Below are 72,089 nucleotides of genomic sequence, written 5' to 3'. Positions count from 1 at the left end.
CTTCTTCTTTCCAAGCGTAACTTAAGAGTTTTCGCCGACAATTTTAAGCCATGCTTCTTCTCCTAATTTATGTAGGCAACTTCCGGCAAGTGCAACCGTCGACATTTTATGCCACAGCCGTAACACACAAAGACACTTTTAACTGGTTAAAATGCATTTACTTACAGAAATTATTTTACACCAACACATGCACCCTTTACACTTATCTAAATATATGTGCCTAGGCACGTAAAACGCGAGCAGAAAAACGCACCTGTGTTGAGACGGGTCTGTAGGAATGTGAGCTGCTAAGGTGAGCTACTTGCTGAGCTAAAAGGGCTGAGATGGAGAAGTATTTTGCGAGGAGGCCGTAATCAGACTCATCAGGTTCAGGTTACCGGAGTTACAACTCTCGCTGAAGTAAATATCTATTCCGACAGTCAGGCGACAATCAGAGCCCTGTGCTTGATGACGGTGTATTTGAAACTGGTCGGGGAAGGCCTGACTTCACTTTCAATTGCATCAGAATTATTTCATATAACTCGTCTTGTTAACTGATCACAGAGATATGTATTACAGGGCACTGCAAGGTAGATGGGATGGCTAGACAAGGGATCTGTGACATAGTTCGCCAGCGAAAGGAGAGAATTGTGATAGAACTGCCTGCGGTGATTTTTGTCAGGAAAATTTTACTAATTGAATTTAATGTAAAAAAAATTATACTCAAAAATCCCGAGATGTTAGTCCCGAGATTCGGAAATTTTAAATTAAAAAAGTATGGAGCCTCGTAGTACCGGAATATTAAGACTAGTACTAGAACTGGCCAAACTGCTTGGAAAAATAGCTCTAGCACAGCCCTCAAAACCTAGAATGCATATGGAGAAATCTGTATAAAATGCGGGAACGGAATGAGACATTTTTCACCAAGATACTACCATGTCGTACAGAAAAATGCCTTCAGAGGTAAACCTCCTTCAATCTAATAGCGTTCTGAGCAGGATATCAAGGGAAAGTAAGTGCAGAATGACGCTAAGGGCAGCTATGGGGCATATTTTACACGCCCCAATGATGCCAGTATATGCAGTTCTCTACACTCTCTAAGTACATCCAGAGTACGACACGTGGCTCGAGACTCAATTTTTTGCCAAAGATAGATTTACAGGAGTAGAAAGCTTTACTGGCCCTCTTAACTCGATTTTCAGTGTACAGCTTCCAGTGCAGGTTGGGACAGGTCTTACCCCAAGATACTTGACTTCCGACGAGCGCGTAAGAAATTGATTGTTTAATCTAGAAAGCCAAAAATGCGAAGGTTTGTATTGTCGGATGAATAGCATCAACTCCCTTTTATCAGTGTTGACTCTGACCTGACTGACTGCAAACCATCGGTGTAGGCAACCACCTTTACCGCACCCATGTTTGAACTCCGTCAATAGCTACTAGCCAAAAGAGAGGCGAAAGGACACCACGCTGTGGTGTACCCTTATGCACGAATCTAGTGTTTCTAACTGTGAAGTTACTTGGTAAAATATATAGTAAGTCATCAAAAGTACGGAAAAACTACTACTACTCCTTATCACTAGAAAAGTCAGCGAATTTTTCTAAAATATCTAAAAAGTCAGTGGGACAAATAGATCGAATGAGCTACCCTACTCTGTATATTTTTGCTCATCAGCCAATTTCTTACGAGGTGCTACAGCAGTGGCAGTGATTTTGCGGAACTTTTTGTATAGAATTGAACTTTTTTCCTACCTGGCAAAGTCAGCCTTCTCGTCAGCTTTTCAAGATTGTCTATAAAAGTCTGTGCGTTAACTAAGGCAATGAGAAAGATCAACACTGGCGGCTGTGTAAAAAGTTTAACGAAAATCTTGGCCTTCTTATGCACTTAGTTTGTGTGCTTGTGTGTTTGTGTGCTTGTGTGTGTGTGTGTGTGTGTGTGTGTGTGTGTGTGTGTGTGTGTGTGTGTGTGTGCGTATGTGTATGTGTTCAAATGCCACTACTAAACCATTTGAGAGTTGTAGCCACTTCCCATCGCTTTCAGTTAGACACCACTGAATCGCGCAGAGGTCACAAGTGCCACATTTTGAATATTCAAACTCCGGTTGATGTAGAAAAATCCGCCGCCAGGCTCACATAAAACGTTTAGTCTTTTCGGCGGCAACTTGAGCTGAACGTCTACACTTCCGCTGACTATAAGACTTAAGTAGAAGATACTTAAATAGAAAACTAATGGAAGAGGTTGCGCTTTTCAGTACGAAAAACAAAAAAGATGAAATTTTTAAACCAGTGAATAAAACTAAGAAGTGGTGAGAAAAGTTTTAAGTTGCCGGAAACGTTGCACATTTCTTACGCGCTCGGTGAAAATATCCAAAAATTTCCTTTTTTCGCTGTAATTTCACTCTTCCTTATTTTGACAGAAATTTTACTTGGCCGTTCTTACAACATAGCTTGCAACCTCACTGGGTACATGCAAACGAACATCCGAAATTGTTAGGCTCTAACGCACTTGAAATAAAGTATGCGAAAGTATACTTTTAGGAGTTGAGGCATTTAGGGTTAAAATTTTTAAAATGTAAGCATTTATGTGGCATGCAGATTCGTGCGCGATTTAGCTTTACTGCTTTGGTTTCAGTGTCACATTTTTGTAAAGTAAAACGTTCAAGGATTCGCAACTGTAAAAGAAAGGATGAAGAATTGTGAATAATAGTAGAGAATTGCAGAATAATCGCTTTTGTTTGAAAAAATATGGACAGGTAGTATGAAATGTTTGTAGCTGAAATTTCATAGGTGCTACTGTGATCTCTAGGTTCTTGTTCTTCTTATTATTTGGTGCGATAACTGTTTAAACGATTTTGGCTGAGTTTGACAAAGCGCGTCCGTCGTTTCTCTTTCGCGCTAACCGGCTCCAGAGCTGACACGAATTCCTCTTTCTCAGCTACCACCAGCTGGTACCGCATGTACAGTACGAAACAAGAACCCTAGACAAAAAGTTGTATAACGACTGCTGAGACACTGAAAAAAATCCGGACGAAACATCACTATGAACAATTATTTTACTACTTTAGCACCAGCGAACGAGCTAATCCCTCAATTCTTGTTCAGTTGTATTTGTCTATTACTAAAATGTAGGCTTACCGAGGAAACACTTGCAGTGAGTTCCAAAGTAGGCGTGGCTGACTGTTACTGAAGAGCTTTTATCAGCTGAGACACTTTCATTCTTACTGTCTTAGCAGAAAATTATCAAATCGGCTTTTATATTTAACAAACATTTCCAAAAACGGCATCCACACACTTCAGTGTTAGATTAGGTTATGATGGTTCCCACTCACCTTGTCTATAAAAATGGGGCCACTTAGGTCCGGAATTCCATTATGATACCATTCATTTGGACCAAGGTGGGGAAGTCACTTATCCAATGTGGTGGAGTCACTTCGTCTCTGGGAAAAATGATTAAATACTGTGGATGACTGCCGCTTCCAAGTTTGCCAAATATCCAAATAAGTAAGAGTTTAGTAAAGATATCGCATTCTGCAAAAGCAGGACTGTAGCAAAGCACCTGGTCAATGCCCTCCATCGCCTCGTTGTTTCTGCAGCTGCGACAGAAGCCTTTTGATGAAAACCTCATACTGTTGCAATGTGTTTCCATTAGACAATATCCGGTGATAGTACCAACCACCGTGCTAATGGAACACCAGTCTAGATTGATCAAGGACCCGGTTCTTTGGTCATTCCTTCTAGCGCAAACTTTTCTAGTTATTTCACAAGTAGGCTGCGTGGGCCATCTGTTGTTGGCTTGCGTGATGTGGACCGACTTGATCTAGAGCTTGCTTGAGGATAAAAGTATGCTAACATATTTGGCCGCATTGCCACTCTGGCGATTGAGTTTTATTATTAAAATAAAAATTTAAAATATAAAATTATTCAAATAAATTTAAGTTGACGTACTTTGAAAAGAAAAAATATTCCACAAATTAAAAAAAAAATAATAAATGATGCCTCCATCAAAAATAGGGAATCTGATATTGGTTAACTATATCAAAAATAGCATGAAATAGTAATTAAAAAAATTAAAATTTTGATGATAACTTTTTGAAATTTATGTAAATTTTTTACAAAGTTTGCAGCTTAGATTTATAGCGTTTTTGTTATCAAATTAACTATATTTTCGTCGGAAATCAACGAAAAAAAAAATGTGTATTCTTGTGGTTATTGTAAAATTATGAATAAAATACGAAAAAATAAATAAATAATTGGATGTACACTTCTGTTAGGTGTGGCATGCGTCTTGATATTTTCCCACAAATGGAGGGACCTACAGTTTTAAGCCGACTCCGAGCGGCAAATGGTTTTTTATAAGAAGTCAAAAATACACTCGAGGGTTACCATTGTGTGCCGAGAAGCGACCGTTATTAAAATTTTTTTGCAGTGAAACTTCTGAGGCGTCGATGGACGAGCGAGATTGGAGAATAAAAGTTCAAAGCCATGCAACGTTTCGGGCATTTTCGTTCCGCGAGAGAGAAAAAAGATATAACGTAGAGGAAACGGAGAGAGAGAGAGTTATACCTTATATATTTATAGTAATTTTCCATCATAAACCCATCCAGTTTCGGTTGATTATTTGCTGCTGGCCGTCTGATGTTTGACAGTTTATATTTTGTATTATTTTATTACGGGCATCAGTCAACGCTCTGTTTAAATATAGGCTTATTTAAGGTTTTTCGCAATGTTAATCCCGTGCGTGGGTTTTCCGAATTGTTTCTGCAATGACTGAAAAGCGTTAATTAAAAGATTTCAGATTGCTCAGAATTGAACACAGGGAAATATATTTCGACATGCTTACAATTTCTTAACTGCAAATGGTCGAGCAATCTTTTTGGTTTTAATTATTTCGTCCAAGCTTAAATCCATAGTAGTTGCGCACCGTAAATTAAGAATTTTTTAACTAATTTACCTTTAAATATTACGAAAAAGAAACAAATTTGTCGCCGTGTAAGTCTGTAAAAAAAGCCGATTGATGTTTAGTGCAAAGTTGGATGCGCTTACTCTATTGGGAATATTGCCCATATTCGCCGGACCCATGTGTTTTTGGGCCCATTCCAATCGACGAGGCTTGTCCGCAGGCAACAATCTTTGCGTCAATTGAATCTTATACGGGAATAAATGCAAATCAATGCGGATAATTCGTTGTAAAGTGGTCCGACTGCTGAGAATGGCGATTTTGGGATGTCCTTGGCGACGTCTCAACACTGGCCCATACAAGAGCAAAAATTCTTATCCGATTGCCTTGGTCGTACAAACCTTAATCGTACCTTTCGTAAAAACGTTTAATGGTCTTCTTAGAAGGCGCACTTTTCACATTATTTAATTTTTCATACGCCCGTTGAGTTATTACAATTGACTTCTTTTGTTGAATGTAAAGTTCAACAATTTGGGAGCGCTCGCGTGGCGTGTACTGTTCCATGGTAAAAATCTGCTTGGACTGACGCTTCCAACTCGGTATGTTATTAAGCGATCTGGCGTCTTTGTCAAAAGATACAGGGTTGCCAGATGGGTCCGTCGAATATTGGCTACCCTGTAGTATGTAAGCAGTGCTATTACGTAAAAGCAAGACACTTATGCCGAAGCAAATTTTATTTCAGCGTCGCTGCTAGGTATTCCCAAGGCAGGTTTAACTTGAAGAATGTTTAGGAATTAACGCAGTTAGGGCCTCCGCACACGGGTGGTATCGTCAGTGGCTTGTCCGTACACAATGCAACTATCTATCGTAAAAGTACGAGTTGTCAATATGTCGAGCGATGAAGGGGAGTTTATTTGTAAATTGTGTATATTTGCATTCTCTGCAAATGTTGTGAATTTATTTAGATATATACTCTTTCTCTCTCTCTATCTCTCTCGGGTCCCTCCCTCTTTATTTGTCTGCCTTTTTTTTTTTTTTTGTCGGGACAACTAGCAAGTGCAGCACTCAGACATTAATTGAGTCCATTGTACTACACTTGGATTCCCTTTTAATTTCCTTTAAATCTACCCGATCTCCGAAAAAATCTGAGTAGATCTTGTGGCGCCAAGGAGCCAAGATGGTCGCTTCTTAACACATCTGTGCCAAAGACCTCAAACCTGATTCGAGAGAGGGCGGGGCAGACACACAGGAAGTGGTCCGCCGTCTTATCCTCCTCTTCACAAGCTGGGCAGAGTACACTGTCTGAGATGCCCAACCTTTCCATGTGCTTTGCCCACAGAAAGTGGCACGTCATCAGTCCACTCCCCTCTGCTTAATGACAAAAGGGTTTGCGACAGTCGATCGGACATGACAGATAACATCAGTTTAGTCCATCTGCAGCCTCTCTCAGCCTGCCAAGCTCGCTTGTGGGTGGTAGTTACCCATTTGCTAACCGTGGCTGTGATGGCCATAGAAGGGAGTGGCAAAACGGCTAAGGAGTCAGAGGTCTCGTTACCCGCGATACCCACGTGTCCCGGGACCCATCTTAGCATCAGGATATTATGTCTACCGACATAGTTCAGCCTGGATTTACAGGACTTGACTACCCCTGATGTGGTTGGAGGGCTGTCTTAGGCCATAAGCGCAGCTTGGCTGTCGCTGCAGACACATATAGATCTGCCTCTCCATCGTTTTTCCACAATAAAGTTCATCGCTTCTTGAACTCCATTCACCTCCGCTTGAAACACAGATGCATGTATTCCAAGAGCAAAGTGCAGTTTTGTCCCGCTGGATCCCACGTAGACCCCAGAGCCGGAGCCATGCTCGGTCCTGGAGCCATCCGTAAAAATGCGATAACAGTGTTTGCCGGGCTCATTTTCTGAGTCTTCCCACAACTGAGCCTCTGGTAGCACTACACTGTATCTCTTTTCAAGTACGACTCTTGATGGCATGGAGTCAAGGCGCATGGAGAGAGTCGTTGGATCGATGTCCATGCCGTCTCTGTGTTCCAATGCCGGACAAGGGCCGTACCAGTTCCCATTGTGTTTCAGTCTGCAGATGGCCTTGAAGGCCTCTCCTTGGATGAAAACATCAAGTGGTGGTAAACCAATCAGAGCATCTAGTGCCGGGCCTGAAATAGTCGGAAAAGCTGCGGTGCAACAGATAGCCACAATGCGTTGTAGTCTCGATAAGGTCCTCCTGACTCCCATTAGAGAGAGTCTACTCATCCAGACCACTGATGCATAGGTGATAATGGGTCTTATCATAGAAGTGTAGATCCATAGGACCTTGGTAGGGGAGAGACCCCACGTTTTCCCAAAGACATCTTTGCACTGCCAGAAAGCTGTCAGTGCTTTGGAAGTCTTTGTTTCAACGTGCGATTTCCATAGGAGCTTACTATCGAGGATTACTCCAAGATATTTAATTTCCTTCGATAGCTGGATTGTGACTCCTTTTAGCTTTGGCAGAACGAGTCCATCATCATCTGCCTTGAAAGTTTCACTTCTGTTACGCACCAACCGATTCGGCTACAGCGACAGTAAACTGTTGAAGGGACTTAATTATGCGAGCACACGTGTAGCTTCTTTTGAAATTTGGTGGCTCGAAATTAACTTCAGAGCCATGTTCTCTAATGTTTATTATTTTTTTTTAGTTAGGATCTGTATCTGCTAGGAACGATGTCGAAAAAACCAGTTTCATACAAATTGGCTCACCCTAATTACATGTAATACCCTATGAGCAAAAAGTACTGGTAATGTTTAATTTAAACGAACCGCGCACGTGGGTACCAGTATTGCACCATGAGTACCTTCCATCGAGCCAGACAGTCAATAAAGCATATTATTTACCCGTTTTGAAGCGATTGAGAGTTGCTGTACGTCGCAAACGGCCGGAAATGTGGGCGAATAAATCTTGGATTTTGCATGATGATAACGCGCCATGGCACCGAACCCAAAATTGGATTATTTGACTAAACACCAAGTAAATACCATCCTACAAGCACCTTTTGCACCTGATATAGCCCCGTGCTACTACATAGCGTATATATGATTGAACTGGCTTTTATTTCAGCCTAAAAGATGCTAGGCCATTTACCCATTGGTTTGAAGACTTTCGTGTTTGGTCCATAGACCACCGGTCCGACTACAGTACTTGTTTCCGCACCATCTGTGATCCAATCGAAACTTCTGGGATCGACCCAAAGTCTTCCCAGCTCCCATTCATCGTAGACTGAGATTATGAATTTAAACCAACGGTTAATGAACAAATTATATTCTTTCCTAAGTAAGATTTGCAATTTTAATGCACTTCTGGTTGCACAGTTTTAAGGAAACTATTCAGTGGAAACTATTGCTTATATAGCAAGGATCGAACAGCTGTTCATGGCGCCAGTTATTGCCATGGATACTTGTCTTCGAAAACTACCTAGTAGTTGCATAGTGATTACTCGTTTGACTTTCGGACTTTCAAAGAGGAAGTCATAGGCGACGATCGGTCTTTTCATCATCGTATACATTCAATGAATCGTTTTAAAGTCTAGATCCCATGTTTTGCCAAAAAGGCTTCGACAGGATTACATAGCTCTAGTGGCGTTTTCTATCGCCGTTTCGAGGTGAGACGTTCATCTAAGACACTGCCGAGATATTTTACTTCATTGGAATGGCTTACGGAGGTCCAACCAAAGGAGTCATGATTTTCTTGCTATGATTAATAGGAAATCGGACAGCACGGCACCAGTCTGATATGAGGATCAGCGCTTGGTTTATGATGTTGGAAATTGTACCTCCAAATTCGCCTGCCACCATGGCAGCAAGATCGATACAGTTTTAATGCAATTGCGTGTCTAAATTGTTAAAAACAACTCATTAGTAACAAAAAATATTGAATTTAGTTTATCTTTTCGCAAAATGCTCATTTATGAAATAAAATTTTATTTTCCTTCACTTACAAACAATAATAAATAAATTTTTCTATTGGGTAATTTTGAGACACAATTTATTGATATGTGGTGGGCATTAAGTGCAGAAAGGCTAATACCCAAAAATTTCGTTGTCGAGTCTATACTGAAAATCTCAAGTTTCTTATTTCAATACACACATGATTAATATAACTACACTAACACACCGGCATACACTATTTTTCCTGGTACCAGTCCACACTCATGCTCCGCTTTACGCTTTTAATATCAACTTAACCACTTCTAAATTTATGAGCTCCAAGTGGAAATATTTGTAGTTGTAGTGGTTGGAAGTTGTAATTTTACTGGCGACCGTCGTTGCCATTTCCATGGATGCCAATGCCAATATTTCAAGGATGTGCCAGCACAGTGGAAAGCGGCAAAATGTTGCATTGTTGTACATAAATAGCATCATGCAACATGATGTTGCAACAAATATTAAGTGTGCTATGAAGTAAAAAGAGAAAAAAGTTCTCTATAAAATACCGTACTACGGGTTTCAGAAAACAAAAATAGCAACTAGAGTTAAAGCATTTGAAATTACGACAACAAATGCTGCTAAGTAGTTGTGGCGAGAGAAAACAGAGTTTTGGTAAACAAAAAATAAAAAAACTATATTAAAAATTTAAAACTATAAACTCAGTTGGGTTGGCAAGCAGCTTAGACATGTGCGCAGGGAAATCTGTGGAAAATTGAAATTTTAAGTCGTAACTAAATTAAGAAATTTAACGAATTGGCGCTTCTTGCTAACGAACACTAATTGCGGGGCATTAAGTAATGCAGGAGAAAAAATTCTTAGAAGCTACGCTGCTTAGCTGGCTGGAAGGTGTAGGATGCGAAGTGGCTGGTCAACACTTTTACGTTGCTTTTACGATAAACAGCTTAAATCACAGCTGCTTGCGAACCCTGCAGTCATCTCTGCATGGCCACTTCCTAACAGTCACTTTAAATAGAGAAGAGGTAAGCAATTTGAATGCTACTACGGCAGGGCAGCACAAGTGAAATTTTGAGTAGATCGTTGCTTCTAAAGGTAAGAATTCTAACTCATCCAGGGAAATGTTGTATGTTGATGATAAGGCTCAGCAGGTGGCTTACATTTAAGTTTGATATTTCCGCAGGTAAAATTAAAATGTACTACCTAAATAATTAAAAAAAAATCAAGGAAATAAGACAATTCAATTAAATCTTGCGACAGTAAAAGTTTCTTGGCTCGATTATGCAAATGAGTTTATTTCACGCTCCAGGATATTGAATCTTGAATATTTGAGAGAGAGTTTTGGTATTCGCATTAGGCCTTGCTTTGTACAAATATCTAGGAGTAGACCTGCGCTATATATATACAGGAGAATGATAGATAAGAATCAGGGTCGCCAACTAAAATTTCACTCTGGTCTTAAGCTGTAATTATGAGGCCTCTTCTTACATATTGTTGACTCGTTAAGCGGTCTGTATTATCTATAAGGTGCAACCAAACAAACGAAAACGGAAACCTGGTAAAACGGACGTGCAGAGCATGCTGATGATATGGAAAAGTCACTTCTCAAAACTACTGAATGGTGATGACCCAAACACCTGCCCCAATGGAGAAGTTGATCTGAGTAGTGTAGTTGCTGATGACGATGTAGGCGTTCCATCGCCCGATTATGACGTGGTCTTGAGAACTATTTTCCAACTTAAGAACAACAAAGCTACGGTTACGGATGACCTGCTGGCGTATAGGACAGCAGGTTACGATTGACAATCACGAGTTCGGCGTATTCAAGGACTTTGTCCATCTAGGATCCAGCATTAACACCAACCACAACCTCAGCCAAGAAATCCAGCGAAGAATAACTCTTGCCAACATGTGCCATTTTGTGCTGGGTAGGCGATTGAAAAGCAGAGCTCTCCCTCGATGTACGAAAAAAAGCTCACTCATCCTTCCGGTGTTACTGTATGGCGTTGAGTACTTATTCACAAGATCTATGGTCCGATTGGCATGAACAATGTATATTGAATAGGATGAATAGGTACGAGCTATACGCCGACATCGACGTTGTGAAGCGTATTAGAATTCAGCGGCTGGACTGGCTAGTCATGTGGGGCGGGTGGGCAATAATAGCCAAGCAAAGAAGGTGCTCTTTTCGAAATGCACTGCTGAACTCGCAAGAAAGGACGTCCTCGTCTACTTTGGAAAGACCAAGTCGACAACGACCTGACCGCCCTTGGTGTTTCCTACTGGCGTTAACGTGCGCAATGCAGAGGCAATTGGCACAACATTTTCGTAGCGGCCAAGACCAACCATCGGTTGTAGCTAAGTAAGTACAACAAAACCAACTCCGAAGATTATAAAGATCGAGTATAGTAAGGGATGCATTTTTCTCGAATACAGGCGATACACTCAACTTACTCACCCATATATTAGCAATAGATCCAGGTTCAAAGGACATTCGGTCAATGCAAGATCCCGTTGCCAGATCCTTCAGTCACTAACATCACCACGGACTGCCTATTACTGAGTTTTACCTTCATAAAACATTTATCTGTGGTATTTCCGTCTAGAGCAGATTGGAGAAGGAGGCGAATCTTTTTTAGTGAAGATATCTGTGACAACTGGTCCAAGATGGTCTGCGGTGTTGGGGCAGGATTTTACTATGCATTTCTACCGTTCAACAATGCATCTTCTAATGCACCTGGAAGCTAGCGGATTCCAGGCAGAGCTACAAGCAACCACAGCAGTCTTCGAGGGCTGCAAAAAAATATGGGCGACTAAAATGCTCCAAAGACCAAACAACTGCTTGGATATGGCCGACCCGATATTTCAGGTAGAGGTGCACATGGCGAGTTTAAACGAGGAATAATCCCCTTCTCACTATTTTTGCAATTGCCCGACGTTATCAAGAGTAGGATTGCAAACTTTTATATAACTTTTACTATAACTCAACAACATTCTTCTTTTCTTGTTGGGCACAACAAGGTGGCTATAGAAAATAGCATTCCTGAACACTGAACCACGAAATCAGCGAAGAATTGTGTTACTAAAACGACGCCAGTCTATAAGTGTCTGCAGGTTTGAAAAGACAGCCACTCAAACAACAACAAGAGCAGCTCTTCTGACTTGATATTGAGAGAGACAAGAAGAATTTCCGTAAGCAGGCTATGGAGGAGATATAACTACAAACTGGTCTAGAAGGGAATCTTAGGAATTAAGTGCACAATGTCACTAGAGTTACAAATAATATTGACAGAAGTATTTTGTCTTCAAAATTTTTGCAACCAATTTTGTCATAAAACTGGAAACAAAAATTGAATATTTTCTTTCGGTTTCTGCTTTCCTCTGTATCTGCTCAGACTAATAAGGCATAAGATCTGAATGTAACCTTAAGCTATCACTCGATCTGTTAATGAAATAAAGCACTGACGCTGTTGCCTTTCCTCGTTTGAACATTGGCTTATTTGCGCAAGTGCCAAGGGGATGGGCGCATGCATCTTGCGATGATTACTACAGATGTTTCAGATATGAAAGTTAACAGCAGACTTTTGGCAGCTTCTGTTCAACCAGTTATATTGAGAGAATGGATGAGTATCCTAAGATCATTTGAGTAGAGTTCTCTAGAGGATTCAAATAATCTTCAACTTCCACAATATTCTCCCTCATCTTAACTCAACCTAACCTTTTGCATTTTCCCAATTTGGTAATTCCTCAACTGCTTCACTACAAATTTTCTCCTTTCAGTGCATTTTTGATGGCAACGTACTCCTTCCCCCACCCTAAATTTTTGGTTGCGCTGCAAATCGCATTAAGTATTAGAAAATTTTGTATAATAATTTGCTTGAGTTGTTTCGAAAATTTCTCGTTTTTTCACAATTTTGCTTACGGCGTAGAATGAAAGCTGCTTAGCCCATATAAAGGAAAGCGAGAGCAACAAAACCAGCAATAACGAGTGGACTTTCACTCAAGAAAAAGTACTTTTGTGTGAAAAATTATTAGACTCTTCATCATAGATGCAGTGGAAATACAATTAATAAGTTAATACTTAATTGATTTTGAAAGCGTAAGTATATTTTATTGCTTTAATTGTTTGATATTAAATTTGTTGTGCTATCTTATAAAATAGATTTAAAAAGATATAAGATATAAGCCATCATTAAAGATAAGAAAGTTTATTACATTTGAAGTTTGAATTCCAAAAACACCAAAGCGTGCAGTTTAAGCAAATTTTTAGGAAGTATTGGGTTGGGAACTAAGTAGGGTAGAAGGGGGCACATTCGCCGCTGGGATACATTCGCCACCCCCCGTTTTCTCTAAATTTATCAGTGATATCGACCATTCATGGTCGATATATTGTACTTCAGTTGACCACCTCTCGTTTAACGTACCTTGACATTTAAAGTTTGCAAGTGATCGTACACAGTCGCGTCTATTCAATTTCTTGCATTGGTGTAGAAACTTTTGGATGTAAGTATATTTTGCAATAACTTTGTTAATTTTGTTAAATGGCAAAAACTTTTCATAAGTGTGATACCGGCTATATTTCCTTAAGTAAAGTTTAAAACTATTGTAGTTTTGCCAAAGTGCTGTGGAGTGCAAAAAAAAAATAACTTTTGTAAGAGTGGCTGCACCTGGGGCACATTCGCCAGGCTACAGGTGGGGCAGTTTCGCCGTCGGTTGTGCCCCATGGGGTAAATGCGCTACTGGAAAATGCAACCTACCCATGAGTTAGACTCAGATAAACTTATATAAAATTTGACGCTTAGGTTGTTAGTAGCAACATGGTTCGGAACTATAAGAGAAAAACTAACCGTAGCAATTTGGATGAGGAAAAAATTAAACTTGCTATTAAGGATGTTCTTGCAAAAAAATTTAACGTAAGCGAATCCGTGCGAACATATGGCTTAAGTCGCACTACATTAAGAGACAGAATAGTAAAATGAACAAAAAAAACCCAAGCACTTGATGACTCTGGAAATTCTTCAGACGACGAAACATTTCCATTCTCTTCAAAGTACATCTCCAACCAAGTATTTACAAAGAAACAGGAAAATGAAATAGCAGAATACTTCAAGGTGTGTTCTAACCTTCAACATGGATTTACGTACAGCGCTGCGCGGAAGTTCGTTTACGACTATGCCGATGTGAACGACATAAAAGTTCCTGTAACTTGGATAAGTACCAAAATAGCAGGAATTGATTGGATGCAAGGCTTCATGAATCGAAACAAAGATTTAAGTTTGAGAAAACCTGAAAACATGAGCCTTGCGCGTTTTACGTCATTTACAAAAGCAGCTGTAATGGCATTTTTTGAGAATGTACAAATTTTGTATAGTAAATATTCGTTCGATCCTGGTGACATATATAATCTTGATGAAACTGGTATAACCACAGTACTTGTATCTGAGGACATATGCAAGAACAAGTTCGCCCTCTTCCTAAAATTGGCAAGTCTCGTAATTCTTCAAATCTATTGTAAGAAAAGGTTCGTCTAAAATTCTTACATCTACGCCGTCCAAGGAAGAAGAAGCAAATACTGAATTGAAAAAAGTACGACCACGCAACTTGAATTCAAAAAAACGGATATCATCGGCTGAAACATCAGACGACTCATTACTTTTTTTGCAAGTTTTGCAGATACAGATAAATCAACTGGATCGTTCGTTGACACCGAGGGCTTGGACTTAAATGATTATGTTTTTGTTCGCTTTGAGGGTCAAATAGATCAATTTTATGTTGGTCAAATAATAGGCGAGTTTGAAGATTCATTCGAAATCGAATTTCTACGAAAAAAGACGGAATCGTGGGTATTTTTTGATCCGGCTATTAAAGACGTGTCATATGTACCAAAAAAAGATATTGTTCTGAAGCTTCCTGAACCCATTCATCCCCCTGGTACTTCTCGAGCTGCTGCAACATATGTATTTGAATCAGATTTAACACAATTTAATGTGAAGTAAAGTATATACTTTATCCCGAACTTGGAATTTTATAGATTTAACAATTTCTCTTACTTACCTCTTTCCCTTCCTCTCATTCTCTCTCTATTCTCTGCTCTCCACTCTTATCCTTGTTCCTCTGCCTCTCCCTCCCCTCTCTCCCCTCTCCTCCTCTTTCTCATTCTTGTTCTCATTCTTACATAAGTAGCTATACTTTTTCAAAAAGCATTTTTTGCATCGTGGCGGTTTTACCCCATCTCCCTGGCGTATGTGCCCCATGGGCGGGGCAGCTTCGCCAATTTGGGTAACTTAAAATAATCTTTAAAAAAATATATAGAAACATTAAACAATTACAAAGGAGAAAAAAACAAAGAAGATAAGAAATGAAGGTTTCCAGGTAAGCAAATATTAAAACAAAAAAAATATTTTTTAGTTTCCACAGCAGTTAAAAAAAAAATGGCGTATGTGCCCCCTTCTACCCTAATTGCGGATTTCACAAATACATGGCTTCAATTGACTCTATAGGTTTGCAGACGTAGTACAAATGTAAAACACATTTTGTTATTTGATAGTTGGAAACTCAGCTGTCAATCAGTAAAACAAGTTTTTTGATCGGTTGTGTAGTTTTCGTTGGTGTTCGTTGAAAAATGGAAAATTAAAGGAAACATTTTCGTCATATTTTGCTTTTTTATTTCTGCATAGGGAAAACCACATCGCAAGCTTATAAAAAGTGATGTGCTGTTTATGGTGACGAAGCCTTAAAAGCACGGCAGTGTCAAAATTGATTTGCCAAATTTCGTTCTGGTGATTTTTCACAAGGCAAACTGAGCAGACTTCAAAGTAAACGAGAAGCTCGCCGTAGCCGAATGCGTTGGTGCGTGACTCCTATTCAGAATTCAGAGAGAAATGTAGACCCGCCCCTCGGCAGACAATGGCAAACCTCCGATTGTATTTCTGCCATGAAAAAGCTCCTCATAAAAATGTCTGCCGTTGGGAGTCGGCTTGAAACTGTAGGTCCCTCCATTTGTGGAACAATATCAAGACGCACACCACAAATAGGACGAATAGTTCGGCCAAACACCCAAAAAGGGTGTACACGCCAATTATATATATATATTATATATTCCACCAATGGCTGCAGCTTCAAAAACGTCAAAGGACTCCACAGACCATTGCACTTTGCGAATGATATAGAGCTTTTCTTTCGATTTCCCGAAGGTTATAGAGAATAGGTTATAGAAATTTTATTGTATTAAGTAAAAAACTGTCCGGCAAAACCGGTTTTTAAGTGAAGAATCTTCCAAAGAAATCTTACAAAAATTCTACAACAAGAGATCCAAAAAACTATGAACCAGACCTTTGTATGTCAATAAGGATGGCATTTGCTGCCAGATGGAAAATTAAAAATTAAAAATGTAATATTGGAGTCCGACTTCAATTTGGTGAAATAAACTCTTACATGAAATGCATCGCTATTTTTAGTTTTAGATTGTAAAAAATTAAATATTAGCTCACAAAAAACGGTATTGTTAATATTTGAATTTATTTTAATTTTATTTAATTCTTATTTAAAGTAGTAGTTTAACCTATATATACTCTGGATGGAAAATTTTATTTTATTTTGTTTTTTCATTATTTTTAATAGTAACTTTTTTTAACATTGTCTTTTTTATCAAAATATTATTCATAATTTTCCAATACCAAATTCATATATATGTATACATACAGACATACATTTTTTATAATATATTTCTCACTCACAATATTTCTATAACAAACACACACTACCTGTTCCAAATAATCTACACACTCAATTAGTTTAAAACGTTTTTTTGTTTTTTTTTTTTTCTTTGTTTTTATACTACCCTTTATGAAAGTTGTTTTCAAACGCCCAATCGTCATAATGAATTAAAGTTCAGTTGACTTCAAATAAAAAGATGCTCGTATTCCTATTATTTTCAGCCATTAACCTTTACCAAGCACAAAAGCTCATGACCACACACACATACATACATGCCGAGCGCACCCCAAAAGTTTTTGTTAAATTTCTGACTAGCGTGTCGGACACACACGTAAATCCACTCACAAACTTACATCACTCACTCACTCACATCAAGGTAATTTATTCAATATTCTATAACTTTTTGCATTCGTCCCCTAACGCTTTTATGATCACTTCGCACGCAGTTAACACTTTCAAGTGGCGGTCAAATGCTAAGGAAAGGCGGGTTAGACAGTAAACGAGATGATACTTGCATAAGTATGTAGGCAAAGTGTATGTGTGTATTAGTATTATGCTGGGTGTGTGACATGACGACTGTATTGACAACCACTGTGAATAGGAAATATCAAAAATATTTTTTTATAATAGCAGAAGCTCCTAGACAGGCAAGATCGAACCTTCAACCACATTTCGATTAGTAAAAACTTAAGAAATATCTGTTATTTGTAAGCGAATAAAAGTATAAAGATCTTCTATTACAGTAGTTAGCAGGAAAAAATCTTAAAAACCAGGTCATCCAATTCCTATGTAAAATCTGCTTGCTGCGTCCGAAATAACGTTAATATCAAATAACAGGTTTGGCTGTCAGAGCTTAAAGTGACGAGCATGGAGAAAGATTCCATTAACAATGTGAAGGTAATAGGACAACATTACCCAGGTTTTTAGGACGAAGGAATGATGAATGATGGTTGTTGGTTCCTCATAACAGTAACAAGTTCAGTAACTAAAAAAAGAAAGCGAATTAAATAACCGAATTTAGATTTAAAAAAAAAGTAGCTAACCGGAATAATTTGTGTATTTATGTATTTGTGAAAGAAATTTTTATTGTGCTTCTTAGCAGTTATAAGGGATATTGTGCGCTCCAATTGCCGTATGTTATATGTATATATATATAATTGGCGCGTACACCCTTTTTGAGTGTTTGGCCGAGCTACTCTTCCTATTTGTGGTGTGCGGGTTGATGTTGTTCCACAAATGGAGGGACCTACAGTTTCAAGCCGGCTCCGAACGGCAGATATTTTTTATGGGGAGCATTTGCATGGCAGGAGTAAACTCGGAGGATACGGATACGCCATTGTCTGCCGAGGGGCGACCGCTATTAGAAATTTCGAATGGTAGTCACGCACCAACTCATTCGGCTACTTGCCGTCTTGTATCCATTGAAAAAAAATTATAAAGATGCTTTTATTTATTTATTCTTTTATTTACTTAGAATGTAGTTATAAATAATCATATTACAAATTAAGAATAGAAAGTCTCCCAGACCGGATAACACACGCAATATGATGATAAAGAACGAAGGTATTAGCTTATCATATTTTCAAAAAAATATTGGAAACTAAAATGATACCTGCCGAATGGTGTGAAAGCACGACGATTCTCATCCATAAAATAGGAGATAAACAGGGCCTCTATAAGCACAGAGGAATAATACTAAATATAACATTTAAGCTCCTAATCAAAATGATCACACTCAATTATATTTTGATTCAATCGGCAGCTTATACACAAAGTTACTAGTTTACTGCCTACGAATGTACATTTTCTCTTGGCATTGTGGAATAGGCGCTGGTATTCCATAGGTCATATTTTATACGTATTTTAAACAGTTGGTTTAAACAGCTGACGCACGTTTCGTGTTTTGTTTCACATTAACATCTTCAGTTTGGTCTATAATTTAACCATGAATCGTCTTACAAACGAACAACGCTTGCAAATCTTTGAATTTTATTATAAAAATGCGGCTTCTGTTAAGAACGTTTATCGCGCGCTTTTTCCATTTTATGGTCAGTTTAATCGACCCACTGAAGCGGCTACTCGAGCTATTGTGACAAAATTTAGAACCAAATTTACATTATTGGACATCAAACCACCAACACGCTTACGTAGAGTGCGAACTGAAGAAAATATCGCAGCTGTATCGGCCAATGTTAATGATGACCATCAAAATATCGATTCGTCACTGTTCGCTCCGATTGGGCCTCTGTTACTCAGCAACGTGGAAAATTTTGCGAAAGGATTTAGGTGTGAAGCCTTTCAAAATACAGCTGGTGTAAGAATTGAAACCGAACGACCTACCGCAACGCAGAAATTTTGGTGAATGGGCTCTTGGAAAGTTGGCCGAAGATCCACTTTTTAATCGAAAAATTGTGTTTAGCGACGAAGCTCATTTTTGGATCAATGGGTACGTAAATAAGCAGAATTGTCGATTTTGGAGTGAAGATTAGCCAGAAGAATTGCAAAAGCTACCAATGTATCCAGAAAAGGTCACAGTTTGGTGCGGTTTATGGGCTGGAAGTATCATTGAACCGAACTTCTTCAAAGATGCTGCGAATCGTAACGTAACTGTGAATGGTGAGCGCTACCGTGAAATGATATCCAACTTTTTTTTTGCCCAAAATGCAAGAGCTTGACTTGCATGACATGTGATTTCAGCAAGACGGTGCTACATGCCACATAGCGCGCGTAACAATGGACTTGTTGAGAGGCGAGTACGGTGAAAGAGACGAAACATTGGAAAGAGTATGCCAAAATTGGACTAAGCGGATGGACCATTTGAAGCGCAGTCGCGGTCAACATTTGCATGAAATAATCTTCAAACATTAAATTATATGGACTGTACTATCGATTTAAATACAAATTTCATGCATTTTTCTGAATTTTACGTGTGTTTTTTTGAAAAACTTTCCTATAGCTCTTAAAAAATCACCTTTTACATTTGACATGCCAATGGCAAACCAAACAATCATAACAACATTTGCCGATTATATTGCAATACTTTGCACTCACCGGGTCAATGTTGCAACGACTATACTACAAAGGCATGTAGATGCAAACGTGACTCAAAAACTGGAGAATAAAGGTTAAATAAACCAAATGCGTGCATATTACTTTTATTCTAAGGAGTGCAGTTACAATTAATGATCAGAATATATTACAAAGGAATGGAATAAAATATCTTGGAATTCATTTAGATAGAAGACTCACATGGCGGAATCATATTGAAAAGAAATTGACTAATAAAAATAAAATAAATAATTGGCACTTACACTTCTGTTAGGTGTTTAGCCGAGCTCCTCCTCCTATTTGTGGTGTGCGTCTTTGATGTTGTTCCACAAATGGAGGGACCTACAGTTTCAAGCCGACTCCGAACGGCAGATATTTTTATGAGGAGCTTTTCCATGGCAGAAATACACTCGGAGGTTTGCCATTGCCTGCCGAGGGGCGACCGCTATTAGAAAAATGTTTTTATTAATTTTGCTTTCACCGAGATTCGAACCAACGACCTCTCTGTGAATTCCGAATGATAATCACGCACCAACCCATTCGGCTACGGCGGCCGCATCAAGCTTAAAATTAAAAAAAACGACATATATCGGGTGCTTAATTCGAAATCAGTATTACCTCTAGAATACAAAGTATATAGTAGCATACCCATACTAAAACCAACCGATGAAATAGTAAGTTTGAGCAAAAAATACCTACAAAAGCTAGAAGACCATTGCAATAAACTAGCCCGAAATTTACTTCTAAATGAAGGTCACACACGATTGAAAAAAAAGGCATTTTCAAGTCTGCACTATCTTAATTATATCATCTCACACAAGGGTCCGTCCACGAAGGCATTGGAATCGCGGCCATTCCGGCTTTCAGTAAGCTCTTATTGTCATAAGAGATAAACGAAGAGAGACTTCACACTGGGGCTTGCCGGCTCCCTCCATCCCATCCCATTACAAAAAAAAAAAAAAAAAAAAAAAAAAAACTGCACATAATCGCTTTCAGTGACAACGGAAGCTTTAAGGGAAACTGGGAAGGAGGCCTTTCCGGCTACCAGCTACGAAAAATCGGAGACTGGAAACCTGTCCTTTCTGGCTCCCTCCATTCATTCACTTGCATCACATTCACTTCCGATATAATCATATAAATATGTACACATATATTTCATTGAACAATAATTAGTTCCTTAGCAATGGCATAATACTCAAACACATAAGATTTGTAAACTTATTGTTAGTTTCTTATACAAGAAAGATTCAATAAATAAAGAAAATGAGAAAAAAAATCGGCAGCTAAGTTTCGAATGCAAATCTCCGAATTGATGCATGTCGAAACAGCCGTTAAGGTGCTGACTATCCGTATAAGGGTGAAGCAAGTATAGAGCAATTCATGAGTTTTCAGTACCTGGGATCGACGATAACATCGCATAGGCTTGGTGGAAGAGGTCAAAATGCAAATTGCTAAGTCAGCTCAAGTTTCCGAGTACCTGCGAGACATAGTCTGGAAAAATAAAAACATGGGTGATAGAAGCAAAACACGTATATATAAAACATGTGTAGACTCTATCATAACATACACAATACCAGTATATGACTACAACACAGCGTATCCTTACCACTAAAGGAATTCAAACGCTCAGAGCGATCTGTGGGCGCACAAGACTTGATAATATCACAAACGCGATCAGTTGACTATGTGAAATTGAAGGCATCTGGAATTGGAGCCCAAGACTACGGAAAGAGTGGCAAAATCATGTGAAGAGAATGTGTACTGAGCGTGTAGCAAAAATCGCTATGGAGAGTAAACAAGTCTCCAATACACCACCTGGATGACTCTCTAAACGATGGCATGAGTGTTTGACGTCAGAGTCACAAAATGACTACATTATTGAGTTGTTTACCGTTAAATTGTTAGCATCATTGTAACAATTGAAGATATCTCGCATATGACGTTCTAGTTTTAAGAGAAATTTTGTTGCAAATAACAAGAACTGATTTTAAATAAAGTAGAAGAAGAAGATTTTATATGATAAAATCACGGCAAATAGTAGCAGGGGCTATTGGCTTCATAAATATGTTTTTATTATGTAGTTTCATAATTCAATATTTTGAGCTTAAGTATATCGTTACTGCTAAGGTCAGCTAATGACATCACAAAATCGATTTTGAGTTGGCCACTTGTTAAACCTTACTTAAGTATAGCCAACACAAAAATGAGTACTTTTATTCTCAAGCGAATATGGAACATATAGAGGAATAGAGGATTTTTTTCACTAATACCTTAAATTTTTCTCTTAAAATGCGGAGCGTTAGAAATGAGTAAGGAAAAGCTTTCGAAAACTGTTTCCATATACATATATTCCTATTACATGAATTGAAAGAGTTTATATATTTGCAAAATAAATTTTTTTTTGTTCCTAAATATTTGTAAATATATTGAAAACGCTTAGTTTCAGTGAGTGGCAACGCATAAAAAATGGTAGCAAATTTAATTACCTTTCACCTGACATATCACTTGCTTTGATCGGTTAACGGATTCTCCAGATATTAAAAATTTGTATGACTTATCTATTTTTCTCTAATTCAAAACCGTTATTTGGCGGCATCCCAAAAACTATATAGCAAAAAAAGTAATTAAATGAGTTTTCCGACGCAGTGATCAACTTTTTTTAGATCTGGTCCTTAAATAGAAAAAAACATTAAAGAGCACTTCGAAAATTGGAAGAGAGCCAAACCTAAACTCCACTGTTGGACTTTTAATGCCCCTTCAAATACTCACATAAAATGGCTTAAGGATCCTATCGCAGCCAGGTTAGCTCTACGATATCCTTCATTTTAATTGTTTCTTCTCTCGTCATTTTATTTGCATTAATCGAGCAAAAAATGTGATACTGATTTTTCTCTCTTGTGTGGCGCTTAATGCAGAGAAAATGCGGTAAAATCTTAAGCATCATTACGGCTCTTCATTTCGCCAAGCATTAGCAGGTACCGAATAGATTGCCGCTTACACCCTTTATTCGGTGTTTTGCTGAGTTGATCCTCCAAATTGTGGCGCTCGTCTCGATGCTGTCCACAAATGGAGCGACCTACAGTTTTCGCCCACCTCCGTCATTAAGATTATTACCATAGAAAAAATGCTCTTATTTCATTGCTCATACATCTCAAAAATACTACGCGGTGTGTTCGCAAAGTATCGCGAATTTTGAATTTTCGCAGGTTACGTATATTCGAATTTCGATTTTTTTGTGGCGATATGTTGCTACTCTTCTCCCTTATTCATGCCGACGAGTTCGGTCATTTTGAATGTTCAGTTAATTGTTGACAGCTGCTTTGCTTGCACGTGTTTCGGCTCTTTTACCTATTCAAAAAGATGGATCAAAGAACCTGTATTAAATTTTGTGTGCAAAACGAAATTAAGTGCACGGATGCATTCCGAATGTTGACTGTGTCATACGAAGAAGCTACTTTGGGCCAAAGCAACGTTTGTCGGTGGTACAAAACGTTAACAGAAGGTCGAGAAGATGTGAACGACGAAAAGCGTGCCGGACGCCCGGTCACTTCAACAACAGACGAAAAAATTGAGGAAGTGAAGAAAATGGTATTGGCCAATCGTCGAATCACCGTTAGAGAAGTTGCTGAGGACCTAGACATATCGATTGGCTCATGCCATTCGATTTTGTCAATGATTTGGGCATGAGACGGGTCGCCGCAAAATTCGTACCAAAACTGCTCAATTTCGATCAAAAGCAGCGTCGTATGAACATTGCTAATCAGGTGTTGGACTCTGTCCGCGACGACCCAAATTTGCTCCAGAGGGTCATAACTGGTGACGAATTGTAGGTTTATAGTTATGACGTGGAAACCAAATCTCAATCATCTCAATGGAAGCTGTCGCATGCACCAAGACCAAAAAAGCGCGGCAAGTTTGGTCGAATGTAAAAGTTTTGCTTACCGTTTTCTTCAAATGCAGGGGCGTTGTGCAACGTGAGTTCTTGCCACAGGGTAACACGGTCAATAAGGAATATATACTTGCAAGTAATGCGCAATTTGCGCAAAGCAATCCGCCAGAAACGCCCGGATTTGTGGAAGAACAAAAATTGGTTGTTGCATCACGATAACGCCCCTGCTCACACATCGTTGCTTGTGCATTTTGGCCAAAAACAACACACTAATGATGCCATTGCCACCACTTTTTCTTGTTTCCAAAACTGCAGAGGCCCATGAAAGGCGACGCCACGCTACGATTGCCGAGAAGGGGGCAAAATAGATATTAATGAACAAATATATGATATTTCACAAAAACACGAAATTCGCGATACTTTTTGAACACATCCCGTGTACTTGTTTACGCAGGTTCTGCTGTGATGAAGAGGAGTCCATGGAAGACTTAATGACCAATTATGAAGCATTAGGTTACAGGAAACACAGAACCCTGGGCTGGTACCTACTAAAGGATGAAGATCTACAAATGTTCCCTCCTAGAAGGCTGGTTCGTTTTCAGGCAATACTAAATAATTAAAATGAAGCACTTAGGGGCGCAGAATAGATCAATCTGGTCGCGGCTTAAAGACTTTAGCCTAACTCGTACAACCATTATCATTTATCATTACCATCCGACCGATCGAATTTGTACTTTTTTCAATAGATATGAAACGTTCCAAACTTTAGGGTTTTCAGTTCTTTGTTAAGCTATAAACTTTGTCAGCTGCATAAAACGCTGAAAGCCATAATACCCAGGCTGCTTACTAAAGAGTTCAAGCAGTAATGCATTAGAGGTTCGCTCTGTGTGGGTGTGGGCTTCCTAGGCAACTTGACATAGAAACTATACCTGAGTTTTCAAATGGCACGATTGTTCTGACTTCTGATGGAGATAACCTGCTTCACTCGACTGTAAAAGTTGTTTTTTTTTTTGTTTTTGGTTTACAACCCAAGTTTTTTCAATACAGTATAATTCCTCTTAAGCGGCTTCGCATTAACCGGTCGACGGATTAACCGGCCTGGTTACAACAGCCGAGCGCAATGCAATATTTTCCAAGAAATTCACCGGCGAGGCGATGCGGCTGGGATTCCCCCGATATTACGGGGAGGTCCCGGCAAAGTAAACTATAAACGATGTTAGATAGGATTTTGTCGTTTGTCGTTTTGATCAATTTGGTTTGTTTTTGCTGTGGGTACGGACATAACATAGTTCTTTCCTTAACAATGAGTGCAAAGCGCAAACGAATTGTGGTTTTGATGGATACACGTTTAAAAGTGCTAAAGCGGATTGATAATGGTGAATCCGTAGCGAAAATATGTGCAGAATTTAATGTTGGAAAAAGCACTGTAAATGACTGGCGAAGAGATAGGCGTTCCATTGAGGAGTTTTGCTCGAAAATGGAATCTGATAGAAATCTGGGTAGCCGTTGTACGAGAAAAAAAAACCGATTTGCGACGTCGTCGATGAAGCTTTGTGGATCTGGTTTCTTCAGGAACGTCGAAGAGGTACACCGATTGGCGGCCCAATTTTGAAAGAAAAAGCTTTGGCTATCGACCAGAAGATTAATATTGGGGGTGACTTTGTGACAAGTGATAGTTGGCTTAATTGATGGAAGAAGCGACACGGAATTCATTTCGCACATGTAAGTGGAGAAAAAATGTCTGCTGATACTTCTGGTGCGACAGAATTCAAGACTAAGTTTGGTGAAACAGAGGAATTATCTCCAGAACAAGTCTATAATATGGACGAGACCGGGCTAAACATTAAAATGTTACCAGAAACAACTTTTCTAGGCAGTCATGAACAGTCTGCCTCTGGCTTCAAAAAGAACAAAGAACGTATTACAGTGGCCGTTTGTTCGAATGCAGCAGGTACTCATAAAATTTCTCTTTTCGTTATTGGCAAGTCTGCTAAACCACGGGCATTCAAAAAATTGAATCCATCTTCCCTTCCGGTTTATTATAAGTCACAAAAATCAGCGTGGATGAATTCAGATTTGTTTAAAGAGTGGTTTAATTTGGAGTTTGTTCCAAAAGTTAAAAAACATTTAAAAAGTGTAAACTTGCCTATTAAAGCAATTCTTTTGTTAGATAATGCTCCAACCCATCCTCATGACTGCGCTGTAGATGACATAAAATTAGTTTATCTTCCTCCTAATGTGACAAGCTTAGTGCAACAAATGGACCAAGGAGTGATCGAAAGCTTAAAAAGACGATACAGGCGTAAACTTGTTTCTGAAATTCTGCAACATTCGGAGAGTGAAGACAAAGGTCTTTTAGAAGTCATCAAAAAGATCAATATCAAGGACGTTATCTATATGTTAGCTACAGCATTTCAAGAAATGCCCTCTTCAACGTTTGTTAAGTCTTGGAGAAAACTTTGGCCAGATGTTGAGAATCTAATTGTGATCTCGAATATTGCAGGGACTGAAGAAGAAGAAAACAAATCTACTTTACAAGACCTTCAAAAGTTATCGGGTAACGAATCATTACAGGCAGAAGATGTGGAAAATTGGATGATAAACTGTGACGAACACCTTGAAAATGAATTTTTGAATGATGACGAAATCATAGATTTAGCAAACAAAGAACAAGAGGAAGATGATGAGAGTAGTGACGTTGAAGAGGAGAAAACAGTTTCTCATGAAGAAGCCAAAAATGTGATGGAAATTGCATTGAAATGCATTGAGCAGCAACAGGATTCAACAGCATTAGACGTTTTGGTGTTTAGAAAATGGAGGAATGTCGCATTCAGAAATTCACTGAAAAAAAACAGAAGAAAATCACATACTTTTTCAAAAAATAATTATTACACTTATACTTTATTGATGTAACACATTAACATATCGCGCCCTAAATACAAAAGGGTCACAATTCAAAATTTTCCACACTCGAGCTTGACTTGCTTACAGAAGCACAGAAAACAAACGATGTGACATATCACGCTGAAATTTGCCATGTAAGCTTATAACAGTCCTACCAAAAAACAAAAAATTTATTTTTGCCATATGTCATCCGCGGACCGTTTTATTGATAACGTCTCGTTCATATTTGAGCAGAAGCTACATTTTGAGTTGTGACCCTTTTGTATTTAGGGTGCGATATGTAAATATGAAATACATAAATATGTAAAAAATGCTTCTCCATTTTTTTATATGTATGTATACAATATATTATACAAGTACACTTCGGATTAACCGGCCAAAACGGCTACCGGCCAGGTATGCAGTCCCGAGTTGACCGGTTAAGAGGAATTGTACTGTACTTAATTATAAATCGATATATAAAAATTAGTTTTATTCTGCTTAGATAATCCAAACCTCGCTGACGCATTCGTTTCCTATGTATTAATTTGTTTGAGAGCGGTTAGAGAACAATACTGTTATATTATGTATTAGTTTAGCGCAAAAAAGAAAAAAATTATGCCCCCCAGGATTAAAAGTCTTGCTTCGCTAAGGAAGATCAGTAAACCAGGCTTAAAGTTAGATTTGACTTACAGGAGGTTGAGACTACATTTTTTAGGAGCATTTCTTCAGTTTATTTTATGTTTACGTTAAGAGTAATTACACTATTGCGCGCCAACTTCAACAAAGAATGAATTCACAGAATAAAAAAAACTGTTTTTATTCAAATCAGAAATGGAGTATTGAAGTGGAGTATACAATTTTATTTGTTTAATAGTTATTAGCTGCTAATTTCATTACTTTTGAACCTTACTGTAGTATGTGTTTTAAAAAGAAACACCCATTTCCAGAGTATAAGCCTTATTTTTGTTTAACTGCATATTTCTCGCATTTCTTCCATGGCGAAAAAATTGAAAACTTCTTCAATTATGAATATTTACAGATGTGTATGTACACATTTGTGCAACACTATGAGCTTCAGTGACAAGGAAAAGAAATGATATGAAATTCTCTAAATTTTGAGTACTGAATTTATTGCTTATCAAACTCTGTACAGCTGAGAAAGTTTGCTATACAAACAAATAAAAGTTGGAAATCAAAAATCCTTGCACCAGTGACCGTAAAGACAAAACAAAAAAATTAAATTGCAGTGTCATGGAGTAATCTGTGAATATTATTTTGCTAAGTAAACTAAAATGTATTAAAATTTGCTGTATGTGCAAGCAAACATATAATGAAAATTTGTTTGCAACGGAGTTTGACAAAAGTAAAGGCAAGTGAATTTGTAGGAAAATGTTAACAGTTATTTGATGTTTAGAAACGAGATGATTACAAACCTACGATAGTCGCATTATTAAAATTCATGCCAATCAATGACAAATGTATTTTATAACACAAGTTTACAAATAGCACTGGTTCACAAATTTCAATTTTTTTTTTTTATCCTTCGAATGCCACCATCCAATTCCTTTGTGGGATTCGTTCACTGATTTTGAAAATCAGGTTAAATTTTTTTGTATTCTAAAATGTTTGACTTATTTGCAACTTACCGTTATTCACGGGGGCGTGTTGTCTCGCCGTTACTATGGAGCCTAGTCTTAAATGAATTGCTTATTACCATGAGCAAGAAAAGGATCAATATAGTTGCTTATGCGTACGATGTAGTCAGCCTGATAACAGGGAAGTTTCTCTCGACTATCAGCGGGCTCATACAATCAACCTTAAGGAAACTTGCAAAGTGGGCGACCTCAAACGGTCTAATGGTTAATCTAACCAAGACCGAACTAGTTCCGTTCACTAGAAGATATAAGATAAAGGAGTTTTCAGTTACCACTTATAGATAGAGATAGATAGATAGATAACCCTCTCGAACGAAGCCAAGTACTTTGGCATAATTCTGGACTCAAAGCTTTCGTGGAAAAGGAACTCCGTGGAAAGGATGAACAAAGCTTGTAATGTCCTCTTTATCTATAAGAGGACATTTGGCAAAAAAATGGGGCATGAAACTGTATATAAACTAATAGGCGTACAATACGATCATCAGACCCATTTTGACTTGTGGAGCTTTCGTGTGGTGAAAGGCGGTGCAGACACAATCCCACCTAAAGAATCTCATAAAAGTCCGTGAGCTTGCATTGGAATAACAGGTGCGCATCGGACGTCACCATATTTATACTGACGGCTCAAAGATGGTCAATGGCACTGGATCAGGAGTTTACTCGGAACGATTATCCTTAAATTGCTCATTTAGACTCCCAGACTGGTTTAGCGTCTTCCAAGCTGAGATCTGCGCTCTAGACAAACCAGCAAACACCATAAGACTGATGAACTTAACTCCAGCAAACCTCACCAATTTTGTTGACAGTCACGCAGCGAATAAGGCACGTTCAATTCAAAAAGTGTTAAAGAATGCAGGTGGTCGCTCTTGCTCATTCAACAACATAACCCCACATTTTGTTGGGCTTCCAGCCACTCTGGAGTGAAGGTAAATGAAAAGCGGATGATTGCGCAGGGATAGGCTCTGAGCTGGACTTTCAGCGAGTAGTAGACAGCATAAACATTACTCTAAACGAGTTATACAATGCGATTGACTTGAGCGTAATGGCGAAAAACAATAGAAGTTGGTTTTGACTACTAACTGCAGGGTATCCAAAGCGCTTTGGCCAATACTGAATCTTAAATAACAAAATGGACAAATTGAATTCAACATATCAACTATCAGCGTCAGAACAGGTGTTTTAATGGGAACCCTAGCCGGTAGAATGGGTGTACCTCATAATGTGTTCCGCAGGAGCTGTGGAGATGAAGAAGACATTGTATCGGTACAACACCTCCTCTGTGAATGTCCTGCACTTTAAAGAAGCCGTGCCAAATATCTTGTCGATTATTTCTTTGAGGACCTAGGAAATTTGCAAAATGTAACACTGGAGGGACTAGTTACCTTCTTAAAAAGATCAAAGTTGATTAAGCAACTCAGTTAGGGGAAGGAAAACAAATGCAGGTATCACAGGGGGCCTTAGGGCCACCGAGTGTCTTGTGTTAAACAAGTAACCTGACTAACCTAACCCACCGTTATTCAGCCAAAAGTCAACAGTAGGTCCACTTACTCACGCACATCCTAGGAATGAGCTCAACAACTTTAATATTGATTATCGTAACTTAAGAACAATGAAATTCTCCATATACCACACATACCTCACTTTTCGATAGGTCGAATAGTTTCTGGGAAATTGATTAATCATTTTATAAAATAAATTTAAAAAACTTTAAATAAACAAAAGTATTAATTAAAGCCAATTAAATTTTCCATCTTTCGTTCATACTCAACAAAATTAAAAAAAATTCAAGATATTTTTAAAATTTGAAGGGAAAAACTTTCACACATAGAGCCCGCGGAAAATGATAGCACCGGGAAACTTTTACCTGTTTTGGCTATTTTTCTATATTTTTTGACCGCTCATTATAATTTTGTAAAAGCTCCTTGCCTAACAAAAGCCATATAAATCCAAGATCTAAACTCTAGGCAAAAAATTTAAAAATTCCACAAGCATTTCATCTCAATTCCTTGGTTTCTAAGAAAGATTTTTGGAATACATTTTTATGGCTTATGCAATTTTAGGATAACAAAGTTCAAGTTTGAAGTAACTAAAAATCTCATTGATTTTTGATAACTTTGTACAATAGGAGACCTCAACAATTTTATGTCGTCTCCGAGTAGCAGATGGTTTTTATGAGAATTCTTTTCAAGGAAAAATTTCACTGACTTGCCATTGCCTCTTGCGAAGTGACCAATCTTAGAAAAATCCTTTTCTATAATTTCAATTTTCACGTACGCAGTGAGTCTTAGACTCACTGGTCGAAATGCTAAAGCTCTTTTGGCTACACTGCAATTTTATTATAGGATTGACCCCCTTTTAATAATAATAATAATAATAATAATAATGACCAAATGATATTCTCTTCCACCTCACCTTTTCAAAGTAATTTATTGAAACGCCCTCACCTGGCCGCCTTTCACTGGCGTCTGTCGGGAATTTTGAAATTATGTCCGCTATTCGAATTCACTTATGCATATAATTTTTGCATACATACATACACATACATTTGTATATCTAGTGTTTGTGCCACCTACCAAATGCATTAAAATTAAGCTTACTAACAGCAACACCTCACCATCCATAAATTCCCTCACTCCTCTTCCCAACCACATCGGACTCTATGGAGTTGATTATTCTGTTGACCCAGGTGCACTTGCATTCTCAATGCTTTGAAAGTTTCGTTATTTTTGTTGTTGTTTTCGCACTTTTGCAACTTCCGGCATTCATTAACGTTTAATTTCACTAATGCCGCCGGCCACCGAACACGCTGACCGCAAGCATAACCACAACTGCGGCGGCTAGAAGGCAATATATGGTGAATTCCTTTGACGGGCATTTGCAATTGCCGCCACGGGACAGTATGAAATGTTTGAAAATTCTGTATACTCGTATAGTGCTTCGAATACTTTCAAAATATTTTTTTTTCTTTTTTGAACATTCGACCACATAAATTCGAATGATTTATTGGCTTGATGCTGTATTTATATATTTTATAATATATTTAGTGGGGTAGGTGCATATTTAACTAAATACACAGTGGCGAGCATAACTGAGTGCATGGCGGTTTTTTTAATATTTAATACGTTGGAATGAGCTAAAATCATTTATTTTTATTTGTTTTTTTTTTTATTGTTGTTTTGAATATTGCTCATGCTCTCACCAAAACCCATGTAAATCAAACTCCAGGCATAAAAATTTTCATATAAATTTTAAAATTTTTAATCTGAATTTGGGAAAATTTTTGTATATGCAGTAACATGGACTATGTAATTAAAAACAAAAACGCTTTATGCGGCTCAGAAATCCCGAAATTAGATTTGTTTTAGGTTTTACTCTCAACAGGTTCTTAGGTTCTTAATATCGTGAAGAAAGAGTGCAAAAAAAAACCTTGACCCAAACAAATACTTAAAATCCACTATGCTGAAGAAAGAAACATCGAGCATTAACCTTAATATTAGGCGACTAAGTATTAATTAAACAAAAGTGTGTTTGTTATATGAGGGCATGTTTTACAAAGTGGCGCAAAACACTATTCACCTAATCCGAAGATTTTTAGTCTTTGCAAATCGTACTCAATCGTTGTACGTCAAACATATTTAAAAGGGGTGAACCAGTCAGCTGAAAAATACATACATAAAAACAAGTCAACAACACTAAGAGGCAACATCATCGATTTGACTTTTTCAAGACACTTTGCACTCGAAACACTCCCTTTCATTTCCTACTTTTTCTATCATCATCTTATTTTCAACAGAGAAATGATTCATTACAATGCACACAGGAAGACGGCATATGCACATACAAGTATGTGAATTTATATACAAACGCGCATATACATACATATACATACATATATACCATATGCTCACTCAAGTAGGAGAGAGCCAGATGTCGTTCGTTCCGAGCTTTCGATTGCAGTTCAAGCAAGATAACGCCGCATGAGCAAGGTAACGCCGTATGAGCGAGATTACGCCGCATGAGCAAGATAACGCCGCATTTTTTGGTGCGTGCAGCCGGCTACATCAAATTATAAGACGTTATCACGTCAAAAAATTGTACTAAAACTAAACTAAAATTAAAAATAAATTAAAACTTAGATTAAAAATAAATTAAAACTAAATTTAAATATAAGGACAAGTTACCTTTATGCTTGCTGTTTCCCCAAAGTGTTGTGTATGGTGACTTTGATGCGATTTAACAGCACACTGGACAGGATCTTTGACACTATTAGAACGCGAGGATTTGCTCAGTACAAAAATTTTTCGTTTAGCTAAAATGTAAATTGGTAAATTCTACAAGACATAAAACTAAATATTTTAAATTGATTAGCTTTAGGATAATTTTTCACCACAGGTTGTTGGTTAAGTAACCAAATGTATGGACGTCAACGCACTTTTCCCTTCGTAAAAACACACATCGTTTTTTATCGTATCATATAATTTTTTATACCCTACAACTTCTAGACGGCTCACCAGGCCGTACTTAAAATGCTTCTATGGCTCGCATTTTAGTATTTTGAACGTGCCGTGGATGCGGACTTGCTAAGTTATGGTTTCAAAAATTTTATTTTTGAATTGTATTTTTTTTATGAAAAATTTCGCGGTCTAGTGGCTGGACGCTCACATATAATTTGTGCAAATATGTTTTTCTATTTTTATGTAGTTCGCTTGAAAGAAACGTATATTTTTTTTTTTTTTTATTTAATAATTTTGTTTTTATTTGATCTTGGAAGGTGTGAACCTTAATGTCCTACACATATGTACATATAATTTATTTAATTTTTTAACTCTGCTCTTGTTTGTTCATCTGCAGCCACATTAGCGCGTAATTTATCACCACAGTAATTTATTAAATTATTTATTTTCCACAATATTTCGCTCATCCTTTTGTAGTGTGGTTCACTTGTTAAAAAAAATTCGAGTTTATGACATAATAAAATAAAATATGGCGAATAAAAATTATAGCATTATTAGGCAAAGAATTTGAATTTTATTTTTGTCCTGAAATTGGTTGTAATTTATTACATAGTCCAAAAAAAAGTATATAATCCATAATAATTATCTGGGCTGATTAACAATGAGTGATAATCACAGCAGCATGTATATAATTGTAACATAAGTTTACACTTGAAAAATGAGTTCATATGTGCATAAATAAATACACGTGGATGTGGGAAGCTTTTCATGGAAAATTTTACATTTTTTTTCGAAGTGTAGTGCTACTTGAACTATGTCGGCCTAAGGACTTTTTAACGCATATCTTGATGAAATTGGCACATTAAAGTAAAATTGCGTAACTGAACTTGAATTAATATTGGACACTTTTATACAACTTTTAGTATCCGATAAATTAGATGTTCAATTAATGGAACTCTGGAACTTCTTTTTTGTTCTTTAAATTTTTTAAACTTAATTTTTTCAGGCTAAGTAAACAAATTAGTGTACTACTCAGAACTGACGGTTTTAAATTCCTCTAGTGACACAGTTGCGACACACCCAGATTTTATAAAAAAAACAAGAGGCCATCTGTTTAGAAGGTTCTCCTGCAAACAACTTTTGTTAGATTGAGCCCGCCTTGGGCTCGTTTGCGTAGTTCTAAGATTCTTCTTCTGTTACAATGTCACAGACGTGCTTTGAACCACTGCGGCTAAATTTTTTCTAAGCTTCTACAAATTATTATTTTTTTTTCATTTTTTTGGTATATTTAAGACAGTTTGAATAAATCGGTGTATTCGCCACATATCTTAGACGTGATTTTTATTCGCTTTGATCCTTCTTCGAATTATAATTGTAATAATGCAAATAAAAACATTTTTTTGAATTCAAATAAAAACAAAACTCCGTGCTCTTGTGAAACCTACTGAAACATCAACTGATATCAGCAATAAATAACTAGTACATATCTCTGGAATCTATGAGTATTTCGAGCCACTGGTCTTAGTGTAACGACACTGACTTCAGCACTCACTGCTTCTCTCAGTAATGCTGCTGCTGCCGCTGCTAATATCAACACGTCAACTGTGCCCACTCTCATTGCTTCATTAACTAAAATTAATGCTGCTGTTGCTCACGTCGACTGCGGGAGTCCCTCTAAGCACTGCTCCAATGCTTCGCGATCAAATGAATACTCAAACTTCGTGGACAAACATACAAGGGTGAAGGCATATAAATAATAAAAGGACACGGGATATAAATATAAGCAGCATTGGTCTTAATTCTAAAACTGAGTTGGATGTAGTAGCGGTTACATCTTGCGACCTTTAAACCTTATGTTATTCAGGACAATATTGTTTCTCATGTTTTTTCTCAAGAAATTCAAAAATTGATAAAAATTAAATTTTATGTTTCCAATTGATCAAAATGGATACCGATATCCACTGTTCAAAAAAAATAGCTTTAAGCTTGTGGTTCCGCCATCATTCTTAAACCATCGGCTTGTCCAGTGGAGAAAAATATAGCCAAATTCGATAGTACTAGTGCATCACGAAATTCGTACTAGGTATGTCTGATGAGCTCAATCGAATTCTTGTTCTCATGTAGGTCAGCGCTAATATTTATACTTCTCTCTCTGGATGCTTCTCATACTATTCTACCTTCAAGGATCAGTTGCTCGAAATGTTTATTTCATATTTCATGGGTTGGGGGTTAGGTTCATAGCGTGTTTCTTTATTTTTTGGCAAAGGGTAAGTAAGGGTATATATTCGATAGAACTCTTTCTACCCTACAAAACTAATAGTATTTTTGAGTTATTTAATTTTTAATAGTTTTGAGGCTTAGAAATCGAATACCCAGGAGACACAAATAACATTTTGGACACCTGCTCTTCTTTTATTCTCATCGAGGTCAAAAAGCAGCCCGAAGCAGCCCAAGCCCATGTTGCACAAGACGGTAAAGCCGCATTCGAAGAGCTCGAATAGGAGGTTCTTCATTAAAGACTGTAAAGACTTTTATTGCTTGAAAATATGACTTAATTTTTCTTTTACGCTGAGTTGATGAAAAGCACATTTAACAAACTCTTTTTTTATAGTATTTTTGTCAGACAAACAATAGTTCGTCATTTTCACTTAAATTTTCGATATGAATTTTTCATATCCAAACGCAACAGATAAATTGACACAAAAACAATGTACTCGTAAACAAACAAACAATTACGCATTATCCAATTGTACAGTATTTTTTTTTTTTGTTTTGCTTTTTAATTGGCAATGTGTTTGTATTTACAGCTATTATAGCGCTATAAAATATTCATTTGCACCAATGCTTATGCAATGTTTGCATTCATATTTAAGTCTGTATGCCTTTATGTAACTAAAGTAAATCCCAGTGCTTAGCAACACTCCAAACTCTTGCATATTCACAGAGAAAGGCATTGGTAAGTCAACAAAATTCGGAATTAAATCCGCAACTGCAAATAGGCCAAAATTAATATTACCAGCTTACATATACATACACACACATTTGTAAATAGTTAAATAAACGAACAAATGTTTTGCTCACATATTCAATATCAACTAAAAATTGTTTACTAATACACAGGCAACAAAAAGTTACATACATCCATCGATGAAATACCAGTTGTCATACAAATAGCAGTGGGGCAATAAAAGTACTAAATATCGATTAATCCAATATCCTTAAATAAACGTACATATGTATATACCTATGTTCATATGTGTGGTGTGTGTGTGCGTGGATGTTTTTAGATGCTGCCTTTGTTTGATTGCATCAATGCAATTTGCAATGCCACACTTGCAGCAAATGAGAGCATTGAATAAATTCATAGAAATCCAATTTGGTTGTTTGGATGTATCAAATACTTATATGGATATGTACATGTGCATGGTCTGTGTTATTCAAATGCACACAAATATTCACATTAGAGCGGATAAGAAGCCAGTTCGAAAAAAATTTGAAACATTTTTGGGAAAAAAATTCGCTGTTTTTTGATGAAAATACAACTTTATTCTCAAAAAATGGTTACAAGTGAATCATTGAAAGTATTGCCCATCACTGGCTACTACTTTTCTCATCATCCTGGTAGATCTCGTATACCGTCGCAGTAAAACTGTTAATCTTTTGAGGCTATCCACGGCTCAAGCCATTTTTTGGAACTTGGATGAATGGAACTGCTGGTCAGCTAGACCATGTGCCATAGATCGGAACAGGTGATAGTCGGACAGCGCAATATGTAGAGAATATGGCGGGTGGGGTAGAATTTCCCATTTTATTGTTTCCAGGTAGGTTCTAACGAATTTGGCAACGTGAGACCGATCGTTCTCATGCTGTAGAATCACCGCTTCTCGCGCAGTGCTTGGCTCAATCGCATCAATTGAAGTCGATACCGATCCCTTGTGATGGTTTCGCTTTGTTTTGACAGTTCATAATAAATAACACCAACTTGGTCCCACCAAATACATAGCATAACCTTCGCAGCGTGAATATTCGGCCGAAGCGACGACGTACAGGCATGAAAGGGCAGTCTCCATGACTTTCTTTTCTTTGGATTGCTGTAATGAATCCATTTTTCATCACCCGTCACGATACGATAAAGAAAACCTTTCCTTTCTTGCCACTGTAGTAGTTGTTCACAGGCGAAAAAACGACGTTCAACATCCCTTGGTTTTAACTCATAAGAAACCCCAGTCCTCTATTTCTGAATCATTCCCAAAGCATGCAATCGCTTGGAAATGGCTTGGCGGGTAACTCCTAATACTGAAGCAAGCTCTTCTGGCGTCTGACACGGATCCTCATTGAGCAATGCCTCCAATTCAGCGTCTTCGAAGGTTTTTGGTCTCCCTTCTTTGAAGCGCCGGAACCAATTTCGGCACGTTGTTTCAGCCGCCTTTTTTTTCGAATGAAAGAGCACAATATCAGACATTTTAACAAAACCCAAAGTTTATGATACCGAAGTTTATGTTAGAATCGACTAGCACACACTGTTGGCTACATCTATTGACAAACAGCTGGAACTTAGTTGCGCACCTAGCACTTCAAGCAAATATTAAAAAATGCTGTCAAGGATCATTTTCTAAGTCTAAGCATCTAATTTAGGAGGATGGTTCCATGTGTAGAAGTCCATGCAAGTGGGGAAAGTTACTGATCGCCATTAACTTGGGAGTGGCCAGGACGATTTTTCTGCATATGGTTCAAGCAGCTCAACTACAGCTGCCATGTAAAGGACCGCGAATTCGGTGTCGGATTTGTTGTGGGAGAGCGTATAAGCGCTGCCCCCGCCACGACATAAAAATCGTGCTTAGCGACTTCAACGCCAAGGTGGACAAGGAGGGAATTTTTGGTCCTACAGTCGGAAAATTCAGCCTGCACAACGAAACATCCGGTAACGGACAGAGGCTGATCGACTTCGCCGGGGCCCGAAACATGGTAGTCTGTAGAACCAGATTCCTGGCTACCTGGCTGTCCCCTGATCGAAAAACACGAAACCAGATCGACCTCTCCGAGCCGTTTGGTACCAAACGAGGTTTCAGACAAGGTGACTCGCTGTCGTGTGACTTCTTTAACCTGATGTTGGGGAGCATCGTACGAGCCGCAGAACTTAATCGATCAGGCACAATTTTTTATAAGAGCGTACAATTGCTGGCTTCTGCTGATGATATTGACATCATCGGCCTTAACACCCGCGCTGTTAGTTCTGCCTTCTCCAAACTGGATAAAGAGGAAAAGCGAATGGGTTCGGTGGTAAAGGAGGACAAAACGAAGTACCTCCTGTCTTCAAACAAACAGTCGGCGCACTCGCGTATCGGCACCCACGTCACTGCTGACAGTTATAATTTCGAGGTTGTAAAAGACTTCGTTTATTTAGGAACCAGCATTAACACCGATAACAATGTCAGCCTTGAAATCCAACGCAGAATCTCTCTTGCCAACAAGTGCTACTTTGGACTAAGTAGGCAACTGAGCAGTAAAGTCCTCTCTCGATGAACAAAACTAACACTCTACAAGACTCTCATCATGCCCGTCCTAACGTATGGCGCAGAAGCTTGGACGATGACAACATCCGATGAAGCGACGCTTGGAGTGTTCGAGAGAAAGATTCTGCCTAAAGATTTTTGGACCTTTGCACGTTGGCAACGGCGAATATCGCAGACGATGAAACGATGAGCTGTATGCGCCTTACGACGACATAGACATAGCGCAGCGAATAAAGATCCAGTGGCTACGTTGGCTGGGTCATGTCGTCCGAATGGATACAAACGCTCCGGCTTTGAAAGTATTCGATGTGGTACCAGTTGGTGGTAGCAGAGGAAGAGGGCGGCCTCCTCTGCGTTGGAAAGATCAGGTGGAGAAGGACTTGGCTTCACTTGGTGTGTCCAATTGGCACCGGTTAGCACGAGAAAGAAACGACTGGTGCGCTTTGTTAAACTCGGCCAAAATCGCGTAAGCGGTTATCGCGCCAATTAAGAAGAAGAAGAAGAAGCATCTTATCTCTTCCTCATATTTTATAAAGAACTCGGGTCTAAATGCTCTTAATGAAATTACTGATTTGGAAGAAATCTTTGACTTCACTTTTCAGTTTCTTAGTCATTTGAATTTTGTCTTCGCCAAATCATAATCTTCGCTTGCCTTTATTCGGCCGTTTGCTTCCGATTTTACGGATCGGTACACTTTAAAGTCATTTTTTACTTCACTCATACGATCCAAGCTAGTGTCGATTTGTGAAGGCCGTATCATCAGTGCCACATCACTAGACTTGAACGCATTCAAAAGAAATTTCTTTGTTTGCCACTCAGATCTTTGAACTTCACTGATTCGATTCCCTTATTTGCAGGGAGTGCATCACTTAATTTGAAATCGTTGAAAAAAGGAAAAGTATACTTTCAGTCTGCTTTCTTTTCGATTTTATAGATGGGACAATTGACTCGTTTTTATTCTTAGAGCGCATTCATCTTCACATACCTCGAAAAAGTCTTCAGAGTAATGACTTATTCATCGTAGAGCGGGTTAGAACTGTTTATGTCTCGAAAGCACCTTTGATTAGAACATTGAAAGAGTTTAACCATATTTCAAGTTCTTTGGCTTTTGATTTATAGCTACCTAAATGTAAGTTCAAATTATCACTGAATGATTTTTTTAACTAAATGTACATATGTATATATAGGTAATTCTTACAAAACACTGTTAGTGCTGTGTAGTCTGTAAGAAACATTATATTTCTAAAGTTACTAAATAAATAAACAAATAAATAATTTTACGCATTTGAAAAGGGCTTGATTATTGCTACAATTATTTATTTTACTCAGAGAAAGTTTATAAAAAAATATGTTACACACATCTCTTGGGCGGACACTCACCGCCAGTCAGCCTTTGTCCTTCCAAGAGAGATGTCCACTCAAAAGAGGGTGACTTCTTCCGATGCCTAACATTTATAGAAAAAAATATCCACTCACGGGAGGTGTCTGGATAATAGGAGTGTTCGTAAGGAGATGTACTCTCTATGTATATATATATATATATATGTATATACAGTCAGCGTCGAAATAAAATGGTAAGTCTTGATAAGAAGTTTTCATCAAAATTTCCAATTTTTACTCAGAGTTTTTAAAAACATTTCAGGTATGCGGTCTTATTATCTATTGAGTTTTGGTATAATAAAGTGTAAGTTTCATGTGACTAAAAACTTTCGTTTATTTTTGACAATTTTTTCTGCTGAGGAGGTTGGGTGTTTTCTCCCATATAAAAGCGATGCGGAGTAGGCGTTAAATGGGGAGAATGCATAAGAACACGACCAAAAAAAATTCTCAACAATCAGTGTGATTTTTAATCTACTGCACTTGGATATGCCAAAATTCAATGAGCTATAAAACTGCGTACCCGAAATTATTCTAAAATTTCTAAGTGAGAAGTTTAAAACTTTTATGAAAATTTACCGAATTTATACAAACTTTATACAAAACTCCAAACTTTGTTTTATATGGTTTTTATTGTAGTATGAACTAGATTTTATTAAAAAAATGGCCAGCTGCGCTATGTGAGCCTATTTGAAGTGAAACTTCTTAATTTCTGGATTAAATTTAAACATTTTCATGAGGATTGAAATGATTTTTTATGAAATTACATACAATAGTAGTCGATAATATTATTATTCATTTATTTCTGAAATTTGTACATTAGTCGGTACTTCAATAGCCTGTACATTTTGTATTGATGGTGCAATAGCAGCAGTGGATACAACCGGTTTTTGGTAACTGAAATAGGATATACATATATGTATATATAATATAATATACTCGCTTGTGTCGATATAGCGAGAAAATAGGGCATCTATCGTTGTTCCTGATTTTGTTGTTGAAATATAGCGGTCATTACTCATTTGTAAATTCAGTTGATGTTCTAAAAATTCTACTACTTTCATGGAAGTGTTCGATGCAAAATTTACATTGAAATCTCCAGTTAATATGAGAGGTTTCAGATCGTCGCGTTGAGGAAGAACCATCATGAGTGGATCTTAATAACAAACAAAAATGCGATAATGTTGTTGATATGTGAATTCGAAGTTATGTAGACACCCACAATTACTATGTTTGTCCATTTATCGCACGTCACACAGAAATATAAATATCACCGACATCTTCTGCTATAGCTGCATTTGATGTTGACTGTACAGCGGTACATCGTAAGTGTGGTGTGAGGATATTCACGGTATCATTTTTGTTGTGGTAGATAGCGACTCCTCCGGTTCGAACATTACTTATTTTACACTGGTAAACTGATCTCCTCGTCTTCACACAACCAAGTCTCAGGAGAAACTACCACATTGTATTTTTCCATAACTGAATTCAATACGTCAGTAGCATGAGCACGTAGACTTTGACAATTAAAAGAGTATATTGACAATCCTTCTCTTTCTTGTATTGTAAACAATTCATCGACAGTCTTCGAAATTCTGCTTGCAATGATGTCATTGTTGTTGATGGTCTCCGGCCGTGGTAGAATCTCAAATTATCATTGCGTGTAATTATAAACAATCCATCAATGGAAGTAACACGTAACAGTGCGACATACACTAGCGTATTCATAGACTATTTCAGAATATGTACCGCCCTGAGATTTGTTATGGTACTGGCACATACACAAACTAAGGAAAAAATGTGTACTTTTTGCATTTATAGTTTTATTGTGATTTAATGGTATTGTAGCTGATCGTCTAGCTATCGGTACTGCTGTTTTGCTAACGACTACGCAGCACCGCACAAAGCGAAAAAAGAAACTAGTTTAAAAATAAATAAACAGTCAAAACTTAGCAATGTTTTCTGTACACCTTATTTTGACGCTGACGGTATGTATCGTCTATGAAATCCATTAATTTGCTTAGAAGTTTTGGGCAAATGATTTAAAACTGTTCTATGGTCGATCTTTAGTTCTTGGGCTACGACTACAGACATGCCGGTCAACTTCCTTTATTTCTGTGGTTTTATCGGTCATCGAAAATGACTGAACGGAATCGACGAAACACGAATTGCACAGTAGCGATTACAGTACTGGCACCAAAACCACCATTCACAATTTCAGCAGCTTGACTTGTATTTTCATCTTTATCACAGATACTGTAAAATGTACCGAATTTTGCCTTTGTTGACTTTGATTGCAAACACCCTAAAACTCACAGCTCAATGGAACAAACAAACACAGCACAAGAATTTTTTAGTGTGAAATGTCACATTGATAATGAGCGCCAACTTTAAATTGCTTGATCGATACTTTACGAGACATCGTCCACAACAGCCATTTGCCGACAAAATAATGGATTTTTCAATCCTTTTTGACGTGATAACGTCTTATAATTCGATGTAGCCGCTCATGCGGCGATACCTTGCTTGAACTGTAAGCGATAGGGCGGAACGAACGACAAAGAGGCACAATCGGCCCCCGCGTTCGTCAACGTTCGGCATCTGGCTCTCTCCCACTTGAGTGAGCATATATATGTATGTATATGCGCATATGTATATAAATTCACATATTTTTATTTTCATATGCCTTCTTCCTGTGTGCATGGTAATGAACCATTTCTCTGTTGAGAATAGGACGATGATAGAAAAAGTAGGAAATGAAAGGGAGTGTTTCGATTGTAAAGTGTCTTGAAAAGGGCAAATCGGTGATGGTGCCTCTTAGTGTTGTTGACTACTAACGTCTGATGCACAATCGAAATTGAACATATCTTTCATGAATTTTATAAATGTTTCGTCATTTTTCACGTTTGTGTAAGTGTAACTTGACCTATTCCATTGCGATTCCATTTACCTCTTCCTCTATATCCATACAAAATATCTATCAAACAAATAAAATTAAAATTTTCTTTTGAAAAGTGCAACCATTCCATCAGTATTTTCTTATGACGTTGTCACGTTAAACTATCACCAGTAAATCGACTTTACAGACAACCTCTTTCTTATGTGGATGCCGGCCGCCCTTAATGTGTGAATGTATGTATTTGATTGCAACTACGCTAACCAGTAAATTTAGGCATTACGAGTGGCGGCTAATAGCACTACCATTCACGGCACTAAGCGATGACTCCTCATCTCGTTACTAGAAACACTGACCATCAAGAGTTAAACCTGCCACAAGCAAAACTATCACATCAATATTTTTCGTATGTTGGTGCAATACGCTAGGATTAAATTTTTGGCTAAAAAAGGAAATACTCCGAAATAGTTTGTGTCACGAAATAGTCAAATGTCAATATATGAAATGATAAAAATTGAGTTCGATTGTTTCGGCATGCAAAATAGACTCCCGTCCAAATTATCCAACCGAGATTTATCCAACGATCAGGACCAAGAAGAAAGTTAAAAGTTTGGCTAGTGCTAATTAAAGATCTAAGTACTACAAAGAATTTAAAGATTTAAATTAAAGAATTTAATTGGATCAGGCAATAGAAGAACTATAGATTAGCAAATAATAAATCCAGTTTCGAAGAATGACTTAAAAGTTAACTGATTCGCAAATATTGACCGTACAGTCCGGACTTGACTCCCGACGACTTTTTGAATTTTGAAAATAAAATGAAAACGAAGCTGTGAAGATGAATATTTTTGAAAAACAGGCTTAGAAGTTGCATTCAGTAACTGATCCCTTGAGGAAATAACAACATCGCTCATTAAGGGTGGGGTATTCTCAGCACTACTGTAGCGCCTCACAGTGAAGAGTCTGCTCCAAGAACTTGAAAATTTGGAAATAAAAATAATTTCACACACCGATGGTATTATCATAGCAATATTGGGAAAGCACTCTCCGGCATTGTCTGATTTTCTGCAATAGGGAATACTATTCGAAACCGGATCGGATACTCTTTAAAAGGAGAGAAAGGCATCTATTCCTAAGCAGATATTTTTAGCAAGGAAAAACTTTAAATAACGAAAAAGGTTAAATATCTGGGTTCTTTGCTGAATAGGAAGTTAAGCTGGGGACTCGTAGTTGCAGATAGGGTGAGTAGAGCAATGGCGATATTGTACTCTTGTAGTAGGTGAATTAAAAAATACATAGCTTTATATAGAAATTAGATTCAATTAGGTTAGACTATGGTGGACTCATGGCTGTAGAGGCGCTCACTTAGACCTGGAATCCCATTGTGATACAACTTATTTGGACTCAAGTCTTCACTATAACTCCTATTGTGGTAAAATTACTTTGGCTGCGGACGTTGGTAGACATGAATTTACACGTCCCTCTCATTTCTATCGGTGCAATAGAATTCATTATAGATTAGCTTGTACATTCTCATTAGACAATATTGGGTGGTTGTATCTACTACTGCGCATGGACAGTCGGTCGAGATAGCTTGATCTATCACTTAGTTGCATTCATTCATTTTTAGCCCGACCTGACTAGTTACCTCAGAATGGAAACCGACCTGATCCAGTCCTTATATATATATATATATAATTGACGTTTACAGTCTTTGTGGGTATTTATCCAAGCTCCTCTTCCTTTTTGAGGTGTGCGGCTTAATATTTTCCGCAAATAAATGGTTTTTCAATTGGCGCGGGTCGATTTTGGCGCCCTGTGGCAGCCATTTTGTTTTGGTGACATCTGTCAAATCTTTTGTTTATTATTCAGTTGTTTATGCCAAATCATCATGGCAAGTTACACGATTGAACAGCACGTTCAAATGATAAAACTTTATTATCAAAATGATTGTTCATTAACGCAAACGTTGCGCACATTGCGCCCATTTTTCGGTAGACGTGGTGGCCCTTCCAATTTCTTATGGCCCATATTAAACCATATGGACCTGATGCCTGGGCACAGGCAGTATTCCTTGTTTCTTTTTTTCATTAATTGCTTGCGTTAGATTTTGCTATTTTTAGTGCAGTTGGAGTTAAAGGAAAAAAAATTATATAATCAACAAAACTTCTTTTGAACTCCACACTATTGTGGTTAAGATCTTTCTGGCGTATGCTGTGATTTTGGAAGTTTTAGAAGGATCTGCTTCATCTTTCCACTACATAGTCTCTTGCTTGCTCTCAGGCTCATAGCGATGAATCCACGTTTCATCTCTGATGTCATCCTATTGGCTAATATTCTTCACGCCGGACGCAAATATCCGTCGAATATTTCCTACAACTCTCATGTATTTTTGCAGAGCTGAAAGCATTTGAGATAACTACTTTGCATTCAGTTTTGCGAGGTTAAGATGGTCATGATGCCAATGGATAGTGTTCTCTGCAAATAATTAAAGCTTTATTCGGGCATTCTCCAGTACAAGTTTCTCAATTTCTTTCATATTTTCTTCTAAAGGATTTTCGAATAAGAGGTGTTATTTTGATTAAAGATCAATGGTTTCGCTGTTTGTGTGGCACGTAGCGCCGTCTTGTTTAAAATGTATCAATGATCAACGTTTGCCCAGATCAATACCACCCAATTCCGACCAAAAGAAATCATTAAACATCTCTCGATAACGCAATCCATTCACCGTAACTGTTGGTCCAGCTTCATTTTCGAAAAAGTAAGGTCCAATGACTCCGCCGGTTCATAAACCGCATCAAACAATCACACGTTGCGGATAGAGAGGCTTTCCAACAATACATCTTGGATTTTCTAAGCCTCAGATTCGACAATTTTGCTTGTTGAGGAAGCCACCGAGGTGGAAATGGGCCTCATCACTCAAGATGATTTTTCGATGGAATTCCGGATCATTTTTATGCATTTCAATGACCCAATCAGCAAAGACACGACGTTGTTGATGATCAGGCGGCTTGAGTTCTGGTGTTAACTGGACTTTATAAGTCTTAAGACCCAAATCTTTATGCAAAATACGGTGTAATGACGTTTGTGGAATGCCTAATTCCAAAGAACGACGAGGAATGAACAAACCTGGGTTTTCTTCAACACTTTCGGCTAGAACCGCAATATTTTTTGCTGTTCTTGCGCGACGTGCACGGGTTTTATTCTTTACATCACTAACTTGTCCCAACAACTCGAATTTTTTCACCAATTTGTGTATTGCGGTCTGACAAGGTGCTTCATGATGACCCAAAAATGTTCGAGGTTTACGAACCGCCTCTGCGAAATTTTCACCATTTTTATAGTAAATTTTAATAATTTCAAAGCGTTGTTTAAGCGCATATTGTTCCATTTTTATTAATGGCGTAGTTTCTTCTTGTCAAATATCAAAAAATGACAGCTTCAAAAATGACATCTACCGAAATAGCGGGCTATTCAAAATAACACCTGTTATTGGAAAACCCTTTATGTATATCCGCAGTAGCGGGGCTGCTTGAGTGAGAGTCGTCTTCAATGATCTGCCTGGTTCTTTTAAATTCACTTGACTAGTTTTGAATTGTAGATAATGAGAGTGGAAAATCCTGGTTAATAGCCACAATTTCTTCGAGTGTGAAGTTTTGCCTTTTTTCTTGTTTTACAAGGATTGTTTGAAAAGTCCGTGCAAAAATGGAAAATAACTTAATTGTTTGTGGTAAATTTTTCTTTACTTTTCGACATACTATTGTCTCTTTTTAGGCTTATACACTTCATTCAACGCTGTTCTAGTTTATTGGTCCCTTCCGAATAGTAGTATTTACCCCAATCTGAAAAATAGCCATAAATTTTCCATAAATTTTGCGTCTCAGCTCATAACTGCTGAGGCGTGACGTGGTGCGTTGTTGTGATGGGAAAGGCATATCACTCGACTTCCTCGATTGAAACGTATGCTAAACACAAAGCAATAGCCCGGTCTGATTAAAACTTGGTGTTTGTTCTTCTAACAGATGCTACTAACTAAACATAACCTCGCTAAACGCTGGCGACGCCATCGTTCTCCCTTTGCACGGGATTTTCAAATGACTCTCGAATAAGAAATTTAAGCATAATATGGTTTTCGATTTTCTGCAACATTGTCGCGTCAGTCATTACGAACTTCTTTCACCAAGTACTACTAGGTTAGGAATGACCGCAATTATATATTATTAATTTATTTTGCATTTATACCGTCCTGGAATGTAACTATTTACTGCATTAATAAAACTACCGACTTCATAAGTAAAGCATCCCGATACCGAGAATTCGTTGAATGCCTCTTGTATCACTCAACACAATCTTCTTATGCAAGAATGCGCTTTTATTTCTAGATCGGGTGACAAAATAAATTGAAAATTTTGAGGTCGTTTTTGCCGAATTTGTATTTTCTTCAGCTGTGACGTTCATCCTGAAAGGGAGCTAAATTTACTTGCAGGAATTATTTGAATGTACTCATTGTTTCAGTAAATTATATGCATTCCTTGCGTACCAAAAAAAAAAAGTATGTGAATCATTAAAAACTGTAAATCTAACCCTCTTTCGCCCCACAAAATTGTTCTGAAGTAAAGTTGCTGAGAATTCCAAGCGCACTGGCAAACATACAGGATTTCACCTTACAGCGGGAAACTTTTAATGAATTTTTCTGGTACTCGTATAATGCAACTACTCCTCTTCTTTCGCGCCCTGCCAAACAAATGTGTGTATTCACGCCCGATTGACGCCACGATTTGTGCAACAAATTAATTTGCCAAACTTAGCAGCAAATGAGCGCCGTTACCAGTAAAGTGATAGGGCCAACTGAAGTCGGAGTGTGAGTGTGTTGTGTGGCGTTTATTGGCGTGTGGCTAGTGGCAGGTGAAATTTAATTAAAAGGCTTCCCTGTAATATACATACATATGCATGTATGTAATCGGTGGCGTGGAGCGATGTGCGTACGACGAATTTTACTGAAAGTTCTGGGGAAACGCAATGAAGCCACAGTGAGGTAGATAGTGCTGACCACTTTGAGCGCCCGAGGGGCGTAGGGCGAAAGTTAAATTAATATGTAGTAATTTAGAGTGTGTGTGTGTGTGTGTGAGTGCGTGTTGCATGCGGCATTGATTTGCAAATCGACGGGAAAAAGATGTTAAATAACGAACTTGACAGCAACAACAACATAAACAGCCTTAACAACAACATCAACAGACACTAGCAAAATAACCACAACTCAGTGATTACAACAATTACAACACTAAAACGAAAATAACAAACGAAAGGAGAGCGCAAAATAATTACAACTACCACATTTTTTTTGCCTTTTTTGTCCAACCTCCCGCTATTGCTTTCCAAGTGCTATTCTCGCAATACAAATCAAATTACGCGCTTTTCGCGCGCTTTCTGCCATTTGCAGCGTAACGATTTTTGAAATTTGATTGAATTTGTATATTTGTTTTGCTCTTTTCTACATGCCAACATGCGGGCAGCGCTGAGTGGCATATCGGCAGAGCAGCTTTGGTCAACCGCAATCGCCACTGACCGAATGTTCGCTGCGGTGCAGTAAGTGCGTTGGTATGTGTTTTGGGAAATCCGCAAACAGAGAAAACAGCAACTATCGTCGAAAAAAACTTTCACTTTGCTGTACACCCTAACCATTTGTGGGAAATTTCCCCAAATTATTAGTATTTATGAAATTTGTGTTCTTTTTTCCTTTGGCTCAAATAGTAACACTTCGGCAATGGAGCGTGCGATTGCTTTGCTGTGCGCATAGAAATATGCACTAAGCGTTTAATTTTAATTAAAAACCACATATATAACATGCACAAACACATAAATGCACACACGCATACACACATGCATACATGCATACATCAGAACAGAAATATACAAGAATTTGATCACCAATCATAATGGAATCACGTTTACTCGCAAAATTTGGGCAACTTTGGTATGGTGAGTGTAATGAGTTGTTGTTTTTGGTTTTGGTTTCTTTTTCGGTTAGCAGCCAACGAATCGATAAACCAGAAAAATTACATTTCACCTCACTGCACAATGATATTAGCAATTTGCTGGCGTGGAATTGCGAATTCTATGCCATGTAATGCGTTTAGGTTGCGTATACGCCCAAGAGCGCGTGAAATTTGAATAATTGATGTTACGTATACGCCATAGTAGGTATCATTTGAGTGCAGTGATTGGAAAAATGAAACTTTAATAATTATAATGTTAGCTAAATTTATGTTTATGCTAATGCAAATTTTGTTGTTATTGTAACCACGTAAACATTCCCTGAAGCTGGAGTGGCAGTCCTTGACCAGATATAAATCCGGGTCATGCGTATGTTAGTCAGTGGTTTTTAGATGGTATTACATTTGAATATTTCGCGACTTGAATACTTTAAATATTATAATAAAAAGAGGAAAACACCTTAAAGCATTTTCGGTATCAAACAAATTCCAGTTGCTTGTAAATGTTTAAAACTTGAGACGTGTTTTTATAAGACCATTTCCGCATTACCTTGCATCTTTTTTTTCAAAGCTCGAAATTTTTAGCTCGTTACAGCGTGAATTATGTAGACCAGAATATGAACAAAGCACTTCTACTTACACAGAAATGTATTTATATCCCTTAAGAATGTTTAATTTATAAGCAGTGCTGAACCGAGGATTATTTTCCCAGGCAGCACAAAACTTAGATAGGGGGAGTGCACAAATATTGACCAGAGAAACCAAAATCTTGCAGTAAGGAAACTGAAATCCTGTTCTTGATCAGTAAGGAAACAAAAATCCTGTTTTTTGAGACAAAATGACGAGAAAATCCTGTTGCTTAAGACGAAATGACGACGAAAATAATGCTGTGGGAAATCAAAATGCTATTGCTTGGGACAAAATGACGGCAAAAAATAACAGTTTATTTCTTCAGCACTTTAAATTACGTTATACTTATTTTCACAGCAAATAAAACCTACTTAATTTCACAAATAACAAGTGCCGCTTAACCTTAAAATTTTGAACTCAAAAATGTCAAATACTGTTTTAATTTACATTATAAATGAATATTTGAGAGTTTTAATATTCGTTGTGAATGCCATTCCGGGATCCAACAAGCAGCTTCTCACCTGATAAGCATCGAGTCGAGTTAAGACACATCAATGTTTATTCATTACCATTTTATGGGATGACTTATTGAGTGTTATATAAGAAGAAATGGCTGCATACAGTGAGAAAATATAAGGAAAGGAGAAGAACAGATAGAAAAAGGGAGAATTAGGTTTGGATTAGAAGATGACGAGCAACGGTGGCTTATAACAATTTCATTAACCGCATCAAGTTGCTGATGAAATTCATCAAGTGTGTGATATTTAAACCCGCAATATTTGCAGGTGTAACAAAAAAGTAAGAACCCAAATGTCTGAATCTTAGCACGTCAAGAGCAGGGCAGTTAAGAAGAAGGTGCGTCCAGGCAGCTTCTGCAGAAACGACTTGAAACAATCGGAAGTTTTATCGCATGAATATCCAGCGGACAATACCCGGTATGAGTACTCACCAATTTCGAGAGCTGCAGCTTTATTACATTTAAAAGTTTCCGTGAGCGATCTGATGTGTGGTTGTTGTTGCTGAATGGTTGAGTATTTCTGTTGAAATTATCCTAATTAACGAATAGTGCTGATTTACTACCACACTTCTCGTGTGATAACTTTGTTATTGTTTGAAATTTTTTTGAGTCAGATCCATTTCTTGAGAACCAAGTATAGCAGCAAACTTTGAGATTTCAATAACTTGCTGTAAGAAAGGCTTACCACGTCCAAAAAGACATTCAAATTTGTGCACTGATCCAGCCCTCGCTGAGTTGACGGCATTGACTTGAATAGACCTCAGGTTCACAAGGAGACTCCAACCGACCCTCAAGGTCCCCTGTCTAGCCAGTTCATCAGCTCAGTAGTTTTGTTCTATGCCACTGTGATTGGAAGCCAAATTAGCTTAATATCGAGGTGTTAGGATGTTGTCGAGAAAGAATTCACAAATTTTACATCTCAGTTTCATGGGTATTAATTAGAATTTCTAGAGGGATTTTTTGTATACACTTTTATAGATTATAAAATTGTAGTATAAGAAAGTCTCAGTGGGATAATGCTGCAAAATCCATTTAATTTAAAATTGGATTTGTATGTTTCTTTATTTATTTGTTTCCTATTTAATTTTAATAATCTTTTCTAGCCTATTCCTCTACCAAAAATGATATAAACCTATTCGGTTTTGTTTTATGTATATAAAAAAATAAAAGGACCGTCACCAAAAAAAAACTGCCAAAAATATACCGCCAGCGTCAAAATAAAGTGTACACCAGATATTGTTAAGTTTTGACTATTTGTTTACTTATTTCATAATTTAAATTATTTGTTTATAAAAATATGGTTCGTACGAAACTAAAATTCATATAAACTAAGGTTTCAAACTTAACACAAAATTTATAAAAATTCTGCAAACGTTCGGCAAAATTTCACAATATTTACTAGGAATTTATAGAAAAATTTCAGTTACGCAGTTTTGTAGATTATTGAATTTTGGTATAATAAAGTGTAAGTTTTAAGTACATTGAAAATTATACTGCTTTTTGACAATTCTTTTAGGAAGTGCATTTTGCGCATTTTCTCTACCTTATACCGTCAGCAGAAAAAATTGACAAGAAATTATAAAATAAGCAAACAAATGGTCAAAACTTAACAATATCTGGTGTACACTTTATTTTGACGCTGACTGTGCAACCAAAATTCAATGAACTATAATCCTGCATATTTATTTTTTTTTCTTAGAAATTCTAATTATTTCGTTATGTACAATACCGTTGTAGTCCATAAAAACCGCGAGCGTCGCTTTCTCTTTTGACTAAAAACGACGTGGCTCTTCGTTCATTCGGAGCACTCCACTCATTTGCTTCATGCCTAAATTGCTTGTCGTACTCATAAATTCACGTTTCGTTTCCAGTAATGATCCGCTTGATAAATGTTGGGTTGGATTCAGCCTTTGAAATCATCTCTTTGGTGATGTCAATGCGATCCCTTTTTTGCATGAAATTCCAGTCTGTTGGGACCAACTTTGTACCGAAAAGGCGAAAAACATAAATCATTAACTATAATGTCCTGAAGGGATCTGCGAAGGATATGCGAGCTCTCTGATGGTTAATTTGCGTTCACTGATCAAGTTTTCATTCACTTTATTCATGTTTTCACCAGTTTTTGACGCTCTTAGAAATCGAGACAAATAGCTCTTGTGATATTACCGATCACTTGAATTAAAAATATAGGGAAGAAATCAAGTTGATTGCTGCTCAGCGATCTGCAGATTAGACAGAGTTCTCTATTTGTGATAATCGGGATACACTGAGGGCAATGGAACTGAAATGGAAAATCAAATGCCTATGAAAAAATATCATACTAATATATAGATATTGGCATATGCAAACCTACGTAGTTTCTTTAACCAAAAATTAATAAGGTAAGAAGAAGGAAATTTCCGCAGGTTTCCAGAATAACTACCAAATAAATCCTTAAAGACATTGAAGCACGAATAACACAAGAACATTTTTCGTTTTTATGTTATTCATTTTTGGCGTCCTCTAAATTAAATTCCTGACGCCTTTTAGCTTTTCCCCAGTCAAAGGTACAAAGAAATTAACATAATTTTGCCAGTATTAACCTGGGTAAAAATGGTTACATAATCAGATATTAATATCATCAGCATGCGCCAAGAATTGTACGGTCTTATAAAAAATTATGCCTGAGGGATTAAGTTCTGCGGCTCGCACGATCTTTTCCAGCATCAGGTTAAAGAAGTGACACCACAGCGAGTCACCCTGTCTGAAACCTCGTTTGGTATCAAACGGCTTGGAGAGGTCCTTACCAATTCTGACTGCGCTGCTGGGCGACCATATTAGTTTTGCGGGGATACCAAAGTCAGACATCGCGGCATACAAGTAACTGATTTCCGTACTGTCGAATGCAGCTTTGAACTCGACGAAAAGATGGTGTGTGTCGATTCTCCTTTCATGGGTCTTTCCCAAGATTTGGCGTATTGTGAATATTTGGTCGATGGTAGACTTTCCAGGTCTAAAGCCACACTGGTAAGATCCAATCAGTTGGTTGACGGTGGGCTCCAGCCTTTCACATTTACTACTACTTACTTACTATTTATTGTAAAGCAACCTACACTCATATAAGCAGTATTTTGAAAATACGTTGCTGCTTTTACGAAGAGTTCAAGCAACACTTCTTAATGTGCCATTCCCAAATGCAGAGGGGAGGGCGCAACAAATCAGCTGCTGCATAACAATTGAGCTTTTGTGCCATTTGTGTTGAAGCGATCATCTTATTATCGATATATTATGAGCAAGTTTCTGATAAATGCAGCAGAGCATATTGTTCCAAGGCGTTGGTACGACTGCTTTTCGTGTTGTTATTGTTGGTGCAAACTTTTTAGCATTCATAGACAACCACAAATCTAAGTCAATGCCGGCCAAATGCCACAAAAACCAGCACCAGCACAATTTTTTGTTTTTTTTTTGTTTTTGCCCTACAACAATGCACAACGAATTTGTTTACTGCAGTCTACAAACCACTCACTCGCACACACATACCAGCTAAGCGTAATTGAAAGTACGCGTAAATGCACAAGCACACTTACACACGCACACACATGCCTTCAAACAACAATGAAATTAAAATCACAATGAAAAGCGGTTGCAGAAAGTTCGCGCGACTTTGCATTTCTGGCCTTTTTGCTTGACTTGTCAGCCAAGTTAGTTGAATGGTACTGCGGCAGGCAACTGCTTTTTTAGGTTGCCCTTTTGGCCACATTTGGCTGCACTTGTGGCCACTTTCAATTCTGCTTCACTCATTCTCTCATATCTTTAGTTGCCGTTTGTTTTTGTGCATGCTTTTTTTTGGGTTTTTGTTGTTTTTGTGTTGTTGCCAACAACAAGTGCCAACACAAATAATATTACTCCAAAAGGTTTCTCAAGTCAAGTCGAAGTTGGAGAAGGCAATGGTCGCTGGTAGTCGATTGGAACAGCAGCTGGGCGTTGGCTTTATTGGCTTCAGCGGACGTTTCCGTTTCCGTTCTTAATTATTCATTGCACTGCCAGAAAGTTTTCTAAGCCACTGCCAAATGGGCAAGCATACACACGCACATACTCCAATATACTCACACTCACAAATATATTTAAGCGGGCAATAGCTCTCAGACAATACCACAGACACACCCACATCGCCAGATAGCAATTGAAAAGAGGCGTAGCGCTAAGTGCAAGAACAAGTGAGAAGTTTTGAACATCTCCTCAATGTCTCCAGCTTTTCTGCCTTCGCCTTCTCCTTCGCATCTCTGTTTGTTTCAGCACAGCACTAGCCGCTTGTCTTACATCTACTTTTCGTCTGCGTTTTTCCTTTTTCTTTTTTGCCTGCTGCTCTGCTCTGCTCTGCCTTTGCTGCCCGAACTTTGAATGAAATTTATTGCCCTGCGCGTCAGCAGCCGCCCCATTTGTTTGCTGATGCGTTGCATGCAACGCGTATGCCTGGCTCTTGTTGCTTTTTTTCTCCCATTTTTTATCTCTTTGATTGGCGCTTTTCTATTTTTCTCTTTCACTTTGCAGCCAAGACAATGCAATCAGTCGGTTGTTGGTTTTTATGCGGTAAGACGTTATGCGATTTGTCTAATTCATGTTTTTTTTTTCAATTCATTCTTTCTTTAGAGAATAAAGTTAGAATGCCTTTGCACATTAGTGCACCTTTGAGAGTTTCTAACAAATTAAAAATTAAGTTAATTTTTATTGAAGTGCCCACATGCTTAAGTTCTTCTGCGTGCAATGGGAAAATGCACGTGTTGCGTGTAGCGATGGCGTATACGCAACATTTGTGTATTTAAGTTTACTTTTTTTATTTAATTTTCGACAATCAGAAAAATTAAAAAATTCTTGTACATGAAACTAAAAACAAAAAACACCAGTCTAACGGTTTGACGCGATAGAAGTGAAACCTTCCGTAAAACAAACTGAGAGAGAATAAGACGGAAGCAGCATTAGGAGCAAGATAATTATAGGTCCATTATAATATTGCTTTAAAGTCCATATTTTATTTTCTTCATTTTATTATTATTCATCCTCAATGTTCTCAATTTCAACAAATGATACGAGTGGCTTATGATAGCTAAAATATGATACAAATGCTTTGGTTTCGATGTTGTCAACATGTCTTTGAAATACCGCGTCAATGGTTGTTTTTGATCGTGTTGTCGATTCAGTGCGATTGTTGCACATTTTTAAATTGAATGTTGTATTGAGAACGTCAATTAAAGGAACCACTGTGTCCAATGCAAAAGTTACGTTAAAATCGCCACTTAAAATCATTGGAACTTTATTGTAATCTTTTCTAAGTATCCGCGATACTTCTGGTGTATACTTTATTAAATTTTCGTGAATGAATTCCGTGATGCTTTTTATTGATTTTTTTTTCTGTCGATATTCACGACACTTTTCTGCATTATTTTTCGGCATAATTGCGGTAAATATTTAAAAATGAAAATATTTACGAATATAAAAATACACACGCGGTTGCTATTATGAGCGTCCCCAGCAAAACCTGCGTGACCGAAACTCTAACACAATTACATTTTTTTGAATGTTACAAACACATATGCACGCAGGTTTTGCTGGGGCGTGACCGAAACTCTAAGACAATTACACATATGCATTCGTATTTGTTTGAAATTCGACTTTTTTTTTGGTTCTCCGTCACCTTTGGAAAATGCGTAAACAGTAAGCAAACTTTATTCATATATTTCTCCTCATTTTTGCATCAGTAAAATTAAACAAACGTCGTAGCCGAATGGGTTGGTGCGTGACTACTATTCAGAATTCACAGAGAGAACGTCAGTTCGAATCTCGGTGAAAACACCAAAATTAAGGAAAACTATTTTTCTAATAGCGCTCACCCCTCAGCAGGCAATGGCAAAACATCGAGTGTATTTCTGCCATGAAAAAAAGCTCCTCATAAACATATCATAAAATAAAATAAAATAACTGTATAAAAAAAATTGTTTTCTTGTGATTCGAACCAAGGATTTTGGATCGGAAGCTCACATTGCTAGTCGCTCGGCTACCGCGCCATGCTGTCGGCGCTGGCCTAAAAGTTATTTAGTTCGTCGCTACGTGTATATGTAATATTCGTAGCCAAGAGTGTCGCTTTTTTCGTTTCACTTTTTCTCAAATCACTCCCAACGATTCTAAAGAAATTTTCACTTCAAAATAAATTTATAATTTTTGCAAATGGTGTCGTACGTCAATCATATTTGAGACTTGTAAACCAGACAGCTGCAAAATACAAGCAGACAGAAACAAAGATTTGCTTAGCTCAAAATAATACTTTTTTTGTATTTAATACAAAAGTTATTCAAAAAAAAATTGGATGATTAATTTTGCGCCTCTTTTCTATACCTTAAACACAGTCCAACGGCTTTTTAAGAAGGGGAATACCGCCAATTCAGGATGAAATTCCTGGACACATATCGTAGAACCGCTATGTCTGTTTGCATTCTTAAGTAAAATATTGTTTGATGATCATATTGAATTTGAATTTTTTTGCATGATAGCTTTTAGAAAAGTGGGGAAAAAGGGTTAAAATCCATATTGTACGTAAAATTTGCTTTTTGAATCGGCTAAAAAAACAAAAAACTAATCAATATTTTTTCACACTTTTTTTTTATGAATGAAAAATAATATCGTTCAAATGACTGCCATGACTGGCTTTACAGTAGGCCATTCGATCAACCCAATTTTTAAATACATTTTCGATTGTTTGGGCTCCAATTTCATGAATGGTAACTTCGATTTCGTGTTTTAAAGCATCAATCGTCTCTGGATGGTTTGCATAGCATTTGTGCTTAACGGCTCCCCACAAAAAATAGTCCAACGGGCTAAAATCACAGCTGTGAGGCGGCCAATTGATACCGAAAATTAAAAACGGTAGCCAAAAGTTCGAGTGTAACTTTGGCAGTGTGACAAGTTGCACCGTCCTGTTGAAACCAAATGTCGTCCATGTCATCCTCTGCAATTTTTGGAAACAGCTCGTTGAGCATGTCACGGTAACGCTCGCCATTTACTGTAACCGCGGCTCCTCGCTCATTTTCGAAAAAAATGGCCCGATGATGCCGCCAGACCAAAAACCGCACCGAACAGTGACTCATTGTGGATGCATTTGCTTCTCTACAGTAACGTGTGGATTTTCTGTGCCCCAAGTCCGACAATTTTGCTTATTTGACGTAGCCACCGATATGAAAATCAGAAAAGAAGAAGAAGACTCACCACATTTAAAATAGGTTTCAAATATTTCCCTATTTTGTTCAAGCGTATAACGTCCCATTTCGTAAATGTAAAACCTTTAAGTAAATTATGAACACATTTGACATGTCAAAAGCAAACGCTATATGGCCCACCCTGTAGTTTATGTGCATATAGAAAAATGTCGCGAGAAATAATTTTGTAAAATATTATAACTAATAATACGATTTCCGAACTTGCCGCGTGAAAAGATCGATTTGGTCATATGTTGTGTGGCATGGCGCACCATCCTGCTCAAACTAAAGACCGTCCGGCCCACGCCTTCAATTTTCCCGCACAAAAAATTGTTTCTCGTGCCTCTGTAAAATTACTGCAGTCTGGAATCGCATTAATGCCGCCAACAAAATGTATTATGCCCACATTAACTCGTTCAAGTCCGGCTCTTGTCTAAAACTACAAAGCTAACTTTCTATGGCCCTTATTTGACAAATCTTAACGTATGGATGTGAGGTATGGATTCTTAAAGCAGTTGACTGCACGCTGAGTGCTAGAATGGACGAAAAAATGTTTATAAAAATTTTTGGCCCAATAAGAATGAATGATGGGAGCCATAGAATTTGGTACAAACGATCACACTCAGAACGAGACAAGAAAGCCAATGGGCGTAAATGCGAAAGGCAGACCGAGAAACCGAAGGATAGAGGTTGTGAAAAACATTTTGAAGAATTTGAGAATGCGTACCTATGAAGCAAACGCTAAAAATCGACCGGTTTGAGGTGGCACTATGAAGGATGGTTTAAGCCCCGACATTTTAATGCTTTGAAAAAGAAGAAGTAGCCATTTGAAAAATGATTTAAGAAGATGATCTGCCTTGTCGACGATCACGCACAGGTTTTCCCATTCCCAGATGCAGTAGTTTTGCCTGTTCACATAACTGCCGAAATGAAAGTGAACTACTTCCGAAAAGGTGATTTTGACATCATTTTAATAAATGCGCTGTTTGGAACACACAACCTTTACTTTGGAAATAAGCTCGGAACGTTATAAAACGTTGTTTTAGCATTCATTTTGTTCCGCGGAGATATGACACTGACTATCTACTAAGATTGCCGGTAGTAAGCAGCTTGCACTGTCAAAATACAATAATATACCATCTTGATCAATAAGTTCCGGGATTATATGCAGAAAATTCAAAATATGAGTTTACTCTTCAACAGTGATATTATCGCCTTCAAAGGCAACACACTTATGCCAGCGTTTGATCCAGCTCTCAAAACATTTCTGAAACTCCTTTTTCGGTATGGCCATTAAATCCTCTTACATTTGTCTATAACATTTTGCGCCTCTGCAACACTACATATGATGAGTAATAATACTATATTTTTATAGAATAGTTTTCTAGTTTTTAATATACCCTTCATATAAAGTTTTTACTTACGAGCTTTGCTTGATTTCTTTTCAGTGAGTATAAAATTTATCTGACTCGAAAAATTAAATTAATTCATTAAAACTTACTTTCGATAATTTATGATTTTCGACGCGTATAATCGAGAAAGGAATGCATTCATCAACTTACTTTGACTTTTGGCGTTGAAGTATCACACTTAGCCATGGAGAAACGCTGATAAAACGAATCCGAATGGGAACGGCCATAGATTCTTGCAGGGTGAATTTCGTGTAAGCCAATAAAAGATAGTTCGTGTGCCAGAAACAATGGACGCTATGAGTTAATTGGTAAAGCATAATCATCATGTGACATATTGCAAGATAGAGACATCCTTCTTATTTGTGGGACCAGCGTACATTCCATATTGCATGAGTATTTAGCCGTCAAGAAGATTTGTTATCGTTGATACTGCAAAATTTGGCAATTGCCCAAAAAGGAACTCGGTTCAATTGATGAGAAGAAATGTTGAAGAAATTCAGTCGCGGTGGTTCAAAGCTCATCAGAGACATCGTAGAAGGTGATGAAGCTTCGATATATGCATATGAGTCGGAAACGAAACAGCAACTCACAATGTGGGGGATGAGATGAGTTTACTGCATCTAGATTTGTTAGTAAAGGAAGCACCTCAATGCAAATGATCGCCTGTCGCCTGTTTTTTTACAAAATCTGGCCATGTCGCAACTGAACCACCAGAAAACTATGAAAAAGTGAATTTTTAGTGGTACAAAACCATTTTTTTTTTTTGTTTTTTGCCACAAGGAGAATCAAGGAAAATGCACCACTGAAACGAATCATTCTTCGTCAGTGCAATGCGAGCTCCCACGTATCGGCTGACAGAAGAGCATTCTAGAGCACTCAAAATATCAAATTAAGGGGTTAGAGGTAATCAGAACTTTCATAAAATTGCATTTTTTGCATTTTCTTAAAGTATAATATCTTATAAATATTGTGTGAGAATTTGAAGTAAATCCGACAAATACTTTTTGAGTTATTCAACAATTAATAAAGGGCACTCGGGCGCTCGGGCACTCCGGAGCTGATAGCAGAAACTTTAAATGCGTTTTTCTCAAAACTATGTTTTTTGAACTGGTCATCATTGAAACTTAAAAACCGCTTGGTAGATTTCAATAAAGTTAAACTGCTTTTAGAAAAACATAAAAAACTCGTACCTGATCGAAAGATTTGTTTTTTCAAAAATTTCGATTTTTTTTAACTATTAATTGTCTGTTCTTTCTAGAAAATCTGAAAAATATTTCCTGAGGCCGCCGTATTGTTAGTTTAAAAAAACTCGAAGCTTCGATCAAGCACAAAATTATTTATAAGTAAAACTAATTTCTCTTGTCCGACTGATTTTAGATGAATCTCCAAGGACTTGTGATGATCACCGCAAGGGACTTCTGGAGAAACGGGATCCACACAAACAGCGATAACTTTTACAATTATTAATTTCATTTCTGAAATTTTGCTCAAATCAGGCCGGAAAATGATTTATTAATTCTATGTTTTTATTTTTGTAAAATAAAGCGATTCACTAGTAAAAAAATATTTTTATTAATATTTTTTCGGGCCTCTGACTACCCCTAACTCCTGAATGGGTCATCTGCTTTACAGGCCTAATTTAGTACCTAACGATTTCTTTTTGCTCCCGAACATACGAAATAAAATGAGAGGCCAACGTTTTTCAATGTCTGAATAAGCTATTGAAGCCTTTAAGCAGCTCATTTTGGAGTTATCCACTTCTGAGTGGCCTTCAAGTTCAAGAATATGCTGAAGTGTATGCATTTCTAAGGAAAAAATTTTGAAAAACAATAAAGCCATTTTCACTATTATTTCACTGTGCTTTCATTACTTTTACAAATGTAAAAGGTAACCATCGTCTGCCGTGTAACTACTTTTCTAAAAATTTAATCGAACTATGAATTGTGTTTAGCTAATTCATCTTATTAAAGCAGCCCCTAAATTGTTCTTATTTACAATACAATTCGCAGTACAATCTTTATATATATACGAGTATATATATTTTTTTACTTTACTATTTTTAAATGCAAAAGATTCTTATTTCATTACGCAAAAGCCTTAAAAAAACAGTCTTCCCTTATTCTATTGAAATTTAAATGCTCATTTACAGCAGTTGTTCACTGTTGTTGATACACTGGGGAATATTTCCATGACGCACTTCGAATATAAAATAAACCAAATGCAAATAAAAAAAATTCACTACAGCTGTAAGTGCATTGCGACCATTAAAAAACTTCTGATATAAGCAACTACCGCTCAGGCAGTGCCTTAAGGCCAAAGGTGTGCCCATTCAAAAAGGTAAAATAAGTTTTTAAAATAAGTTTTAAACCATAAACTAACAGCAGTGAAAGCTGAACCCAAAGTTTTTATTGATTAAAATTATTATTAAATCGAGCGAATGAGTTCGTATGACACCAGCAACAGTTTTCCTGTGAGACAGAAAATAATAACAGGAAATGTGAGCGCTCTTGCTGTGACTAGGGATTTACGATACCTACTTACACATACACACATACATTTCCGCTTGCGCTTTCTCTCACTCAGTTCTCCAATTTGTATCAGCACCACGATTAATTACAACATTGAGTACGCGCATAGTTGGAGCAGCGATTGGAGCGAATACTTTTTATTACGATTTTGCGAAAAGTTCACTTACGAACGCTAATTGAGCCAGCGACTGCTGCCATTGCTGCCATTCTTATGGTTGGCTGTCAAGCTGTAATTTCCTGCTTGCAATGCCACCACCATTTACATTTCTGTCACAACCGCTCTGTCATTTATCGAATCGAATTGAATTAAGTCGTGCTGAGTTAATTTCAAAAGACATTAAACTTGTATGTTGTTCAATGTAAGTGCGCTGGTTATGCAGCAGTGGAACGCTGGAAAGCTACAAATAGTTGGCTGTCGGCAAAAGGGTTATAAATATATGAATGTATATGCGTACGTGTGAATTTACTATAGTCGCGGAGAAAAATTGCTAAAGTCATTACAAATATTTACACGACTTAAAAGTTTTATTGACTGCATATCTCTCGTGAGTAAAAAGAGCAAATGTGGTTTTACGCCTGTTGATATGCAGCAATTCTTCTGCAAATGACATTAACCTATGCAGATAATTCCTGGCATTGATGAAATAAATAGGAATTGTGTCTATAATTACAGCGACTTAAGCTTAACAATTTTATGTGCACTATTTTTTCGTTTCTCTTTATTCACTATTTCGATTTAATTGCCTTCTTTGAGGTATTGTGAATGGGATTGTCACAGTTTATTCAATAAATTCATCAGCAGGCACGAATATTAAGCGCTTTGGTATACAAAACTATGATATATCGGCTTCGAAAACCTATTATTGTTTTGAGTAATTAAATTTAAAGTAAAAATTAAAATTAAAATTTAAAGTAAAATTAGATTTCCAAAAAGGCCAAAGTCACTTCAGTTGATGGTGGGAATTCCAGTAAGTGTTTTACTTATTTTACTTTAACACGATAGTGCAACCACTGCTTTTTTCAAACCACATCTTAAATCCATATTTTTCGAAGATTGTGCTTGTGAAGATTTCTTTTGAAGGTGATATGTTAAATCCAAAGAAATGGGCGTGGCAGTTTTAGGACCACAATTGAGCAACTTTCTTTTTGTTAGAGAAGCCGAGTCAGAACTAGGCGTGTCAGTTTAACTAGTGTGAGCAAACTAAAACTGTACAGCGGAAATCAAATGGTTCGTATTTTATTTACAGATCAACGATATAAAGGCTTTAATTACATAACCGATGGCCTAAAAATTCCAGAGCCTAACACATAGATGTCACTAGTTTTATGGCGTTCACCACTTTTTCAGTTAGTACTAACCTTAAAAAGACAGCTGTTAATATTTTCTGACGTTCTATTCATTAGTTCGTGAGTTATTGTGCTAAGAGTGGCGCCACTTTGGTTGTATTCAAAAAGAATTTCGTAATTAATTTGACACTGCTTCTTAATGGGAAAAAATTCCTTTTAAGCAAAACAAAGCTTGAAAAGTGCTGCTCCACTTCATCAAAAACAACAATAAAACGATGATTTGCGGACTTTAAATGGTGCACAACGCCGTGGCGTTCACAAAATCATTTTGTATGATCGAAAATTGAAGTTGCGTGAGTTAGCTTACATCGTAAAAATATCGAAAGAAGAATGTTGGTTTTATATTGCATAAGCATTTGACTATGAGAAAGCTCTGTTCAAAGTTGGTGCCGCGTTTGCTCACTGTTGACCAAAAATAAGAACGTGTTGATGATTCTGAGCAGCGGCAAAACTACATGAATTTAACTTAGAATTGTGGGATGTGGGAGCATCCACCGCACTCGCTAAATTTGGCGCCTAGCGATTATTGGCTGTTTGCAGACCTAAAAAAAATTATCGCCGGTAAGAAATTTCGCTCGAATGAAGAGGTTATTGCTGAAACTGAGGCCTATTTTGAGGCAAAAGGTAAATCGTTCGAAAAAAGTGATATTGAAATGTCAGAGCGGCGCTGGAGTGATTGCGTTGTCCTTGGTGGAAATTACGTTGATGAATAAAACTAATCTTGAACAACAAAAAACATGTTTTCTTTGGTAGACACGGGACTTTTCAGGCCATGTGCTAGTGAACGGAAGATTTTTGAGTACGCTCTATTACACTGCAGCACAAAGTGAAACTTTTTGGAAATGAACTCTGGTAGAGGTGACAAAAAAAAGTACATATGCTTACATGGGCGATTTGGAAGCTTACAAAAGAATTTGTTTTTAGATATGGTAAGATGGCAAAGGAAGCTATGTAATCACTACATTTTAGAGAAATGATATCTTTGGCAACTCTGGTGAAAAAATAACGCTACACACTTTAGCGTCCTAACTCCTTAATAGATAGGATTTCTTGTTCCTTTTGCAGGAAAGGGTAACAAAAACTTCTAACAACGGTATGTCATGGGTTAAAATTCACCATAAAGTATTTTCCATAAAATTCTACTATAAGTCTCTTAAGGGGGGAGCCTGGTTTATGAGGTCTAAAAATTGCATCTCTTTGGGATTTTTTTTTTTTTGAAGGAAAAAATTAATTTAGCACTGCAAAGTTTTTTCTATCTTTTAATGAACATTTAGAAAGTATAAAAAAATTTTTTACTGCTTAAAATAAGTTGAAAAAAATGTTTAACATAGAAATTAGTAGAGCGCTGCAACGCTGGAGTTTCCAACTGGCGTACAAGATACAGCTCGTAATTATTATCTAAAGCAAAAAATTCAAATGGACTTCTAATTATCATGATTTTTTATTCTAGATGAACTTAGAAAACTGAGAGAAATTCCAAAATTTTAACTTTTTGGAGGTTTTAAAGAAAAAAATACCTTTCTATAAAAAAAAAATTCACTTCAACTTGGTATAAAAGTCTTGAAAAAATTTTTTTTTATCTATTTTCTTAGTTCAAATAGAACAGAATTTAATACTGAAGGGAACAAGCTATGATTCATTTCAAAAGGGTCATTAGTTTTTTTATTCATGTACGCCAATTCAAAGAAATCATAAAAATGAAAAGTCGAGAAAAGAAGATAAAGTTTGTACTATAGCTGTCCGGTCACAGCGTCACTACCTAACGCTCGCCTACCTTTGGCTTTGTATCTACGAAAATATTGAGAATTAGGATCTGTAACTTTGTGTGAATATTCTGAAATATATTAGGAATCGCTTAAAAAGAAGAAAAAATTGATGTTTTTGACCTTATAAACCAGGCTCCCCCCTTAAGGGGTCACAGTGGTCTAAAGTTTTCAAAAAAAGAAATTTGCTTTAATATATCGAAAATATGGGCTTTTAAGGACATATTACCAAATTTTTGGAAGGATATTCCCAGTATTGTCGATTCTACAACCGTTTTAGCAGGTGTAGTCAGACTCATCACCTAGCCACTCTCAAAACTAAAAACTCAATCATCACAAAACTACTTTTTTCGGCCTGGTGTCATCAAAAAAAAACTATTCAACCGAATCACCTGATATTTTAATACATTGTTCCCAACACCATTTTCTTTTCCTTGTTCACACCACTCGGGAGCATAAGGTCCCGACAAGACGCAGTCTTGCGTTGATTCCGTTAATCTTTCTTGCTTTCTGTAGGGTGTGTGATTAGCCTGCCACTTATATGTCAAATAAGTTAAATAAAAAGCCAAAAAAATTTAAATATCGTTTGTAATATATTTTATTGTAAAAAAAATTCCTGAAAATACCCTAAATTTTCGAGCTCTAGACTACCTGGACCCCTTAATCCACTGAAGCTCAAAATGAAACTTCAAAAGCAAAATAAGGCAAAACGCAAAATGTTTGAGGGCTAATTTCATTGGTGCGTATTGAAAAGATTGGTTTCGTTCAAATTTCTGAATATGTGTACTACTGTACTATTTGCAGAATAAGGGGGTTTGGTAGTTTAATTAAACGAAATAACAGTTTACAACAAAAGCATTTTATCTTAACATTTTCGGAGTAAAATAGGTTTTAATTTACAACTAAATATGAGAGAAGAGGTTTTTTTTAGTAATCACTTTTCTTACAACATTATAAAATAATTGGCAAACAAACTTTTCTTGTCAACTCTAAAAACAAATGTGACATAGAAACAAAACGAAAATAGTTGACCTTAATCAAGTATTTGAGAAAAAATTCTATGCCCCTTTCTTAGACCTTTACAGATAGATCACGTCACCTATCGCCCTCGTTACACCGATGAATGCCTAACTGAGCTAAACGACTTCCAAATAGCTGACTACATCAACCTTCAGCGGTTTCAGTTGGGTGGATCATTCTGAGAATCGACACAAAAGAAATTGAGAAAAAGATCTAGTAATTTAGTAAGCTTATGGGCCTTATAAATAGGGTAGCCCAAGAAAGCCTGGATTGATACAGTTAATGACATTCAAGATCCTTTGACTGAAAAACTGGAGGATGTCTGCAACGTTCCGAGATTCTTGGTCGAAGTACAACCCGGATTGTCACGCCAACAATGATGATAATGATGACGATAGGTATAGACACATATATATAAATAATATAGATATAAACATATATCTACAGAGACTCAAACCCACGATGGAAAGCATTTTAAAGAATTTGTTGAAAATAAGCAAAGAGTCGAAATCAAATTGTAGTTCTGTTCTATATTCATACAACTAAGTATCTTTATTTGTTCCAATGTCAATTGCAATTAATCTGTTTTCATTAAACATTTTTTGTTTTCGTTTCATTATTAACATGTTTTAGAATATTGAGAGCATTTATTTTTGGTTTTTTTTTTTTGCCTCCTTTATTAATTACACCTATCGTATGACACTAAGTAATTCTTTCTACAGAGAGAATTTAATTGAAAAGTTTTAAGAATCAATACAATGTGGCAACCCTATTTTGAACGAAAATAAGTATACATTTGTTTTCAAAAAAATTAAATATGTTATATAAATATATTTTGCCCTATGACTGTCGGTTAGTTCACATGAGATGAAACTCTTGTTATTTTCGAGGAGGTAAAGATTACCTAGAACTGAACTGGCTTCAGTCCATCGCGTTTCATCAGTAGTTTCAGACAACCTAAATACATTGATGCAATAATAAACTAAAAAAAAAAAAAATATTTTGAAATTTATTTAATGAAAATGAAGAGGTAACTCATTTCGGAACTGAAATATGTGTATGAAAAACTTATAAAAAATGCTTTTTATCATTCATTTTTTGTTTTGAAAATTGGGAGAATTTTATTCAAAGAAAATGTAGAGTGGCAACCTTATTTTCACCAAAAATTAAAAAATATATATATAAAAAGGATAGGGAGAAAAGGTGTACCTGGAGCCAAAGTAACTATAGTTGACTGAGTTTGCGTTTGATTTGTGCTTTCTGACAGCCTAAAAGGTCTTGACAAACATTTCTCTTGGAAACCAGAATCTTTTTATGCACTAATAATCCATCGAAAAAAATTTCAATTTTTTATTCAAAATTAAATGGCAATCCTATTTGATGTGTGAAAATGTGTTTTTATTAAACGTTTTTTGTTTTCAACAAGACGATTCTACTAATGTAATAATAATAAAATTAAATGAAAAAATTAATTTATTAAAAAAAATTTTAACTTGTTTAGTCAAAATTAGGAGGAAACCCTAGTTAGAACATAAACATATGAAAAATATGTATAAAATGTTTTTTTATTAAATTTTTTCTTTAACATTTTTAAAATGAAGTGAAAACCCAAATCTATTGATGCAATATTAATGTATCAAAAAGTATTTCGCAAATTTTTTAATCGAAATGAGGTGGCAACACTATTTTGATGAGATATACCTATATGAAAAAACTAATATACGTAAAAATTATGTTTTTTTAATTTGTTTGAAAAACTGAGAGAATTTTATTGAAACAAATGATTTGATCAAAATATGATGGCAACCCTGTTTTCTAGAAAATATATAACATTTTTTAGATACACTTTATGCTGAAAAACTAAAAAACATAATAAAAGTATAAAAACAAACCCAAAATATTTAAAATTAGATGGCAACCCTATTTTGAACAGGAATATATGAGGAAACTTCGTAAAAATGTTTTTTTTGTTCTGGAAACTGAGAGAATTTTATTCAAAAAAATTGGTTAATAAAAATAAAAATATATTTTGAATTTTTCTCCTTCAAAATGGGTGGCAACCCGAAACAACTGACGCATTAATAATTTATTAGAAAATATTAAATATGAAATTCTTGCAACCAAAATATGATGGCAACCCTGTTTTCTGGAAAATATATAATAGTTTTTAAATATATATTATGTTAAAAAGCTCAAAAACATTATAAAGAGAAACCCCTGATATATCGCTTTCAAATGCTTTAAAAAGCTCTATATATCAAAATTTTTTACATTGAATAAATTTCAAGGTAAGCCATGTGTTTGCAATTTTTGTAAATTTATTTCTTTTATAAAAAATAAAAAAAATAAATAATTGGCGCGTACACTTCTGTTAGGTGTTTGGCCGAGCTCCTCCTCCTATTTGTGGTGTGCGTCTTGATGTTGTTCCACAAATGTGAATCCCGAATGGTAATCACGCACCAACCCATTCGGCTACGGCGGCCGCCGTTTTCTTTCTTTTATTTATTTTATACTCAAGCAAAAAACTAAGCCCATTTGTGGAAGAATTGACGCCAGTGTCCAAAAAAAGGTGGATAATTTGACATAAAATCACTCAGTTTTAAAGCTGTGTTAGCCGAGACTGAAACAAAATTTTACTTAACTTAAACCAACCTACCCTACCAGCAACTCCTGTAACCAAAACTCAACTTAACTTAGAAAACATAGAAGCAGTAGGTTTAAGATGCCTCTGTTAATTTTTTGAGTGCTAAGAGAGTCGTGCGAGACTCACGCTGCCATATAATTTGTTCACCTATTTTGAATAATATTCCTCCATATGCTCCATAAAATGTTTTTTTTCGCACAGATGTACAATATATGCGAACGCGTCAAGCCGAGATATCGAACTATAGATAAAGCAACCAAATAAAACAGAAAATTGTAAGCATGCAGAATGAAAATCTCAAGGGGCTATTGCAATTGTGATGATGTGCTGAGTAAAACCTCTGAGTTTCTGCAAAGAATAAGTTAAACTTAAGACTTAGCCAACTCAGCTCTTAATCTTAAAATATTTTTGATAATGTTGCCATGCTTTTTTTTAACTAGTAATGTTTTTTTTTGTGATAACTGGAACCTATTGAGAAAATAATAATTTACCAAAAAAAAATATTTTTACGTCGAACAAAAATGTGTAATTTCTTCCCAAATATTTTTAATAAGGATATTTTATCATAAGAAATTAAAAAAATGTTCACATAAATGTTACTACGAACCGAAGATATTTCACTTTAAAAAATCTGACACGAAAATTTTCCATATTGAATAAATCTGATAATTGTTAAAATTTTTTAAATATTTTTTTCCATTTACTACTTACTCCTACCCGCTTATCGAATGAGAAAATCCACTCTACATACTCTGAGTGCTTTTACGCTTCAAAATGTACAAACTCAACAAAGATTTTCGCACGCACTGCTCATACATACATATGTACATATGTTCGCAAACATACAGAGTGCAAGTGTAATATAAAACAAACTATGCATTACGTATCTTCTGTATTGCATATGCAGCTTACCGCAATCTACAAACGTATACAGCTATAAAAGTGAGTGGTTATGACAATTTATGCGTGGAAAAATGTAGGGAAAATCCCAATGCATATGCGAGCTTTTAGAGCCACACCGACTTATTTTTCAAGTTTTTTCGTTTTCGTTTCGAAAAGTACAACAATAAATTACATGACTTGGCAAATAGGAGTGGGATGCAAAAAAATGCGCAATGCTAGCGACAGTATTAGTAAGCAAAATATATGTACGCATGCCTGGAATATTAATAGCAGTTTGTGTGGCAACTGTGTCATAGGCAACTAAATGCGCGAACGTGCCGCAAAGTAATTGCTGCGGATTCTAAAGCAATTAGTAGCCAGTTTTTTTCCTTTTAGTTTGCAAAGCTAATAATACAACGGGAGTATGTAGTAAATTTTGAATTGAAATTTCACTATGCAAATGACGCAAATACAAGCGGAGCAGTGTGAGCATGCGTTGAGCAATGGAAAATTTTAAACACATTACTGCGTACACACACACTAATGCCCTTGAGTGGTCATAGTGCGCTTTTAGGCTTAAGCTATAGAAAATAGCCAGAAGTAGAAATGCGTGCAAGAGAATGATTAAGATGCTTAATCAGTTTTCGATAGTATTAAGTAATATTTAATTACTGTTGAAGTTAATTACTTTACGAAATGACACGCAAATATATTTGATTAGATGTATTGATAACTGGATCTAATTATTTCTAACTTGAAGTCACTACAAAGATAAGTGAGTGCTATTTAGTCGGAATGGAGATGCTCGAAGCACAGATGTTTTAAATTCAAATATTTTTATTAATTTTTGACCTGTTAATCAGTTTTGCCTATATTTTTTGCAAAATATTTTTTTATTTTGAAAGAAAAAAATCTACTTTATGCAATACCAAAAACCATATAAATCCAATCTTTAAACTTTGTGCACATTCTTTAAACATTCGTTTAATTTCTATTACAATTTCCCGCTTTTTATTAAGATTTTTTTTAATTTTCAGGTCTGTAGATTTGTAACCTAATTATGTCGTACTGGGTATACATTTTGTAGTACATTTACTTCACTTGATGCCACATCAAAGTGGTATTCATACTGAAGAAACAATAGTAAGGGTACATGAACTTGTATTTAACTAATATCCGTTCACAACATGGAACACTTGGCGCAAAGATCATCCGAAGATCTTCGCCTTCAGCAAGTGCAGGAATTAAAGCCTCAACTATTTTTTTTTTCTTTTTATCGAAAATTAGTGCTCAGTGATAAAGCTAATTTTTTGGCGAATAGTTGCATCAATAAAAAAACCGATTTACTAAAAATTAAATTTTATGAAAATATTATCACTCAATTTACTGCTATTATTTTTCCTGCTAGACAATGTGCTTTAGGTTAAGTTAGGTAAGGTAAAGGTAAACTAGAAACGTAAGGCTAGAGAGGGATACCCTTTTGAAGTTACTTTATACGAAGATAAGGTCAGGTTGTAGTGGCTGTTTACTATGGGAAATTGGCAGGCTCATAGCTCAGGCCGATGCCTATGCGATGATTAGAACAAATTTCCAAATTATTCCCAAAGCCAGTGTGAACTTTCCAAAAATTTTAGAAAATCACTGATTTCCATAGCACTGAGAGCTTCCAATTCACCAAAGAATTTTCTACCAAAAATGGTAAATCTACGTTTGGATAGAGCAGGACATTAGCATAGGAGGTGCGATGTCGCCTCATCTAGACAGCTTCTGCAAAAGTCATGTGTCTGCACGCCTAGGCTGTAAGCGTGTCTGCCTATTAGACAGTGCCCTGTAATAACGAAAAGTAGCGTGCCAAGGCTATACCATTCGGCTGTGCATTTGGCATTTAGAGTCGGCCAAAATTGTCGCGGGACCCTTTAGGTGGGTTCATTACACCACCATTCATTTGCTGATTTTACACATTTCTCACAAATAAGTAGCTTACAAGCGTGTTAGGGTATGCCTATGGCTTTGTGTGTGTACCCATCAGTTAACTTGGTGCCAAGCCTTGCTAGCTCAACGGTCCTACAATTCCCTTCAAAAACCAGAAACCCATGTTACATTTGGCCGAATTTCTTCAGCCAACTCGTTAATAGATGCGCGGAATTTCATCACTACTTTAAAGGTTGTCGACTGCTTCGCGACGGGTTTTATCATCACCTGGTTATCAATGAAGATGTAGATATTCGATTGCATTACACTACACTAGTGTAACGGCTTTTATTATTGCCATCACTTCAACCTGAAAGGCACTGCAGTAGTCGGGATGCCGAAATCTAAATCACCTCCGCCCACCTTATCTTCAAGCTCTGAGCCATCAGTGTAGTGAGAGGAGGTGGTTCGTGAACGTTGTAAAGGCAATAGTAAGTGGGAGTGCATAATCTCCCAGCCTTGGAAACAACGAGTGCAAGTTAAGATCTAATTGTGACCGTAGCGCATTTTTGCTTCACTACTAGCAATATGTCTTGCTTGCAGATCTACTGGAAGAAAGTTCAAGTAGCACATAGTACTTTCGATGGCATAACTAGTATTGCACCGGTTATGAGAACAAATACGATGCATGAATCTGGGTTGCAACTCCCCAATTCGCCCAATTAGCCTCACGCAAGAGTACAACGCCGTCACACCTAAAACCAAATTCGTACGTAAGCCTTTAAATCACCGATACACGTATATATACATATGTGTTCTTTTTTTTTTTGCGTTTGTGTAGTTCAACCTATTATTAGATCAGTTTCCAACCTCAGCTTATATAGGCATATGATGACAAAACGTCATGGAAAACGCCTTAATATCCATTATTTAAATAATATCATTGCATAAAAAACTTACCTAAGTATTTCAAAATCTCATTCATCCATTTACCTTTATAGCAAATATGTTTTGTACGCGGGAGCTACTTTCGATAAGCGCCATTTCTTGCATGTAAAATACTTAATTTTTCAAGAGAAAATCTTCCGAAAATGTGTGAGAGCTTTTGTAAATTTTTCTTCAATGAGCATCAAAATGGGCGAGGACAAGTTAACTATACATTTAAAATTTTGAAATTTTTGAAAATTTTTTCTACTTTTATTATCATATTTACTCTGTGAGCAAAAAGTAAGGTGAATTTATTTGTCAAACTTCGCAGGATTAAAATTTCACTCTAGTTATTTTTTTAATGAGTTGGCAGTAGTGTTAGTAACAGCTGGGCCAACTTTCATGTGAGTGTCATTATCAGTAGTATATTTACGCTTGTGTTTACCAAACGACCAAGAGGGCATTTTTCGATTTTTACAATGTCTGATTTGATTGAGCAGAGAAGTGCCATCAAATTTTGTTTGCGGAGTGAAATTTCGGCTGCGGAAACGTTTAGCATGTTGCAGAAGGCATTTGGTGATTCGACCATGTCGCACCAAATTGTTTATCAGTGGTACAAAGACTTCAAAGAGGGTCGAGAACATGTTGATGACTTGGAGCGCTCCAGACGACCATCGTCAACAGATGACCAACACGTCAATAAAGTGAAGTGAGTTAGTGCTCAAAAATCGTCGGTTGACTGTTAAGGACCTTACTGATATGATATGATCGGAATATCAGAAGGATCTGTGAAAACCATTTTGAAAGACCCTTTGGGCCTACGAAAAGTCAAATCTCGTTTGGTACCGAAAACTCTTAATTTCTTGGAAAAAAGTCGTCGCGTTAATGTGGGTGAAACAATGCTTTCAGACTATCAGGACAAGCTCAAATGCATCATTACGGGAGATGAGACTTGGATTTATGCTTACGACCCTGAAACAACCGACCAATCAAGCGAATATCGTGCTAAAGGCGAGGCCAGACCGAAAAGAGCACGTCAAAGTCGTGCAA

The 72,089-nt window shown here is 36.9% G+C and overlaps 1 protein-coding gene across 1 annotated transcript; it reads left to right on the top strand.

The window, feature by feature from the left end:
* The first annotated feature begins 25,195 nt into the window (after positions 1-25,195).
* Positions 25,196-53,386, top strand: LOC129253151 (tigger transposable element-derived protein 2-like). The gene is made up of 2 exons (XM_054891422.1): positions 25,196-26,260; positions 53,273-53,386. Exons 1-2 carry the CDS (start codon positions 25,196-25,198, stop codon positions 53,384-53,386), a joined length of 1,179 nt encoding a protein of 392 aa, XP_054747397.1.
* The last annotated feature ends 18,703 nt before the right edge of the window (positions 53,387-72,089 follow it).

Source organism: Anastrepha obliqua, chromosome 1 (genome assembly GCF_027943255.1).
Source record: "Anastrepha obliqua isolate idAnaObli1 chromosome 1, idAnaObli1_1.0, whole genome shotgun sequence".
Taxonomy (NCBI): Eukaryota; Metazoa; Arthropoda; class Insecta; order Diptera; family Tephritidae; genus Anastrepha; species Anastrepha obliqua.
This window is presented reverse-complemented; position numbering and strand designations above follow the sequence as displayed.

Bases quoted from the DNA above. Each gene is read 5' to 3' on its own strand.
- LOC129253151 (XM_054891422.1), top strand. From the start codon at position 25,196: ATGTCTGCTGATACTTCTGGTGCGACAGAATTCAAGACTAAGTTTGGT. The intron at 26,261-53,272 runs GTGTTTAGAAAA...TTACTCCAAAAG, and splicing joins CAACAGCATTAGACGTTTTG to GTTTCTCAAGTCAAGTCGAA.